Source organism: Silene latifolia, chromosome 1 (assembly GCF_048544455.1).
Source record: "Silene latifolia isolate original U9 population chromosome 1, ASM4854445v1, whole genome shotgun sequence".
NCBI classification, from domain to species: domain Eukaryota; kingdom Viridiplantae; phylum Streptophyta; class Magnoliopsida; order Caryophyllales; family Caryophyllaceae; genus Silene; species Silene latifolia.
Window position 1 is genome coordinate 129749869 of NC_133526.1, and position 72089 is coordinate 129821957.

Here is a 72089-nt window from a genome sequence, read left to right on the forward strand (position 1 = left end):
GCGTCCACATATGAGAGGGTGTAGCATTAAAAGAAGGAGCACAAATTAAATGAGGCAATATACTGTTAAAACAAACAATAATGAAATTATCGCTTACTACCTCGGGTTGGTTGCTTTCAACGACGGAATCACTGACAAAGGAATGCATTACCTCATCCGTGCTAGGAGCAATTACCGTCTCACCGCTTCTTCATCAACCTCCTCGAAATCCATCCCATAAATCGCACTTCAAGTGTATCCGACTCGGCCGTGAATAAGGGAGGTTCACCGTAACCTTCATCATCGTCAAACTCGTCATCCAATATGAACCCAAGTGACGAAGTTAAGCTCCCAATGGCCAACTCAGTCGATTGAGCAAAATACTCACTCGATCGACCAACTTCCTCCCGCACCTCACTCGATCGAGTAGCAAAATCACTCGATCGAGAACTATCCTCCTGCATTCCACTCGATCGAGTAGAAATTCCACTCGATCGAGCACCTTCTCCTGGAAAATCACTCGATCGACCAATAATTGTCACTCGATCGAGTGATTCCTCTATCTGATCTTGAAATCTTCGCGTGGGACAGTGAAATATGATAGGAACTCGTCATCCGAATCATAGAAGTCATCCTCGGCATTGGGCAACACGGTTTTCTCGGGGAGAAACCGCTCTCGAAAGAAGGTATACCTCTTCTTTTTGCATCTCAGCTTCTAACTGAGCTATTTGTGACTTCAGCGCAAGGATTCGAGTGTCCATATATCTATCACTCTCTTGCATTTGTGATACAAGGGTCCCCATTAAATATGTCAGCTCCGCGATTTCTTCTTTCTCCATCTCACCGCTAATCGAGCAACTACGGACTCGAGATTATCAACTCGCGAGACATACTCTTGCGCTTGGAATGCAAGTATCTCCATCAAGGATTTCAGCTCCGCAATCTCTTCTTCTTGTATCTCAGGAGGATCTTGTTGTGGTGGCCATTGATAGCACGGATGTGGCGGCACAACTATAGCTGCATTGTGCTCGTGAGAACCACATCTTCCGCGGATCATCACCTACTTTCCATATAATGGGACATCGGTGACGGGTCAAAGGTACTCAAGCCTTCCCTTTGACTGTCTTTCACCTAGAACTGTCTAGGTAGTACCTGTAAGGCCTATCAAAACAGCACTAAACAAAAGATTAAAACGGCCTCAAGGGAAAAATCCCCTGAGGCTACAAACAGATAGAATTAAACAAATAAATAAATAGATTGCCTCCCCGGCAACGGCGCCAAAATTTGATGCGGTCGTTTCTACACCAAAAATAAAATACCTAAGTACTACTAACAGAAGTCAGCGGTAAGTAGGGTCGATCTCCACAGGGAGGCGGTGTACTATCTATTTGTCGATTTATCTGTCTAATGTCACTTATGGGGTTGAATTGATTGTGTTGACTAAACTAAAAAGGCTAAAGAAGAGAAATGAATAAGAGAATTAACAGTAAGAGGAAGGAAGTATGCTAGGAGTCGGTCCACCGTGGCAGCTATCAGATCTTATACTATCGGGAATACTAAGGCGATTAGACTATTGATAAGAAGAGCTATGGTCGTCACCTTTCGGTCCTTGAACCGCCCTAGAGCGTAAACAGCTTAACTTTCGCCCTCACTGCAATACCCTATTGTAATTAAGCAAGCCTTCCCTTCCAATCTTTCGATCTAGGTCGGGGTTAACTAGGTTTATGGTCTCCTGCATGCATTCATTCGACCGGATAACAGTTAAATTGCCTAATACAATTCTTATCGCAGGGCTAATCTATTTAATACAGTTAAAACATCGCTACCACGGCTTCCCTAATCCTAACATACCAGGGGAAATTAGCTACACATGGCTCGGGGTACTACACTAGCAATTGCTAATCTAATAACATAAGACATGGCAACTAAGAGAAAAACAATAAAAGCAATAAAAGAAAAAGGAAGAATAAAAGGGAAGAAATAAGTTACTGAATTAATGATCCGGAATTTGAGCAAGCATAAAAGCAACAGTGTATAAAGAAGAAAAGTAACGTATGGTGATCCTTCGATGATCACAAATGACAACCTTTACTCCTATTTATAAGAAAATAGGAGTAGGATTAAACCTAATGACGGAATTAAACCTAAAAAGCCCAGCCCGAAGCAAAAATCCACTCGATCGAGTAGAGAAATTACTCGATCGAGCAAACTCAGCCAGAAAACAGCTCGATCGACCAAGTAAAGTGCTCGATCGAGCAAGGGCATATAAGGAACTGGTCGATCGACTTAGAATAGTGCTCGATCGACTGATTATTGCACCTAGAACCACTCGATCGAGTGATTAACTACTCGATCAAGTGGATATTGACTTCAGCAGCTTAGAATTCTCGTTAGTTTGACTTTGACTTGTCCTTTTAGCGCCCAAAACACCTTCACGCATCCCAAGACAGCAATATATCCCGCTCCAAATCTACTCTTCCTTCAAATGCATGCAAAACGGACGGTAAATGACTTGATTCTACTACTTTCTGGTTCATTCCTGCAATTAAGACAAAATACACCAAAGTAGCATATTCGGGGCATTTCGTAGCAATAAACTACGATAAAAGCATAGAAATACGTGCATAAAATAGGCTAAAAAGACTATATAAAATGCACGTATCAAATCTCCCCAAACCAAACCTTTACTCGTCCCCGAGTAAACCAAAATGCAACTAATGGAACGGAAGTGATAACTCAGAGCCAGCTACAAATGCCCACTTAAGCCAATTTAATGCAAGCAAACTAACACTTATAGCTAACAGTCAAATGCAAACGAGTTATAAGATGTTTATAAATAAAGCTGAACCGTCAACCTTGCGAGACCGTTAATGATGGACTCTCACGGGTCACTCTTTCTCTCATGAAGCAAAGGGCGAACATATATGTAAGAGAGAAAGAAGAATAGTCGCTCACCTAGACTACGACCCACATAAACATGCATGCAACTAATATGATAGACAATTCTAGCTACCAAACGTACATTCCAACCAAACGAGGTCCTCACATCACGGAGGGCTTACAAAAATATGGTAAAGTGAGGCAATGGGTAAGAAAAGGCAAAACATTTATGGGAATGTGGAGGTATAGGTGATCAAGCTAGTACCTAAACAGAACCATATGACAACATCCAATTCCAACTCAATTATGAATCTAAGCACATGCCCTTCATTTGGCATAAAATCTCACCAAACCAAACTAGAAACACTCCTCAAATAATGTAAGATAGAACATAGGAGCAGAAACCGACTAATCAAACAACATCTTTTTTTTTTTTTTTTTTTATTTTTTTCTTTCTCTTTTTCGGTTTCTTCTTATTTCTTTTCCGAACTCTTTTTTTTTTTTTTTTTCAATTCTTTTTTTTTTCACGTTTTTTTTTTCATCACGTTTTTTTTCTTTTCATCATCCTCCCTTTCTTCATAGATTACCAACTCCGATTCAATAGAATATGCGCCAATATTTGATACAATGAAATATATACCGCAAAACAACAATCTAAACTAGCTTGACAAGGCAGGCTAAATTTGGATGTAGCTAAGGGTCAACTGGCAAATTTGGCTAATGTGGAGTTAAATGGGTAAAAATGAAAGAAAGGGGAATTTGTAAGCACCTCCCTGCATGTGACACCAACCACTAACCCGAATGTATGACGGCAAAAAGCAATTGAATCTCATATATGTGCAAATTAATGATACATGTTATGCAAGGAGTAACTACTCACAATCCTACATGAAACTGGTCATAAATGACACCAGTTTATACGGCTCTAAATCTTAGAAATTATAAGTAGGTTGCCAAAATTTCAGGTCAAGTCTATTCGTTCAGCTAAATTAAACATTAACTCGTAGATATGCAATAAGACAATGCTAAAAGATAACAGTTTAATGCAAGGCTTAAGCAGAAAGACAAATGCAGTGCAATATCGTCATTGAAATCTACCGTTCCGACTCAACCTATATGCTAAAATAAACGTGAATATTTTTGAATTTTTGAAAAATTTTCATTTTTATGGAATTTTTGAATTTTTAACAAAAATAAACAATAATGCAAACATAAAATAAACGTGATAACTGAAATGCAATGAAAACAGAATGCAGACACAGATATGGATGCATAATCTCCCCAAACCAAACCGTACAATGCCCCCATTGTACCAAAACATGGGAAGGAAATGCAAACTAAAGGAGGAAAAGGGTAAAAGCGGAAAAACTCACAAAAATGCGCGAATAAAGGGGACCTCCCCAAACCGACCATGAAATGGGAGGTTGCTAAGGCCCGGAAAACCGTCTCAGGAAGCTAATCCAAGTCAAATACACTCGATATCCGTCCAACAGTGGTCGATCGAGTGAGTTTCTTCCTGCAGGTGGTCGATCGAGTGGAGTATCCGCTCGATCGAGAGGATTTGGCAGCACAAGTACTCGATCGAGTACTTCTCATCGTATTTCCTGCAAAAACGCAATGTAAACAGCCCGTAAACTAACTAGACAAGTAAACTGAGATAGTCTTTTATTACAACTGAAAGTAAATAAAAATGTAAAATTAAAATCGCCGGGTTGCCTCCCGGTAGCGCTAGCTTCATCAGTCCCACTCGACCTTCTTTTTCTTCGAGCCTCTCTAATGATCACAATCAAAACAGCTCAAAGCGCGCAGCAACCTGTCAATTAGCTGCGCATGTGCTACACAACAGCATAAGTAGCACCAAAGTGGAATGCAGAAATAGGAAATAAAATTAAACAACCGTTTAAGTCTGACAAATTTCCTATGGGCGCTCCTAAATTTATCCACATAATAAAGGAGCGCGGGAGCAACTGTCAATATATTAGGGTCGTGATTCAAATTAACAGTTTTGAAATGACGAGGACGGTGAAAATTCGTTAAATTATGCGTCCACATATGAGAGGGTGTAGCATTAAAAGAAGGAGCACAAATTAAATGAGGCAATATACTGTTAAAACAAACAATAATGAAATTATCGCTTACTACCTCGGGTTGGTTGCTTTCAACGACGGAATCACTGACAAAGGAATGCATTACCTCATCCGTGCTAGGAGCAATTACCGTCTCAGCTGCTTCTTCATCAACCTCCTCAGTGGAATCCATCCCATAAATCGCAGCTTCAAGTGTATCCGACTCGGCTGTGAATAACGGAGGTTCACCGTAACCTTCATCATCGTCAAACTCGTCATCCAATATGAACCCAAGTGACGAAGTTAAGCTCCCAATGGCCAACTCAGTCGATTGAGCAAAATACTCACTCGATCGACCAACTTCCTCCCGCACCTCACTCGATCGAGTAGCAAAATCACTCGATCGAGAACTATCCTCCTGCATTCCACTCGATCGAGTAGAAATTCCACTCGATCGAGCACCTTCTCCTGGAAAATCACTCGATCGACCAATAATTGTCACTCGATCGAGTGATTCCTCCCGTCTGATCTTGAAATCTTCGCGTGGGACAGTGAAATATGATAGGAACTCGTCATCCGAATCATAGAAGTCATCCTCAGCATTGGGCAACACGGTTTTCTCAGGGGAGAAACCGCTCTCAGCAAGGTATACCTCTTCTTTTTGCATCTCAGCTGCTAACTGAGCTATTTGTGACTTCAGCGCAAGGATTCGAGTGTCCATATATCTATCACTCTCTTGCATTTGTGATACAAGGGTCCCCATTAAATATGTCAGCTCCGCGATTTCTTCTTTCTCCATCTCGGTACCGCTAATCGAGCAACTACAGACTCGAGATTATCAACTCGCGAGACATACTCTTGCGCTTGGAATGCAAGTATCTCCATCAAGGATTTCAGCTCCGCAATCTCTTCTTCTTGTATCTCAGGAGGATCTTGTTGCGGTGGCCATTGATAGGACGGATGTGGCGGCACAACTATAGCTGCATTGTGCTCAGCAGAACCACATCTTCCGCAGCAGATCACCGGCTGTTCCATATAATGGGACATCGGTGACGGGTCAAAGGTACTCAAGCCTTCCCTTTGACTGTCTTTCACCTAGAACTGTCTAGGTAGTACCTGTAAGGCCTATCAAAATAGCACTAAACAAAAGATTAAAACGGCCTCAAGGGAAAAATCCCCTGAGGCTACAAAAAGATAGAATTAAACAAATAAATAAATAGATTGCCTCCCCGGCAACGGCGCCAAAATTTGATGCGGTCGTTTCTACACCAAAAATAAAATACCTAAGTACTACTAACAAGTCGGTACGGTAAGTAGGGTCGATCTCCACAGGGAGGCGGTGTACTATCTATTTGTCGATTTATCTGTCTAATGTCACTTATGGGGTTGAATTGATTGTGTTGACTAAACTAAAAAGGCTAAAGAAGAGAAATGAATAAGAGAATTAACAGTAAGAGGAAGGAAGTATGCTAGGAGTCGGTCCACCGTGGCAGCTATCAGATCTTATACTATCGGGAATACTAAGGCGATTAGACTATTGATAAGAAGAGCTATGGTCGTCACCTTTCGGTCCTTGAACCGCCCTAGAGCGTAAACAGCTTAACTTTCGCCCTCACTGCAATACCCTATTGTAATTAAGCAAGCCTTCCCTTCCAATCTTTCGATCTAGGTCGGGGTTAACTAGGTTTACGGTCTCCTGCATGCATTCATTCGACCGGATAACAGTTAAATTGCCTAATACAATTCTTATCGCAGGCTAATCTATTTAATACAATTAAAGCATCGCTACCACGGCTTCCCTAATCCTAACATACTAGGGAAATTAGCTACACATGGCTCGGGGTACTACACTAGCAATTGCTAATCTAATAACATAAGACATGGCAACTAAGAGAAAAACAATAAAAGCAATAAAAGAAAAAGGAAGAATAAAAGGGAAGAAATAAGTTCTTGAATTAATGATCCTAATTTGAGCAAGCATAAAAGCAACGATTAATGTATAAAGAAGAAAAGTAACGTATGGTGATCCTTCGATGATCACAAATGACAACCTTTACTCCTATTTATAAGAAAATAGGAGTAGGATTAAACCTAATGACGGAATTAAACCTAAAAAGCCCAAAATTAAAGCAAAAATCCACTCGATCGAGTAGAGAAATTACTCGATCGAGCAAACTCAAACTTGAAAAACATCGATCGACCAAGTAAAGTGCTCGATCGAGCAAGGGCATATAAGGAACTGGTTGATCGACTTAGAATAGTGCTCGATCGACTGATTATTGCACCTAGAACCACTCGATCGAGTGATTAACTACTCGATCAAGTGGATATTGACTTCAGCAGCTTAGAATTCTCGTTAGTTTGACTTTGACTTGTCCTTTTAGCGCCCAAAACACCTTCACGCATCCCAAGACAGCAATATATCCCGCTCTAAATCTACTCTTCCTTCAAATGCATGCAAAACGGACGGTAAATGACTTGATTCTACTACTTTCTGGTTCATTCCTGCAATTAAGACAAAATACACCAAAGTAGCATATTCGGGGCATTTCGTAGCAATAAACTACGATAAAAGCATAGAAATACGTGCATAAAATAGGCTAAAAAGACTATATAAAATGCACGTATCAGTTAGCATATAATTTGTCATTTAAATCCGACTTAAATCCCTTATAATCTCATATTTGCGGGTTTTCGTCATTAAATTCAATCCGGGTTGTAGAGATTCGATTTGTTCATATCGGGTTTCTGGAATTCGACCTTTGATATATTTTCATCTGTCTATTGTCGTATTCGTCAAATTTGTCATTAATTCATCATGTTTAGTTTATTTCATTCACCCATGTCACTAATTAATCGTTCATTCATGTAAATAATTCGTTTAATTCCGTCTCATCCATGTTTTATTGCTTTTATGACCATTAATCACATGTAAATAACCCATTAATCACTTCCATCCGAGTAAATATCATAATCGATCCTTAAATTAACCAATTAATATTAACGATTTGCAGTTCCGGCTTCACAGCTAGAACTCACCCTTGGAACAGACGCAGCAGCTGCTGCGCCTCTTCCAGAGGGCGCAGTCCTGCTGCGCCTGTTCCAGGATGAGTTCTGCCTCTGAACTCCCTTTCTGCCTTGACCTAGTTTATTAGCTTACGTATAATTAACTATTAACCGTATTATCGCTTATTGATTTGTTCGTTAATTCGTTAATTCCTTTATTCTTTCCCAAATTATCCGTTTTGAAAGGTATTTTCGACATAAATCAATAAACCCGATGTAATTATTGTAATTTTCATTATTGTAATTTATTGTATTTCTCATATTTCTTGTATCATTTGTATGCCTTCACATGTAATTGAGCATTAAATCCTACTTTGACATTAATTGCATGTTAAATTATGTGTTAACCGACTTAGCTAATCTTCACATGCTAGGATTAAAACTTGGATGTTGCATTGCATGCATATAATCGACGATATATCAAGTATAAATGATGCCCCTAATCATTAGTAGAGGCCGCTATCGAGGCGGGCGGGATTAGGTGTTCGATCAAAAGAGCTTCTTAATACGTACCCTCGCCCCTTACTCCAGATCTCTGTGAACATCCGTGTTCATTGGCATCCACGAGAGTCATTCTAGACATAGAATGCTAAGGGTAACGATTGCTTGGTGTTTATGTCTCTACTTTGTGTCTTGACATGGCATGAGGTATTCGAACGGTTCCAATTTCCCATAAAAATTGGTGGCGACTCCACAAAAATGCAAACGCTTGTTCTCTTCCTCCCAAGTGCCCCGTGGGCCCCCGTTCTCCACATCGATATACATGTCGGGATCTGAATATGTATGTGGTACCATTATATTCATTTAAGCCATCTATTATCCTTCAGATATCATGTCACTTCAGGGACACTTCAAATATAGCAATTACATGTCATACCAACTGCTTGAACTTGCTATTTCACATTCATTGGAACCGTCAATTCATCTTGACTTTTATTATAATACACTTCAAGTGTATATACTTGTATTATTTTCTGGTAAAACATTTTGTTATATCAAATTCAAAAAACCTCTACTCAATGAATTTAATGTATAACATTTCTTTGAACTTCTGGTTCAGTATGGGATCATATTTGTTTTTACCATCTTTTAACTCACATTTCTCCCCCTAGGTGGTAAAAACTATAATCAATTTATAGTCCAAAATTTATCATAACCACCTTAGACATCAATTTCTCATATCATCGATGAAAATTTATATGGGCATCTTTGTACAATAACAAAATATTTCTGGAAGAAATGTCCGATGCAGTTGGATTTTTAACGTGCTGATTCACAATGCCCAGTTTAAGAGATCAACGATTTTATATAAAAATCTGAATATGATTTTTAATCACGGGAACTACTCAGAAAAATTATTATGTGACTACAAGTCACACAATATAGTGTCAATCCATACACGAACATTTAAGTTCTTTATTCAATATCGAATAGTTTAGATTTCCAACATCATATATATACTCAATCGTAGTGTAGTGTCTTGCCTTTTAATAAAATTTCTACACGAGAAAATTTCAGCACTTATCTTTTCTTGAAGATAAACTCAAGATTTATCAAAACGGGTATAGTAAGAACCCAGATGGCTTTATTTTGTCACATCTGAATCATTTCATGTCAACTTTCTTAGTTTGCCAAAAATACACGACAATCTTTAATCAGAATTGGATGTATCTCAATAGTTTCACTTACCACATGCCATATTTTTGTAGACTATATTTCTCATGTTAATCTTGTGGTTAACAATAATTTATTCAACCGGATAAATGATGTGACAATAGGACATAATAGGTGTCTCTTAGATGTAGGCAAGACTCATCAATATTCCAATAGGGAATATATTCCTCGTTGAGTATTTGCATATGACCAACAATTATAATCGTCAACATACAATGATGTCCTACACATGCTTATCACAACGCACGTTTCATTGTGCTATATAGCATAATAATACATGTAAGTTGATCACAATTCAACTTACAAATCAATTATTTGTTGGAAATCTATATCTCATTACTTAACATATTCATATATTTTCTAATTAATTTAGTCATAAAATAAATTCTAGAACTTATGCATGCAAACTAAAAAGGTAAGAGAAGAAATCATGTTCCTTACTATGATAATTTCGGTCATCATATGGGCACCAACAAGATCTCCTTTTTGTTAGTTCTTGAGCTTTCCATTAATGGATGAACATTCATGACTTCAAATTAGAAGCCCTCCAATTAGTAGCACCCAAAACTATCCCTTAATCCCACAAACTAACATGTACTAGATGTTTGTAATGTAGTTTACCTTAAAATCGATTACTAATACTCATATATTACATTAATAATTTTAGTAATCTTTCATGAACAATTTGAATTAAAATCTCATCTTTTGATGAAGATTAAAGAGAGAGAAGAGAGAAAATACATGAACCTTTTGCATGTGATATTAAAAAATGAATGATAATGAAAAATTGAGAGAATAAAATTCTCTATGCATGCTCACAAAACCGGTTGGAGGAGTGTGTAAGACCAATGCATGGTCTTTCCTTTTTATTTTTGTTCATATTAAGTAAAGTAGGTGTAAGACTACCCTACATTGTAGGTAATCATAGTGTTTTATTTATCCATTAAACAAAACACCCACTCACCCATACTACCTCCAATATTTCGGTTTCTATAGTGTAATATGGAGTCCATTTTATTTTTGTCAATTGTACAATAGTATGTCATGTGACATGTGACAAGTCTTATGTCATGTTTTAATTTAAAATTCATATTTAACAAATTAAATATCATTTACAAATTAAATAAATTATATTTAACAAATTGACTAGTAATATAAAATTACTTTCTCATAAAATAGTCATTTAATTACTAGTTAGTATAATTCACAACATCTTGTAATTATAACTAACTTATCATTCTCATCTCGCGTGTTTCGCAAACACCGATTACTTTTAGTAATATAACTTCTTAAATTACTAAATAAAATCTCATTTAATCACATTATAATAAGATGTCATTTTCTCTCTTATGATAATAATTTGTTCAATTTTAAGGAATTAATTAATCTGTATCGGCATACAATTAATTAACCTTTTCAATTAAGGGAATCGTCCTTTAGGTGTGACCTTAAGGGATCAACTGATCACCACCGTCGCACGACAGTAATGTCAAACTCTAGTCAGCCAATCATTACCGATATGTGTGGACCAGTTGACTATATATGTAATGTATCATCCCTTCCGTATTCTTGTAATGAGATTTAAATAATGATATTTAAATCATGTGATCGCACTATTGTTGAAGACACATTTCCCAACAATCTCCCACTTGTCCTCGACAAGTGTGCGTCACCAATTCTCTTGTCCTATTACTATCTCCCACTCAATGCAAGGTGTCTTTCGGGTCGTACTTGCAAGTGATCATATCGAGAGTGGTTTCCTCGATCTGGAGAATAACTGATTGACCGGATTTATCTATCATAGATACCTTCCGAGCGTGGCCACGCATTTCCAGTTCATTACTCCTCGAGTGGCCCTGAGATATTGTTTTAACCCTGACAAGGGGGTGGACAATTCCTATCGCACTTATTCCCTTCGACTAGCCACAGCCATCATAACCCAAAATATGCCCATTTGACCCCATTTACGAAGGTCGTAGTAATACAAATCAAAGTTAATCTGAAACTGTGTCATCTTAGGCGAACAGTCTTTAGTCAAAAGAATCGACTTATTAGAATACTATAGTAGCTCTCGCCACGACCAGGCTTTATAAATTTGCCAGAACTCTATAAGCGGTCACTGCCCGACAAAGTGTTCCTAACAGTCTGCCTATGTGATCGACTAGTCATTTCACATGACTCTATGGCACTTGAACTTGCCATCAATCGCATCACACTCTAGTCACTTCGAGACGTCACCTCATACAAGTGACTATGGGCGAATACCATGTTAATCCGGGTTCACTTTAACGGGGTTCAATGTTGTCTCTACAACCCGTTTGGATGTAACAAAGTATAATAAAAGAGTTTTAAAGTAAAACTCGAACGACAAATGCGATTATCACATATGAATAGTCAATGCCTGATTACTATTTCATATTCTATAATCTAATTTGATCTTGAATGTAGTTGTTCATCTCAATTTAATTGAAATGACATGACTCATCATGTTAAGCCTATGAGAAGGCTTTGGTTAGTAGGTTTTATCAACTTCTTGTTCCTTACTCAACCTCACTACATACTTGTTTTCCTTTGTAATGTATACATTTGCATTACAAAACTTTCTGAGTACGTGTCGAGATCCAATCAAGACATAGGCCTTCTAGCCTTAGAATAGCTCCCACTGTTTTCACAGTGTTCGGGACTCATCCTTCTTGCACATCCCATGATTGCAAGTGTACTCAATTTCCGTTGTAAATATTTCTCATTGTTCTTTATTGCCTAGAACGATTCTAGAAAATCTATTTCTTAAATAATATAGCCACAATGGTATCTTAACCATCCCAATGTGTTTTGATTATGGTTTTGTCGGAAACCATGCGCAATCTCAATTGTCAATTGTCACTTGTGTAACACCCTTACACAAAATTGCATCAAAAACACTTTGCATTATATCCTTAATGCTTTTGCAAGCACTTAAGGGTAATCTTTATGGCTTACTTTGGTAATTATTACTTAAATTCGATTTGAAATAATTCATCATACTCAAGGTATGTGAAGTGTTATACATCATTTCCTATTTAATTGATTCGGCAGCGGAAGCAAATGGAATCAATCAAATATGTTCAATTCGATTGAACTAGTCATGAATCTTACCAACATAAGACTTCTTATTTGACTCTAATATCATGTAGATTTATCTTCATAAATCCGGATATTAAAGATGTATTATAATACTCAAAAAGTCTTAAATCATTCCCAATGATCAATATGTCATCCACATATAAGACTACTTACAATTACCGTAACTCCCACTAAACTTCATGTATAAGCACAACTTCTCGACTTATCGAGAAAAATTGTATACCATGATCAAATCATTGATTCCAACTCATTGATGTCCTACTCAAGACCATCTCTTAAGTTGCACATTATCTTAGGATTGTAAGAATCTATAAAACACATAACATGTATTGAATACATTCCTTCTAATTGAAGAAGTGGGTTTTAGATTCAATTGCTATATGTATATCATCATAATGAAACACAATCCCTAAGAAGATCCAAATAGACTTATGCATTTCAACTAGTGCAAAACCCTTTGCAACCAATCAAGGTTTGAAATTTCTCTTTATTAGTGCAAAACCCTTTGTCACTAATCAAGCCTTTTATTTCGGATTTTCATGGCTCTAAGCTTTGTATTGAGTTGTGACTTAAACACTCTCATGTAAGTCGTATGTTTATTACTTTCTAGAAGTAATCAACTTGAATCAAACGATTTCTTTGTAAGTTATAAGCTCTTTGCTTTCTTAAAAGTAGCATGAATTCATCATTTTTAACAAGTGACGAATTTAACCTCCTAGGTTTTAAAGAAACAACGTCTTACACAAAACGTCTCATGTACACAAAAAGTTTCATGTAGCCAAGAAAGACTAGTTTCTTGCGACATAACATTAAACATAACATTCTTTGTGGCTCTTAAATAATTTCTCCCACTCTGTCTTCTAGAAATAAACTTGTATTTTAGAAAGACAACTTCACGAGCCACAAACTCGTTGTACTCGTGATTATAGTAAGGGAAAATGAGCATTTGTTTCTTGTGAGAACTTACAAGCATGGTACCCTACCATTTCATATCTCATATGATTCATTTTAGATTTAGTGGAAAAATAATTTAGACAAAATGATAAAATCCCCAAAAGGATCAAGTAACTTAAAGTAACTTGATTGAAGTTCAAACCATATCGAATAGCGTTTGATTTCTTATCCAACCACACATTATCCCATAATGCGTGCAAGAGAGATTAATTTGTGATATTATATCACATTTCCTCTGGCTTATATCAAAGTCTTCACTTTGATAATCCCATCACGACTAAATCGTGGTTCCTTGAACTCTTTGAACTTCTTCAAAGATTTCTCTATTTACCTTATTAAGTGAACACATTAACGTCAACTTAAATCGTTGGTAAAAGAAAATGATCAACCTATTATGGATCAATGATTTACAACCTCGATCTCCTTTTCGACCAAAAGGCATGAGACATCTTGCTTTGAATACAAGATACGCATATACCATAAGATCTAATGGTTTCAAGAGTAGTCGATAACTCTTTGCGTTCATCATTCCAGAATCTAAGGTTCAATCTTGGGTTACCAATTTGAGTCTTGCATCATCTTTATGATATATCATTCTAGTTTAGTTTAGAATATAATCACCTTGATAATGGGCTAGCCATACATCAATTCGTGGTGTATAGGGTCACAAAAGTGAAACCTCTTTTGTATCTTAACAAGTTTATATTCTTATTTAGAGTTTATGCACTTAATAGTCATATTTAAGTACAACTATAAACCCAAACCTAGATTGATTACACAATGACTCTATCTCTCAACATCATTGTTGCTAGTCGTCATATTCTAATCATCCTATGTATCAAGTACAATGATGAAAACCACCACTGGTTTCTAATATTGACAAGGTAGTACTAGAAAAACTTATGTTAATCGAATAAACATTTAAAGAAGAAGGTCCCATTAGAAGTCCCACAACTAACTTGCTGATTCTTCAATAATTTGGGGTAGTTTCCTTTCTTGGGTCCAACATTTAAGACAATGGAAACTTTATCGGTCGGGATTGATAGGTTTAGTATCGTTATTCTCGATAACTTTACTTTTAACATTACCTTGTATCAATTCTATTCTAATTTTACTTCTTAAAACCTTATCCTTTTCTTAACGGTTTAAGAGAATGCTCCCACTCATTTCAATGAGTCTTTGCTTAGAGAAGCAAAATTTAATTTCATGAAGACTACTCTTCATTCGTTCGTTTTAGTCTTAAAACTTTCATTGAAGTGGTTGCGGTATTTTGGTTTATTACAATTTCCAACAAATCTAATTACCAAAACAATTTATCGCTTCAAGGTACTTAATTCAATTAAGTATATGAAAAACAATCCATTGTAAGTAGATGTGTTAGTCAAGAATCAAAAACCTGTTTGATAATGAAAAACATTTATCTATACTCTTTACAAGAGGTCATTCCAATGGATAATTCGAGGTCTTTAGAAGAAAATTCAAATTTTGTCTTTAGTTACGATGTTTCAATGGAGTTTTGAATCGAAATGATATCGTATATGAATTGTGGTAAAGAAATAGAACAAAATAATAACGGAATAGTGGAAAACTTAACATTTATCGTTATAATAATACTTGTAAACAAGTAAAGCATTTACATAGTGACCTCTACCCAACTATGATAAATGATTCCGAGATCCAAATTCATATTAACTTGGGCACGGGATAGCCGATGGAACCCTTATCAATATAACTCGGTGGACTAACTCTTTAATCGATTCTACTTTTAGAACTCTCGGTCGATAAAATTACTCTAATATTTATCTATAGCCCAAAACACATCCGACAAGGGCACGGGATGGCCGATGAAACCCTTATCAAAAACTTTTGTTGAGTTCAATCCAAATTTCGAATAAATGTGTCCGGGATCCAAATTCACATCAACTTGGGCACGGGATAGCCGATGAAACCCTCATCAACACGAATTCGGTGGATAGACATTTATCACCCACTTCCCCTACGTAACAAGGTTTGTACCCCGGGATGGCCGAGTGCACTCCCTCGCGAAATAGGTTTTCATGGTTTCTACTTTTTGGTAAGGCTATATCTCAATTGATTATTTTAGCGAGAGGTCATGTCAATTTATTATCTATCACGTTTTAAATGAACTAAAGCGGTGAACTACGATAATTCTAATTGACACAGTCGATAAACTCGATTAAATGATAATGCATGTTTTGGTTATGGCGATTTAGCGATGCATGCGACATATAAATAAAATGCAAAGCATAAAATAAATCCTAGTATGGCCTTCCTAAAATAGAAAATCTAATTAACTATTACATATTCGGAAACCAACTCCATTGGTCCCTTGAACTTCGGTTTTGGCACGCATCTCGAGGTAACACCGTCTTTATGTATCGCCTTCTTGAGTGACACCGTCTTCAAGGTACTCCGGAATAAATAAATTACATAATAAATTACATATTTTCCTATTATACATTTGTAATTAAAATAAAATAAATCTATTAAATTACAAAACGGTGATACGAGATCACAATAAATTACAACCGAATCGATATTCCCATACATTTCGGGTAATACCAATTAAAAACTAAGGCCATACTAAGTAAAAATTACATAATTCAAAATTACATAAAATAAAATTTATGACAATCATAAATAAAATGCAGCATTATAATATGTATGAACATGCCCAATTTTATGCTAAATCGCCTTTAAGGAGCCAATATCGTATATTAATCGGTTTTTACGGATTTGCGTGATTCAACCTTTTAAAATCACAATAAATTACATAAATTCATATTTATGCACAAGTTAATTACTCTAACCTCTTAGGACTCAAAATTAGTCGCCACTAACTATTTGACTATAATTAACTTATATTACTTAAAATTGTTCATTAATGGTATAGATACCCGTATCCGTCGATATTGGAATTTATAGAGAACCCGACAAACACCCGATGATGATAGGACACATGTATTTGTTGGTTGTCATTGTCATTATTTGGGCTCGTTTTACGAGGTAGAATGGGCGTCGTCGATGAAGTATTTTATTAATTTAAATGATATTTAAATTAATGTTTTTTTAGTGAGTTCATTTTATTAATTTAAATGATATTTAAATTAAAGCTTTTTTAAAAGTGATTTCAATTTAATTTATTTTATTTTGAATTTTATTTTTCCAAGTTTATTTTATTGAAAATAAAATAAATATTTGATTTGAAAAATCATTTTATGAATATATTTGATTTGAAAAGTCATTTATTTTAATGGGTTAATTGATTTGAAAAATCGATTTTAAAAGCGAAGAAAACTCGTTTCAACCATGTGTTTTGAGCTCGTTTTTAGCTCGGTTTTTGAGCCCGTTTCCTTTACGAATTGGCACGAATCTCGAGTACATTAACCAACCTAGACCAATACCCATTCACCCTTGTTCGAACCCCCTATCCATGGCCCAAATTCTCGTCCCAAACAACCCCAACCAGCCCACGCATAAACCGAGCAGCCCCTGTTTTGGCAGCTCAATCCCGAGCCCAAAACCCGCTCCAAACACTACCAAGACCCATACCCATTAACCCTAACCCATACCCTAGTATCCTACCCATATTATCCTAGCTTAATCACCAAGAAAACCCCCCTCAAACCCTCACAAAAGCTGCTGGACAGCAGCCATACGTGATGAAGCCCGATTGCCTCCTCCTCCCTTTTACCCTACTTTAACTCCTTATAAATACCCACCCTTCACCATACATTCATTCCTATAAGTTCTGCATACATCCTACCATCACTCACAAGCTTTAAACCTCAGAAACAAACCCTAATTGCCTCTCAAAAACCCTCCACAAAACCGACATACAAACTGAAACTGTTTGTGTGTCCTCCTCGAAAAACAATTTGTTCCTCCCTCAAACCTCCATCAAAACTCGATTTTCTTGTTCCTAATTAACCACATAACATCCATATACACATTAGACAAAGATTTACGAGCCAAATTGCCCTTGAGAGTACACGAAATCCCTCGAAAAACAGAGTGTTATACACTCTGTTTTCGCGGTTTGTTCTTGTCTGTCCAGTTCTGATTGTGCTCGTTTTTCGTGCCCAATAACTCAAAAAGAGCAGGGGTTGCTTTAAGATCTCTGTTCTCCTCTCTTTCTAGTTTTCAAAACATCTTTTAAATCGAATTTTCATCGTGAAACGAGGGAGAAATCATTGTTTGAAAGTTGCTGTCCAGATTTGCCAAAAACGCGTGTTTGCTTTGTTTCTTCGTCGACGACGGCCTCTCGAGATAAAATCTACCATCGATTACGACCCAAGACGGTGTCAACGATACATGTAGGTTGAGGGTGCATCAAATCCTCCTCTTTCTCCTTTTTTTATTTCGTTTTTATGTTTGTTCTTTTATAGTTTGTTTTTGTTTGTTTATCGCTTTTATTTATCGTTTAAATTAACTATGAAACTAGTTTAGTCCGAGTATGAGTTAAAGTACCACCATGAACACCCGCGTTGACTTGAGATGGGAAAATAAACCGCTACATCAGTCGGTTGTACACCCCCGTCTCATTTACATATCCTCGTGTTCAAGGTAGGGCATAAATAAAACGAATTTCTAACTTCGCTCTTCGCTTTTGACCCCTTTGTTGTTTCGGCCAATTCGACACACCCTAGGATCCGTTGTATGTTAGTTTAACCTCTGATTGTTAACATATGACGTATTTAGACGGCATTCGATCATTTTAATAACCTAATTAAGACATGTTAGGTGGCATCGACATAGCTTTTAAAATCGATTAACAATTCTATAACCTAATTGAATACATCTTTCTTTTCACTTGATTTCTCGCTAGCATAGGAGTGCGTGATTAGCACCTTCCTATTAACACTCGACGAGTAACCATTAATCTTATGATATCGTGACCTAATTGGACCCTTTAGGCCGTGTAGAATACACACTCGCGCGTTTCTTCTCAATCGATTAACCTGTCTTATAATTCGTTTTCTAATCCGTTTCGCAATCATTCGATCTAACTAATGAACCTAACCTAGGAACTAGGATGGCCTTGTCTTGGCCGTGAGGGTGGTCGTGGTTTGGGCCGTGAGCTTGGCCGTTTTCTTTGTCTTTCTTGCTTCGTTTTTCATACCTTTTGTTCTTCGTTGTTTCGTTGCTTGTAATTTGTAATTTGTTTATCGAGTTGTAATTTCCGAGCTTGTTTTACTTTTATCGAGTCAAAACCTCTTCAAAAACTTTAGTCTTGTTTAGTTAGACGGTTGTGCCCCAATGCAAGTGAGAGCGTAGTAAATCGCATGTTGTTTAAAGCAACATGGCCCGGTTTATGCTAATGCATGCTTTGGTGCTTAGCCCTATGTCTAATACGATGAGATTAAGTGAAAGCACGCATCCCGAGGAGTGACCCAAGGCCGTGGGTCATGTTAGCCGTGGGCCACCCCTCTTGTGCACGTTTTTCTAGGCCGGTTGGCCGTGTGTGTTATCGTGTACGGTTTTGTGTGTAGCAATTGTATTTAGATCGAGTTGTATTTCTAATTTCTAGTTGTGTCGGCATGAAATGCCCGGGTTGTAATAGGTAGATCCCAACGGCTCCCCCATTCCCCCTTTAAGCCTTGTTTGCTTTGTATGTTGTTAGATTAATCAACCCACATGCTAAATTACAACTTTGACAAAGTTAGTTTAGTTGCATCTAAAACGACATAGAAATTGTTGTCACATGTTAGGGTTTAAAACGATGTTTGCATTTCATATATCGTAGTAGCTATGACCTTGTTTGAAATCCATACTTGACTTAGTAGAGGCCGTTATTGACGGGCGGGGTTGGGTGTCCTTATGGGCTTCCCAACACGTACCCTCACCCCTTACTCAAGATCTATGGTTTGTGGATCCGTCTAAATACCATTGGATTACGAGAGTCATTCAAATCGAGTGATATAGGGTACGAGTCTTTATCTTTAATCACTCGTAGTCGATTGGCTTTATGCTTTTCGATGAAAGGTGTAAAGTTGACTTGAACAGTTCCAAGTTCCCAAAAAACTTGGTGGCGACTCTAATATGTCTTAATTCGATTCGAAAGAACCTCGAGTCGATTATGCCTAGTGTGGATCCCGCGGACGCAGTTCCCGAGGGCCTTGTCCACGATTTGGCGACTCACCGCTGGGAAAAGAGGACTAGTTACACTTTGTTTCTAGGGTCTTCTCCTCCGAGGTGAAACTTGAAAAGAAAGTGTTGGAAAGTAAAACATTACTCATAGTGCTACGATTCATGCATAAACCCTTAAGGACTTGCCCGGGCCGTCCTAGCGTTTCTTCGTGATGCGTGGGGGGCGACGTCCCACTATGCTAGGAAGCTGCACATTGCTCGCTTCCACTTCACCTCGCGTGGTTCTTGATGGTGGGGACGATCTTCTAGGTACTCTACCTTAAGACACCTTGCTCTATAAGACCGAAAAAGGATGGAGGGCATAGACCTTCTTGTAGAAGACTTGCCGAGACTTAGAGATGTCTAGGAGCATACATCCTTGTAACATAAGAATGACAATGTGCAAATTGTTTTCCCGAGTCTTTTCGAAATCTCCCATGTCCTTTTCAAACCCGAACTTTTGAACAACTTACTTTCAAAATAGCATGGGTTTAAAAACGCGGAATGCTGCCCAAATAGGACTAGAATTTTCGGCCCAAAATGAGCTTTTATAGCCGGCATGCTGCCCATTTCAAATCTCATTTTCGAATCAATCTTTCGTTTTTTTTCAAAACCAATCCAAAATGCCTCTCGAACCTCAACCAAGCATGAAATGCGTCAAGTCGTGTCCAGGTCATGGCCGTGTTAGGCCGGGTGTGTTTCGTTCTAAGAGTCTAGAACACGACCTTGTTGGGTCACCCAAGCTCACCTCTTGGGCCTTGAGTCATGTTGATCGACCTTTTGGTCTAGGATAGTCCACAAAAACGCCCAAGCTAGGCCATTTAGGGCGTTTCACCCGAACCTAGGGGCAATGTTAGTCCAATCACGGGTTTGGCCACACCGAGTCCGGTTTATAACCGATTTATGACAGTTTGAGTCATGTCGTTTTGTCGAGTCTAAAATGAATCGAGGTCTAAATCCTACCGTGAGTCGAACCTTTGGTTAGTCAGTCTCAAGTCGAGTCTTTGTTTGAGTTAAGTTGGTGTCGTGTCCTTAAGTGTGCAGGGGCTCTTACTTTAAATATTGACTCGGTTCGGGGTTTTCTTGTAGAAAGGCCGCCCAAAACCCGACGTCAAGCAATGGAAGATGCTGTTAACAAGCTCACTGAGGCCGTGAACCTCATGATGACCCGAATGGATGCAATCGAATCTAAGCTGGGTGAAGATTCCCCTATATCTACCCCACCTTTGACTGATCTGGAAAAACGGTTCAAGTTCATTGAAGACCGTCTGAAACTCTCCCAGGGGAAGAACATCCACTATGAGAATGCTAGGGCCTATGCCCCAATTCAGGATAAGTTGCCCACGAACATGGTACTCACTGACATTCCAAAGTTCAAGGGCACCGAAGATCCAGTCCACCATGTTAAGGCCTATAAAGAGTACTTGGCACTGAAGGGAGTACCTGCTGACATGCTCTCTGAAATGTTTGCCCAATCTCTGGATGAACACCCGAAGGCGTGGTTCTATAATCTTGACCTTAAGAACATCCCCACTTTCGAAGATATTACGGTGGAGTTCTGTAAGCACTATGCTGACAATGCCGAGATTCAAACCAACATAAGGACTTTGGAGGTTATGACACAGAAAGACAAAGAAGGCTTTACTGAATTCCTTGCAAGATGGCGCGCTGAAAGCGTGAAGTTAGCCAAAAAGCCTGATGAAGTCGAAATGGTAGATAAGTTCGTAAAGAATCTACGACCTGTTTACCGTAATGCTCTGAAATACCAGAATTTTGGTTCTTTCAAAGAATTGATAAGAATCGGGATAAAGGTAGAGGACGATGTCCGAATGGCTGAAGCTGAGAAGCCAAAAGGATACCAAGAGGCCTCATCGTCTAAGACAAAAGCCCCAGCAACCGCTCATATTGATGAAGCCATCAATCTCTTAGAAGGGCAATCGAAGAAGTCGCAGCGCCAAACACCTAGGGCATTCACCGATATCGGATGCACTTATACATACGCTCTCCAAAAGCTCATAGCCCAAGGAAAGCTGAAGCCTATTGGTCCAACTCCGGACCCTCCCGCTGATCAACAAGGTAAATGGTATAAACCAAATGCCTACTGTGCCTTTCATCAAGGGAAAGGCCATGATACTGAAAGGTGCTATCGACTGAAGCACGAAATCCAAGACATGATTGAGAATGGAACACTCCCAATCCCAACTGTTAAACCCAATAACATCACCAATCCATTTGGCGATCACGCCAACTTTGTTTCTGTCGAAGACAATGTCGATTATTCCCATCTTATCCGTCCATGTCACTTGAAAGGGGTGTTTATCGGGAAGATATTTGCGGATTGCTTTGAATTCTTGCCAAACCCGAAGAATGAAATTCAAGTCGGGAGTCTTGCTCCAGAATGTACTCCTCTCGTTAACGACGTTAATAAAGGACAATTCGATTCACCGACCTTCATCATTGGCGTAGATCCTCAGAGGACTACCTCAGGATGGAGGCAGACCATCAAAGGGATCAAGGACTAGAACCGAGCATCTAAGCTGACAGCTGAACAAGGGAAAGCTCAAGACCAGATTTGAAAAATTATGAGTCGGGATCTGTTTTCTTTTCTTAGTCGAGTCGAGTCTAGGAATTTCTTTTCTTGAAGTTGAGTCGTTTGTTCCGCGATGACCTAGGATGTGTCCTAGGAATCGTTCCTTCGAGTCTGTTAAGCATTTCATTCCAATAAAAATTGCAGTTTCGTTTCCAAATATGTCTTGTTTCCAATCCTCAATCATTCCGAAACATGATAAAACGCACAACACACTCAAAGGCATCCCTGGGGTAGAAATATGTCCTGTTTCAAAATGTAAGGTACACTAGGATCCTGTGTTTTGATTCCTTTACCTATTCCATATCTGGCGGTAGAAAACCTCCATCTGAACCAATGTTTGTGACAAGCCTTTAGATGATTCTATGATGAACCCGGACTAGCTCCTGGTTTCCCTATCGATGATGGAAGGCAAGCCTTTTCCCCAACAAAATCATCCCATCTCGAAGAGAGAAGATATCAACCCGTTCTAACAAGGAATTGTTAGTTCCTACCCAAATTAGTTGGCGAAGCCCAGTTTTCAAGGTGTATCCATTTATGACTAAGAGAATGAATAGAAGATCATTTTCAAAGAGAGAAAAAAGATGAAAAAGAATGAAAAGATGAGAAAAAGAGAAAAATTGGAAAAATGAAAAAAAATGAAAAAATGAAAAATGAAAAAAAGATGAAAGAAAAAGAAAAAAGGAAAAAAGATGTTGAAGTTATTACGGAATGCTTTTTGGTTGAATGTCGAAGTTACGGAAGCCAGAATTCAAGTCAAGTACCCATAGTTGAGGTTCAATGGGCGAAGCCCAAAAGCGTATGTAGTGACCTCTTTACCCTCTAAGTCCTTCCTGAGACGGTTACAAGGGGATAGTCGGGAATTTTGAGAATCATTCCGCTTGTGTTGTTACACCCAGCCTTTAGGGTCCAGATATGGAGATTTGAACCCACATTGTTTTCCAACCCATTTGCACTCGGATTTCATCAAAACCGAGACACCTTTTCCAACCACGTTATAAGCCATAGCCCTTGGCCTTAACACCACAAAACGAACCTTCAGAATGATGGTTAACCATTCAAACTTGTTATTACCAAGCTCCACATCCCAAAGAATCAAAACCTTTTGTACCAACCCTAGACACGGGATACAACGGTACTTTACAGGCTAGAATGGGATATGACATGATACCTTAGGTGAAACCTTCGTGTGTGTACACACAATCAAAATGCCACGTTTATGTACCTTGATCGAACTACATCGGATTTGATTTCGCTCCACGCGAATACGTAGGCAGTCCTTCAGAATAAGGGATTCAATCCACCCATCATCCAAGTTGTCATCTTGTCGGTTTCTTATGGGTCTTAACCAAGTCCAAATGAAGCCACCTTTGTTTGAGTTGGTCTTAGTACTCGATGTAAGCTAGGATAAGGATATAGGTTCGGATGAATAGTATCATGTCTCAGAATGAGCTTTATCTAACGGTTTAGGCAAAGATGCTGAGTCATATAGATGTGAGTTTGTGTTGGGAACAGAAAATATGAAAAACCCGCTGAAAAGAAAGAAGGCGTGGAAGAAAAAATAGTAAAAGCCCGCTGAAAAGAAAGAAGGCGGTGGCAAGAAATGATGAAACTCGCTGAAAAGAAAGGAGGCGAGGAGAAGAGTGACAGAATGTTCCCAACAAAAGTCATGTGTGATGTCCAACTGTTCTCATAAAATCAGTCTGTGTTTAGTGTCTGGGCGAAGCCAACGTTGTTGCTCCGTGAGTTTAATCCACCTTGTCAATGCCAAGTGATCTTGATTCCCATGTGCCCTTGGGAGCACGCCCATGCCATACGATATCTCTGTCTCAAGTCTGATGGCCTTGTGATTCCCATGTGCCCTTGGGAGCACGCCCATGCCATACGATATCTCTATCCCAAGTCGACGACCTTGTGATTCCCATTTGCCATCTTTTGGCGCCAGAATGGCCAATTTACATTTCTACCCCCAACAAGTCGATATTTGAATTTAAACTCGTGCACACTTACGGTTTTATTTTCTTTGTTTTTTTTTTTTACGGTAGCGGGCTACGCCCATGTGGTTTACGAGTCATACAGAGTGTCTGAGTCGTGTTTCATGCTCACCCATCAAGGTTCGATTTCAAAAAATTTCAAAATTTCAAAATTCCAAAAAACTTTTTGCGAATTGTGGATAGATGATCCAAGTAGTAGAAACTTCGGGTCGATGGCCCAATTATTCAAAATTTTCAAATTCAATTTTCGGGTCGATCGCCCAATCATTCAAAATTCCAAATTCAATTTCGAAGGGTCGATGGCCCAACATTCCAAGTGATGTCAAATTCAAAATTCGGGTCGATGGCCCAATTATTCAAAATTTTCAAATTTAATTTTCGGGTCGATGACCCAATCTTTCAAATGATCCAATTCCAAGGTCGATGATCCAAATGTGCTTATGTGATGATTATTGCTAGTACATGTTTTTTTGTGTTTCAAATATAGCAGGATATGCTTCAACTGGGGGCTCTAAAGTCTTCGACTTTAGAGCCATTGCAAACTGGGGGCTCTGAAGCCGTTGGCTTCAGAGACCATTATCAAGATCAAATGGATGACATCCACTCAGAATTCAATTCAATACAAGAGTATGAAATGGAAGAATTCCATAGCTGAAAGCAAATGATGAAAGCGGCGGCAACCTTCTTGGAAAGTCCCGTCCCATTCGGACAAGCGCCAGCAGATGATAAATTTTGGGCAAATTTCTGCAGATGATGAATTTTGGACATACGCCAGCAGATGATAAACTTTGGGCATGTGTCGGCGATTCCGAACTACGACGCGGTTTGATTCCGTCGAAAACGGATACGTAGGCGCCTAAGGGTAAGGCTCAACCCACCATATATGCATTTTATGGGTCGACGACCAACGAGGATAATTTGACACAAAGCGAAGCAAGAGTCAATCCCCAACGAAGTTTCGTGTATGATCTCTTCTTATGGTCAAGAGCTTATGTACGCAAGTCTAATGGACTATAAACGACCCGAAGAATCCTCAGGTCAAAAGGGACCTGGGGTATACTTTGACTTTCGCCTTGTCCAAGCCTCAGTCAAAGTGGGGGCTCTGTAGATACCCGTATCCGTCGATATTGGAATTTATAGAGAACTCGACAAACACCCGATGATGATAGGACACATGTATTTGTTGGTTGTCATTGTCATTATTTGGGCTCGTTTTACGAGGTAGAATGGGCGTCGTCGATGAAGTATTTTATTAATTTAAATGATATTTAAATTAATGTTTTTTTAGTGAGTTCATTTTATTAATTTAAATGATATTTAAATTAAAGCTTTTTTAAAAGTGATTTCAATTTAATTTATTTTATTTTGAATTTTATTTTTCCAAGTTTATTTTATTGAAAATAAAATAAATATTTGATTTGAAAAATCATTTTATGAATATATTTGATTTGAAAAGTCATTTATTTTAATGGGTTAATTGATTTGAAAAATCGATTTTAAAAGCGAAGAAAACTCGTTTCAACCATGTGTTTTGAGCTCGTTTTTAGCTCGGATTTTGAGCCCGTTTCCTTTACGAATTGGCACGAATCTCGAGTACATTAACCAACCTAGACCAATACCCATTCACCCTTGTTCGAACCCCCTATCCATGGCCCAAATTCTCGTCCCAAACAACCCCAACCAGCCCACGCATAAACCGAGCAGCCCCTGTTTTGGCAGCTCAATCCCGAGCCCAAAACCCGCTCCAAACACTACCAAGACCCATACCCATTAACCCTAACCCATACCCTAGTATCCTACCCATATTATCCTAGCTTAATCACCAAGAAAACCCCCCTCAAACCCTCACAAAAGCTGCTGGACAGCAGCCATACGTGATGAAGCCCGATTGCCTCCTCCTCCCTTTTACCCTACTTTAACTCCTTATAAATACCCACCCTTCACCATACATTCATTCCTCTAAGTTCTCCATACATCCTACCATCACTCACAAGCTTTAAACCTCAGAAACAAACCCTAATTGCCTCTCAAAAACCCTCCACAAAACCGACATACAAACTAAAACTGTTTGTGTGTCCTCCTCGAAAAACAATTCGTTCCTCCCTCAAACCTCCATCAAAACTCGATTTTCTTGTTCCTAATTAACCACATAACATCCATCTACACATTAGACAAAGATTTACGAGCCAAATTGCCCTTGAGAGTACACGAAATCCCTCGAAAAACAGAGTGTTATACACTCTGTTTTCGCGGTTTGTTCTTGTCTGTCCAGTTCTGATTGTGCTCGTTTTTCGTGCCCAATAACTCAAAACGAGCAGGGGTTGCTTTAATATCTCTGTTCTCCTCTCTTTCTAGTTTTCAAAACATCTTTTAAATCGAATTTTCATCGTGAAACGAGGGAGAAATCATTGTTTGAAAGTTGCTGTCCAGATTTGCCAAAAACGCGTGTTTGCTTTGTTTCTTCGTCGACGACGGCCTCTCGAGATAAAATCTACCATCGATTACGACCCAAGACGGTGTCAACGATACATGTAGGTTGAGGGTGCATCAAATCCTCCTCTTTCTCCTTTTTTTATTTCGTTTTTATGTTTGTTCTTTTATAGTTTGTTTTTGTTTGTTTATCGCTTTTATTTATCGTTTAAATTAACTATGAAACTAGTTTAGTCCGAGTATGAGTTAAAGTACCACCATGAACACCCGCGTTGACTTGAGATGGGAAAATAAACCGCTACATCAGTCGGTCGTACACCCCCGTCTCATTTACATATCCTCGTGTTCAAGGTAGGGCATAAATAAAACGAATTTCTAACTTCGCTCTTCGCTTTTGACCCCTTTGTTGTTTCGGCCAATTCGACACACCCTAGGATCCGTTGTATGTTAGTTTAACCTCTGATTGTTAACATATGACGTATTTAGACGGCATTCGATCATTTTAATAACCTAATTAAGACATGTTAGGTGGCATCGACATAGCTTTTAAAATCGATTAACAATTCTATAACCTAATTGAATACATCTTTCTTTTCACTTGATTTCTCGCTAGCATAGGAGTGCGTGATTAGCACCTTCCTATTAACACTCGACGAGTAACCATTAATCTTATGATATCGTGACCTAATTGGACCCTTTAGGCCGTGTAGAATACACACTCGCGCGTTTCTTCTCAATCGATCAACCTGTCTTATAATTCGTTTTCTAATCCGTTTCGCAATCATTCGATCTAACTAATGAACCTAACCTAGGAACTAGGATGGCCTTGTCTTGGCCGTGAGGGTGGTCGTGGTTTGGGCCGTGAGCTTGGCCGTTTTCTTTGTCTTTCTTGCTTCGTTTTTCATACCTTTTGTTCTTCGTTGTTTCGTTGCTTGTAATTTGTAATTTGTTTATCGAGTTGTAATTTCCGAGCTTGTTTTACTTTTATCGAGTCAAAACCTCTTCAAAAACTTTAGTCTTGTTTAGTTAGACGGTTGTGCCCCAATGCAAGTGAGAGCGTAGTAAATCGCATGTTGTTTAAAGCAACATGGCCCGGTTTATGCTAATGCATGCTTTGGTGCTTAGCCCTATGTCTAATTCGATGAGATTAAGTGAAAGCAAGCATCCCGAGGAGTGACCCAAGGCCGTGGGTCATGTTAGCCGTGGGCCACCCCTCTTGTGCACGTTTTTCTAGGCCGGTTGGCCGTGTGTGTTATCGTGTACGGTTTTGTGTGTAGCAATTGTATTTAGATCGAGTTGTATTTCTAATTTCTCGTTGTGTCGGCATGAAATGCCCGGGTTGTAATAGGTAGATCCCAACGGCTCCCCCATTCCCCCTTTAAGCCTTGTTTGCTTTGTATGTTGTTAGATTAATCAACCCACATGCTAAATTACAACTTTGACAAAGTTAGTTTAGTTGCATCTAAAACGACATAGAAATTGTTGTCACATGTTAGGGTTTAAAACGATGTTTGCATTTCATATATCGTAGTAGCTATGACCTTGTTTGAAATCCATACTTGACTTAGTAGAGGCCGTTATTGACGGGCGGGGTTGGGTCTCCTTATGGGCTTCCCAACACGTACCCTCACCCCTTACTCAAGATCTATGGTTTGTGGATCCGTCTAAATACCATTGGATTACGAGAGTCATTCAAATCGAGTGATATAGGGTACGAGTCTTTATCTTTAATCACTCGTAGTCGATTGGCTTTATGCTTTTCGATGAAAGGTGTAAAGTTGACTTGAACGGTTCCAAGTTCCCAAAAAACTTGGTGGCGACTCTAATATGTCTTAATTCGATTCGAAAGAACCTCGAGTCGATTATGCCTAGTGTGGATCCCGCGGACGCAGTTCCCGAGGGCCTTGTCCACAAATGGACTCAAAATATAATAAAATGCTATAAACTCCAAATAAATCATAAAAATTTCAAATAAATTTGAAATTTGAAATTTAAACTCATGAACATTCTGGAAAAATACCATGACACTCATAATGTTCAAAAAACGTAGGTTAAAATTTCGTAAAATTATCGGAAAAACTATGTTGCGGTTTATCGGATTTATTAATTAAAATCATAAAAACATGAGAAAAATTATACACATTAACTTTTCAATTTTAGATCAGAAAAAGATAATAAAATGCAACATGTGACGTTTTTCCTTAGTCATGAAGTATGTTTTAGCAATTTTTCACTAATTAAGTCACTATTTATGCTATTTTTCATCAAAAATCCATAAATCATGCATGAAGACTTCATTATAGCCTATTATTTTACACACATCTTGTAAAATTGCATGTGACAACATAATAAATTTCTATGACCAGATTCGAAATATTTCTCATATTAACCTATTTTTCATATGAATTCAGTTTTTATCATGAAAAATCCATTTTTCGGGCATAAAAACTCCAAAAATTCTGAAAATTTCCAGATCATCTAAAAATAATATATGTGAAAACATATCCAAAAACCACTGGAAAATTCAAAGTTTAGCTAATTTTCGTCCAAAAATGACATTTTTATCATAAAAATCACATTTTAATGCCAATATTATATAAAATGAACAATAAAATCCATAAATTAACCAAAATATCCTAAATACATTTTAGGATCAGAAAATTGAACATGCATAAATTATTTTCGTGATATATCATTATAACACAAATTTATAAGTTTTATATGTTAATCGTATAACTCGGAAAAACAATAACCGATTTGCATGCAAACAACCTTGTGCTCTGATACCGCTTGTTGTAAATCTATATCTCATTACTTAACATATTCATATATGTTCTAATTAATTTAGTCATAAAATAAATTCTAGATCTTATGCATGCAAACTAAAAAGGTAAGAGAAGAAATCATGTTCCTTACTATGATAATTTCGGTCATCATATAGGCACCAACAAGATCTCCTTCTTGTTAGTGCTTGAGCTTTCCATTAATGGATGAACATTCATGACTTCAAATTAGAAGCCCTCCAATTAGTAGCACCCAAAACTATCCCTTAATCCCATAAACTAACATGTACTAGATGTTTGTAATGTAGTTTACCTTAAAATCGATTACTAATACTCATATATTACATTAATAATTTTAGTAATCTTTCATGAATAATTTGAATTAAAATCTCATCTTTTTGATGAAGATTAAAGAGAGAGAGAAGAGAAAATACATGAACCTTTTGCATGTGATATTAAAAAATGAATGATAATGAAAATTGAGAGAATAAAATTCTCTATGCATGCTCACAAAACCGGTTGGAGGAGTGTGTAAGACCAATGCATGGTCTTTCCTTTTTACTTTTGTTCTTATTAAGTAAAGTAGGTGTAAGATTACCCTACATTGTAGGTAATCATAGTGTTTTATTTATCCATTAAACAAAACACCCACTCACCCATACTACCTCCAATATTTCGGTTTCTATAGTGTAATATGGAGTCCATTTTATTTTTGTCAATTGTACAATTGTATGTCATGTGACATGTGACATGTCTTATGTCATGTTTTAATTTAAAATGCATATTTAACAAATTAAATATCATTTACAAATTAAATAAATCATATTTAACAAATTGACTAGTAATATAAAATTACTTTCTCATAAAATGGTCATTTAATTACTAGTTAGTATAATTCACAACATCTTGTAATTATAACTAACTTATCATTCTCATCTCGCGTGTTTCGCAAACACCGATTACTTTTAGTAATATAACTTCTTAAATTACTAAATAAAATCTCATTTAATCACATTATAATAAGATGTCATTTTCTCTCTTATGATAATAATTTGTTCAATTTTAAGGAATTAATTAATCCGTATCGGCATACAATTAATTAACCTTTTCAATTAAGGGAATAGTCCTTTAGGTGTGACCTCAAGGGATCAACTGATTGTATAAAAAGTAGATCTATATACTTGACATATTCATATATGTTTTATTTTAATTTGTCATAAAATTAAACGGTGGATCTTATGCATGCAAACATCAATATTTAAGAGAAGAAATCGGTTCCTTACATTGCATGTTTCGGATATTTGGGCACTAGTAAGGTCACCTACCTTACTAGTTCTTGAGCTCTCCAAATGGAAGAACAAGGATTCAAATATAGAATCCCTCCCAAAAGCATATACCCAAGGAATCTCTTAATAACCAATATTATTTAGATCTAGTAATAATATTAATTTTACTATAAAATTGACACAATATAAATTGTAATTTTAATCTTGAATATTTCGGTCAAGAGAGGAGATTATGTGAGTTTTATTTCTCTAGATTTCACAAGATGTAGAGAAAGATTACATTTCTTACACTAGAAAATGTTATGTGTAAAAATGATGAATGAATGAATTGAAAAGAAAAAACTCGTTTTCTTTTCTTCTATGGTTGGTCGAAATAATGGCCTTGGGTAGTATGCCCAATGCTTTTTATTTTTGCTCTTTTCAAAAGCTTAGGTTTGCATGGCTACTTTTTAGCTTCCATCATTGTGTTTTCCACTTAAACAATTAACACAATTTCTCCACTAACTCCCTCCATAATTTCGGCACTTTCATTATAAAATGGATGGTCCATTTTATTTTGTCATTTGTCAATTTGTCACATGTAACATGTTACATGACATGTCACAATGTAATGTATTTTTAACTTTTTAAAAATCAACATACTCATAAAATATGTCATTTACAAAATCGACTAGTAATTCGTAATTACTCGTACCAAAAATGTTTCCAAATTATAAATTACAATATTCTGCATTTATAATAATTTATTCATTCCGTTTCAATTGTTTCTGCAAACAATGATTTCATCTAAGTAATAAAACAATTCGATTACTTAGACCGTGTCTCATTTAATCATATTTACAATAAGATTCGTAAATTATACTCACAAAATCATCTGTCAATTTTAAGCAATTTAATTAACTTGTATCGGTATACGATTAATTAAATAATCAATTAAGAGTATTTCCCTATAGGTATGACCTAAGGGGATCAACTGATCACCACCGTCGCACGACAGTAATGTCAAACTCTAGTCAGCCAATCATTACCGATATATGTTGATCAGTTGACTGTAAATATTACATCCCACATGTATTCTTATAATGAGATTTAATAATGATATTTAAATCATGTGATCGCACTATTGTTGAGGACACATTTCCCAACAATCTCCCACTTGTCCTCGACAAGTGTGCGTCACCAATTCTCTTGTCCTATTACCATCTCCCACTCAATGCAAGGTGTCTTTCAGGTCGTACTTGCAAGTGATCATATCGAGAGTGGTTTCCTCGATCTGGAGAATAACTGTTTGACCGGATTTATCCACTCTGGATACCTTCCGAGCGTGGCCACGCATTTCCAGTTCATTACTCCTCGAGTGGCCCTGAGATATTGTTTTAACCCTGACAAGGGGATGGACAATTCCTATCGCACTCATTCCCTTCGACTAGCGACAGCCATCATAACCCAAAATATGCCCATTTGACCCCATTTACGAAGGTCGTAGTAACACAAATCAAAGTTAATCTCAAACTGTGCCATCTTAGGCGAACAGTCTTTAGTCAAAAGAATCGACTAATTAGAATACTATAGCAGCTCTCGCCACGACCAGGCTATATAAATTGCCAGAACTCTATAAGCGGTCATAAAGCCCGACAAAGTGTTCCTAACAGTCTGCCTATGTGATCGACTAGTCATCTCACATTACTCTATGGCACTTGAACTTGCCATCAATCGCATCACACTCTAGTCACTTCGAGACGTCACCTCATACAAGCGACTATGGGCTAATACTATGTTAATCCGGGTTCACTTTAACGGGGTTCAACGTTGTCTCTACAACCCGTTTGGATGTAACAAAGTATAATAAAAGAGTTTTAAAGTAAAACTCGAACGACAAATGCGATTATCACATATGAATAGTCAATGCCTGATTACTATTCATGTTCTATAATCTAATTTGATCTTGTACGTAGTTGTTCATTTCAATTCAATTGAAATGACATGACTCATCACGTTTAGCCTTTGAGAAGGCTTTGGTTAGTAGGTTTTATCAATTTCTTGTACCTTACTCAACCTTACTACATACTCATTTTCCTTTGTAATGTATACATTTTCATTACAAAACTTTCTGAGTACGTGTCGAGATCCAATCAAGACATAGGCCCTTTAGCCTAAGAATAGCTCCCACTTTTTTTCACAAAGATTAAGTGGGACTCATCCTTCTTGCACATCTCATGATTGCAAGTGTACTCAATTTCCGTTATAAATATCTCTCATTGTTCTTTATTGCCTAGAACGATTCTAGAAAATCTACTTCTTAATTAACATTGCCACAATGGTATCTTAAACATCCTAATGTGTTTTTATTATGGTTTTGTCGGAAACCATGCGCAATCTCAATTGTCAATTGTCACTTGTGTAATACCCTTATACAAAATTGCATCATAAACACTTTGCATCATAGCCTTAATGCTTCTGCAAGCACTTAAGGGTAATCTTTATTGCTTACTTAGTAAAGATTACTTAAATTCGATTTTGAAAACAACTCATCATACTCAAAGTATATGAATTGTTATACATCATTACTTATTTAATTGATCCGGCAGCGGAAGCAAATGGAATCAATCAAATATGTTCAATTTAATTGAACTAGTCATGAATCTTATCAATATAAGACTTCTTATTGACGCCAATATCTTGTGGATTTATCTTCATAAATCCGGATATTAAAGATGTATTATAATACTCCAAAAGTCTTACATCATTCGCAATGATCAATATGTCATTCACATATAAGACTAATTATCATTTTCGTAACTCCCACTAAACTTCATGTATAAACACAACTTCTCGACTTATCGAGAAAAGTTTTATCACATGATCAAAATGTTGATTCTAACTCATTGATGTCCTACTTAAGATTCTCTCTTAAGTTTCACATTATCTTAGGATTGCAAGAATCTATAAAACTCAAAACATGTATTGAATACATTCCTTCTAAATGAAGAAGTGGGTTTTAGATTCACTCGCTATGTATTTCATAATAATGAAACACAATCCCTAAGAAGATCCAAATAGACTTAAGCATTTCAATTAGTGCAAAACCCTTTGCAACCAATCTTGCTATGAAATATCTCTTTATTAGTGCAAAACCCTTTGTCACTAATCAAGCCTTTTTATTTCGGATTTTCATGGCTCTAAGCCTTGTAATGAGTTGTGACTTAAACACTCTTATGTAAGTCATATGTTCATTACCTTTTAGAAGTAATCAACTTGAATCAAACGATTACTTTTGTAAGTTATAAGCTCTTTACTTTCTTAAAAGTAGCATGAATTCATCATCTTTAACAAGTGACGAATTTTAACCTCCTAGGTTTTGAAGAAACAATGTCTTACACAAAACGTCTCATGTAGCCAAGAAAGACCAGTTTCTTGCGACATAACATTCTCTGTGGCATTCTTTGCGGCTCTTGAATAATTTCTCCCACTCTGTCTTCTAAAATAAACTTGTATTTTAGAAAGACAGCTTCACGAGCCGCAAACCCGTCGTCTAAAAAAATGAGCATTTGTTTCTTGTGAAAACTTACAAACATGGTACCCTTACTATTTCATATCTCATATGATTCGATTTAGTGGAAAAATAATTTAGACAAAAATGATAAAATCCCCAAAAGGATCAAGTAACTCAAAGTAACTTGATTGAAGTCCAAACCATATCAAATAGCGTTTGATTTCTTATCCAACCACACATTATTCCATAATGCGTGCTAAGAGAGATTAACTTGTGATACTATATCACATTTCCTTTGGCTTATATCAAAGTATTCACTTTGATAATCCCATCACGACTAAATCGTGATTCCTTGAACTCTTTAAACTTCCTCTAAGATTTTTCTATTTACCTTATTAAGTGAACACATTAGCATCAACTTAAATCGTTGGTAAAAGAAAATGATTAACTTATTTTGGATCAATGATTTAAAACCTCGATCTCCTTTTCAACCAAAAGGCACGAGATATCTTGCTTTGAATACAAGATACGCATATACCATTAACAATCTAGTGGTTTCAAGAGTACTTGATAACTCTTTGCGTTAATCATTCCAGAATTTAAGGTTTAATCTTGGGTTACCAATTTGAATCTTACATCATCTACATGATATATCATTCTAATTTGGTTTAGAATATAATCACCTTGATAATGGGCTAGCCATACATCAAATCGTGGTGTATAGGGTCACAAAAGCGAAAACCTCTTTTGTATCTTAACAAGTTTATATTCTTATTTAGAGTTTATGCACTTAATAGTCACAATTAAGTACAACTTTAAATCCAAAAACTAGATTGAGTACACAATTACTCTATCTCTCGACATTATTGTTGCTAGTCGTCATATTCTAATCATCTTATGTGTCGAATACAATAATGAAAACCTCCACTGGTTTCTAATATTGACGAAGTGGTACTAGCAAAATTTATGTTTAATCAAATAAACATTTAAAGAAGAAGATCCCATTAGATGTCTCACAACTAACTTGTTGATTCTTCAATAATTTGGGGTAGTTTCCTTTCTTGTGTCCAACATTTAAGACAATGGAAACTTTATTGGTCGGGATTGATAGGTTTAGTATCGTCATTTCTCAATAACTTTACTTTTAACATTTCCTTGTATCAATTCCATTATTATCTTTACTTCTTGAACCTCGTCCTCATCTTAACGGTTTAAGAGAATGCTCCCACTCATTTCAATGAGTCTTTGCTTTGAGAAGCAAAATTGAATTCATGAAGATTACTCTTCATTTGTTCGTTTTTAGTCTTAAAACTTTCATTGAAGTGGTTGCGTGATTTTGATCAATTTTGATTTCCAACAAATCTAGTTACCAAAATTAGAAACAATTCATTGTAAGTAGATGTGTTAGTCAAGAATCAAAAACCTGTTTGATAATGAATAACTTTAATCTATACTCTTTACAAGAGATCCTTAGCAATGGTTCATTTGAGGTTTTAGAAGCAAATTCATATTTGTCTTTATTTACGATGTTTTAATGGAGATTTGAATCAAAAATCGAAATGATATCGTATATGAATTGTGGTAAAGAAATAGAACAATATGATAACGGAATAGTGGAAAACTTAACATTTATCGTTTTAATGTGACATGTCTTATGTCATGTTTTAATTGTATGGAAGAGATCCTTAGCAATTGTATGTCATGTGACATGTGACATGTCTTATGTCATGTTTTAATTTAAAATGCATATTTAACAAATTAAATATCATTTACAAATTAAATAAATCATATTTAACAAATTGACTAGTAATATAAAATTACTTTCTCATAAAATGGTCATTTAATTACTAGTTAGTATAATTCACAACATCTTGTAATTATAACTAACTTATCATTCTCATCTCGCGTGTTTCGCAAACACCCATTACTTTTAGTAATATAACTTCTTAAATTACTAAATAAAATCTCATTTAATCACATTATAATAAGATGTCATTTTCTCTCTTATGATAATAATTTGTTCAATTTTAAGGAATTAATTAATCTGTATCGGCATACAATTAATTAACCTTTTCAATTAAGGGAATCGTCCTTTAGGTGTGACCTCAAGGGATCAACTGATTGTAGAAAAAGTAGATCTATATACTTGACATATTCATATATGTTTTATTTTAATTTGTCATAAAATTAAACGGTGGATCTTATGCATGCAAACATCAATATTTAAGAGAAGAAATCGGTTCCTTACATTGCATGTTTCGGATATTTGGGCACTAGTAAGGTCACCTACCTTACTAGTTCTTGAGCTCTCCAAATGGAAGAACAAGGATTCAAATATAGAATCCCTCCCAAAAGCATATACCCAAGGAATCTCTTAATAACCAATATTATTTAGATCTAGTAATAATATTAATTTTACTATAAAATTGACACAATATAAATTGTAATTTTAATCTTGAATATTTCGGTCAAGAGAGGAGATTATGTGAGTTTTATTTCTCTAGATTTCACAAGATGTAGAGAAAGATTACATTTCTTACACTAGAAAATGTTATGTGTAAACATGATGAATGAATGAATTGAAAAGAAAAAACTCGTTTTCTTTTCTTCTATGGTTGGCCGAAATAATGGCCTTGGGTAGTATGCCCAATGCTTTTTATTTTTGCTCTTCTCAAAAGCTTAGGTTTGCATGGCTACTTTTTAGCTTCCATCATTGTGTTTTCCACTTAAACAATTAACACAATTTCTCCACTAACTCCCTCCATAATTTCTAAGACTTTCATTATAAAATGGATGGTCCATTTTATTTTGTCATTTGTCAATTTGTCACATGTAACATGTTACATGACATGTCACAATGTAATGTATTTTTAACTTATTAAAAATCAACATACTCATAAAATATGTCATTTACAAAATCGACTAGTAATTCGTAATTACTCGTACCAAAAATATTTCCAAATTATAAATTACAATATTCTGCATTTATAATAATTTATTCATTCCGTTTCAATTGTTTCTGTAAACAATGATTTCATCTAAGTAATAAAACAATTCGATTACTTAGACCGTGTCTCATTTAATCATATTTACAATAAGATACGTAAATTATACTCACAAAATCATCTGTCAATTTTAAGCAATTTAATTAACTTGTATCGGTATACGATTAATTAAATAATCAATTAAGAGTATTTCCCTATAGGTATGACCTAAGGGGATCAACTGATCACCACCGTCGCACGACAGTAATGTCAAACTCTAGTCAGCCAATCATTACCGATATATGTTGATCAGTTGACTGTAAATATTACATCCCACATATATTCTTAAAATGGGATTTAATAATGATATTTAAATCATGTGATCGCACTATTGTTGAGGACACATTTCCCAACAATCTCCCACTTGTCCTCGACAAGTGTGCGTCACCAATTCTCTTGTCCTATTACTATCTCCCACTCAATGCAAGGTGTCTTTCAGGTCGTACTTGCAAGTGATCATATCGAGAGTGGTTTCCTCGATCTGGAGAATAACTGTTTGACCGGATTTATCCACTCTGGATACCTTCCGAGCGTGGCCACGCATTTCCAGTTCATTACTCCTCGAGTGGCCCTGAGATATTGTTTTAACCCTGACAAGGGGATGGACAATTCCTATCGCACTCATTCCCTTCGACTAGCGACAGCCATCATAACCCAAAATATGCCCATTTGACCCCATTTACGAAGGTCGTAGTAACACAAATCAAAGTTAATCTGAAACTATGCCATCTTAGGCGAATAGTCTTTAGTCAAAAGAATCGACTAATTAGAATACTATAGCAGCTCTCGCCACGACCAGGCTATATAAATTGCCAGAACTCTATAAGCGGTCATAAAGCCCGACAAAGTGTTCCTAACAGTCTACCTATGTGATCGACTAGTCATCTCACATGACTCTATGGCACTTGAACTTGCCATCAATCGCATCACACTCTAGTCACTTCGAGACGTCACCTCATACAAGCGACTATGGGCTAATACTATGTTAATCCGGGTTCACTTTAACGGGGTTCAACGTTGTCTCTACAACCCGTTTGGATGTAACAAAGTATAATAAAAGAGTTTTAAAGTAAAACTCGAACGACAAATGCGATTATCACATATGAATAGTCAATGCCTGATTACTATTCATGTTCTATAATCTAATTTGATCTTGTACGTAGTTGTTCATTTCAATTCAATTGAAATGACATGACTCATCATGTTTAGCCTTTGAGAAGGCTTTGGTTAGTAGGTTTTATCAATTTCTTGTACCTTACTCAACCTTACTACATACTCATTTTCCTTTGTAATGTATACATTTGCATTACAAAACTTTCTGAGTACGTGTCGAGATCCAATCAAGACATAGGCCCTTTAGCCTAAGAATAGCTCCCACTGTTTTCACAGTGTGCGGGACTCATCCTTCTTGCACATCTCATGATTGCAAGTGTACTCAATTTCCGTTATAAATATCTCTCATTGTTCTTTATTGCCTAGAACGATTCTAGAAAATCTACTTCTTAATTAACATTGCCACAATGGTATCTTAAACATCCTAATGTGTTTTGATTATGGTTTTGTCGGAAACCATGCGCAATCTCAATTGTCAATTGTCACTTGTGTAATACCCTTATACAAAATTGCATCATAAACACTTTGCATCATAGCCTTAATGCTTCTGCAAGCACTTAAAGGTAATCTTTATTGCTTACTTGGTAAAGATTACTTAAATTCGATTTTGAAAACAACTCATCATACTCAAAGTATATGAAGTGTTATACATCATTACTTATTTAATTGATCCGGCAGCGGAAGCAAATGGAATCAATCAAATATGTTCAATTTAATTGAACTAGTCATGAATCTTATCAACATAAGACTTCTTATTGACGCCAATATCTTGTGGATTTATCTTCATAAATCCGGATATTAAAGATGTATTATAATACTCCAAAAGTCTTATATCATTCGCAATGATCAATATGTCATTCACATATAAGACTAATTATCATTTTCGTAACTCCCACTAAACTTCATGTATAAACACAACTTCTCGACTTATCGAGAAAAGTTTTATCACATGATCAAAATGTTGATTCTAACTCATTGATGTCCTACTTAAGATTCTCTCTTAAGTTTCACATTATCTTAGGATTGCAAGAATCTATAAAACTCAAAACATGTATTGAATACATTCCTTCTAAATGAAGAAGTGGGTTTTAGATTCACTCGCTGTGTATTTCATAATAATGAAACACAATCCTTAAGAAGATCCAAATAGACTTAAGCATTTCAATTAGTGCAAAACCCTTTGCAACCAATCTTGCTATGAAATATCTCTTTATTAGTGCAAAACCCTTTGTCACTAATCAAGCCTTTTTTTTTCGGATTTTCATGGCTCTAAGCCTTGTAATGAGTTGTGACTTAAACACTCTTATGTAAGTCATATGTTCATTACCTTTTAGAAGTAATCAACTTGAATCAAACGATTACTTTTGTAAGTTATAAGCTCTTTACTTTCTTAAAAGTAGCATGAATTCATCAACTTTAACAAGTGACGAATTTTAACCTCCTAGGTTTTGAAGAAACAATGTCTTACACAAAACGTCTCATGTAGCCAAGAAAGACCAGTTTCTTGCGACATAACATTCTCTGTGGCATTCTTTGCAGCTCTTGAATAATTTCTCCCACTCTGTCTTCTAAAATAAACTTGTATTTTAGAAAGACAGCTTCACGAGCCGCAAACCCGTCGTACCCGAAAAATGAGCATTTGTTTCTTGTGAAAACTTACAAACATGGTACCCTTACTATTTCATATCTCATATGATTCGATTTAGTGGAAAAATAATTTAGACAAAAATGATAAAATCCCCAAAAGGATCAAGTAACTCAAAGTAACTTGATTGAAGTCCAAACCATATCAAATAGCGTTTGATTTCTTATCCAACCACACATTATTCCATAATGCGTGCTAAGAGAGATTAACTTGTGATACTATATCACATTTCCTTTGGCTTATATCAAAGTATTCACTTTGATAATCCCATCACGACTAAATCGTGATTCCTTGAACTCTTTAAACTTCGTCTAAGATTTTTCTATTTACCTTATTAAGTGAACACATTAGCATCAACTTAAATCGTTAGTAAAAGAAAATGATTAACTTATTTTGGATCAATGATTTAAAACCTCGATCTCCTTTTCAACCAAAAGGCACGAGATATCTTGCTTTGAATACAAGATACGCATATACCATTAACAATCTAGTGGTTTCAAGAGTACTTGATAACTCTTTGCGTTAATCATTCCAGAATTTAAGGTTTAATCTTGGGTTACCAATTTGAATCTTACATCATCTACATGATATATCATTCTAGTTTGGTTTAGAATATAATCACCTTGATAATGGGCTAGCCATACATCAAATCGTGGTGTATAGGGTCACAAAAGTGAAAACCTCTTTTGTATCTTAACAAGTTTATATTCTTATTTAGAGTTTATGCACTTAATAGTCACAATTAAGTACAGCTTTAAATCCAAAAACTAGATTGAGTACACAATTACTCTATCTCTCGACATTATTGTTGCTAGTCGTCATATTCTAATCATCTTATGTGTCGAATACAATAATGAAAACCTCCACTGGTTTCTAATATTGACGAAGTGGTACTAGCAAAATTTATGTTTAATCAAATAAACATTTAAAGAAGAAGGTCCCATTAGATGTCTCACAACTAACTTGTTGATTCTTCAATAATTTGGGGTAGTTTCCTTTCTTGTGTCCAACATTTAAGACAATGGAAACTTTATTGGTCGGGATTGATAGGTTTAGTATCGTCATTTCTCAATAACTTTACTTTTAACATTACCTTGTATCAATTCCATTATTATCTTTACTTCTTGAACCTCGTCCTCATCTTAACGGTTTAAGAGAATGCTCCCACTCATTTCAATTAGTCTTTGCTTTGAGAAGCAAAATTGAATTCATGAAGATTACTCTTTATTTGTTCGTTTTTAGTCTTAAAACTTTCATTGAAGTGGTTGCGTGATTTTGATCAATTTTGATTTCCAACAAATCTAGTTACCAAAATTAGAAACAATTCATTGTAAGTAGATGTGTTAGTCAAGAATCAAAAACCTGTTTGATAATGAATAACTTTAATCTATACTCTTTACAAGAGATCCTTAGCAATGGTTCATTTGAGGTTTTAGAAGCAAATTCATATTTGTCTTTATTTACGATGTTTTAATGGAGATTTGAATCAAAAATCGAAATGATATCGTATATGAATTGTGGTAAAGAAATAGAACAATATGATAACGGAATAGTGGAAAACTTAACATTTATCGTTTTAATGTGACATGTCTTATGTCATGTTTTAATTGTATGGAAGAGATCCTTAGCAATTGTATGTCATGTGACATGTGACATGTCTTATGTCATGTTTTAATTTAAAATGCATATTTAACAAATTAAATATCATTTACAAATTAAATAAATCATATTTAACAAATTGACTAGTAATATAAAATTACTTTCTCATAAAATGGTCATTTAATTACTAGTTAGTATAATTCACAACATCTTGTAATTATAACTAACTTATCATTCTCATCTCGCGTGTTTCGCAAACACCCATTACTTTTAGTAATATAACTTCTTAAATTACTAAATAAAATCTCATTTAATCACATTATAATAAGATGTCATTTTCTCTCTTATGATAATAATTTGTTCAATTTTAAGGAATTAATTAATCTGTATCGGCATACAATTAATTAACCTTTTCAATTAAGGGAATCGTCCTTTAGGTGTGACCTCAAGGGATCAACTGATTGTAGAAAAAGTAGATCTATATACTTGACATATTCATATATGTTTTATTTTAATTTGTCATAAAATTAAACGGTGGATCATATGCATGCAAACATCAATATTTAAGAGAAGAAATCGGTTCCTTACATTGCATGTTTCGGATATTTGGGCACTAGTAAGGTCACCTACCTTACTAGTTCTTGAGCTCTCCAAATGGAAGAATAAGGATTCAAATATAGAATCCCTCCCAAAAGCATATACCCAAGGAATCTCTTAATAACCAATATTATTTAGATCTAGTAATAATATTAATTTTACTATAAAATTGACACAATATAAATTGTAATTTTAATCTTGAATATTTCGGTCAAGAGAGGAGATTATGTGAGTTTTATTTCTCTAGATTTCACAAGATGTAGAGAAAGATTACATTTCTTACACTAGAAAATGTTATGTGTAAAAATGATGAATGAATGAATTGAAAAGAAAAAACTCTTTTTCTTTTCTTCTATGGTTGGCCGAAATAATGGCCTTGGGTAGTATGCCCAATGCTTTTTATTTTTGCTCTTCTCAAAAGCTTAGGTTTGCATGGCTACTTGTTAGCTTCCATCATTGTGTTTTCCACTTAAACAATTAACACAATTTCTCCACTAACTCCCTCCATAATTTCGGCACTTTCATTATAAAATGGATGGTCCATTTTATTTTGTCATTTGTCAATTTTTCACATGTAACATGTTACATGACATGTCACAATGTAATGTATTTTTAACTTATTAAAAATCAACATACTCATAAAATATATCATTTACAAAATCGACTAGTAATTCGTAATTACTCGTACCAAAAAAGTTTCCAAATTATAAATTACAACATTCTGCATTTATAATAATTTATTCATTCCGTTTTAATTGTTTCTGTAAACAATGATTTCATCTAAGTAATAAAACAATTCGATTACTTAGACCGTGTCTCATTTAATCATATTTACAATAAGATACGTAAATTATACTCACAAAATCATCTGTCAATTTTAAGCAATTTAATTAACTCGTATCGGTATACGATTAATTAAATAATCAATTAAGAGTATTTCCCTATAGGTATGACCTAAGGGGATCAACTGATCACCACCGTCGGACGACAGTAATGTCAAACTCTAGTCAGCTAATCATTACCGATATATGTGGATCAGTTGACTGTAAATATTACATCCCACATGTATTCTTAAAATGAGATTTAATAATGATATTTAAATCATGTGATCGCACTATTGTTGAGGACACATTTCCCAACACTGATCACCACCGTCGCACGACAGTAATGTCAAACTCTTGTCAGCCAATCATTACCGATATGTGTGGACCAGTTGACTATATATGTAATGTATCATCCCTTCCGTATTCTTGTAATGAGATTTAAATAATGATATTTAAATCATGTAATCGCACTATTTTTGAGGACACATTTCCCAACATTATTCCCTTTAAGGATTAGAGATGATTCAACAACTTTCAAATTAGTTGTATTTTTTGACCATTTACTTCACAATATATTATATGTTGGTCACATTATCACTCTTATTTCAAATGTGAAGTAATGTCCACTTTTGGTGGGAATACCATTGTTTTAAAATAAACACATAACTCATGAAAATATACACATTCTCTTACTTAACCACTGCTGGTGGTATACTTTCATACTTTTATTATATCAGTAAAGCAATATCATATTATTCTCGGGGAATAATGGCCTGTAATCAAATTTATTATGTAATGTGTCTACAGGACTACATTACTTGTATGAAAGATAAAATAATTTCATCCTCAAAACATGATATCTCATTCGCTTCAGGGAATGTTTTGAATCGGTTTGATACGATTATGAATTTTCAAAAGTGTCGCATACTTTGCAGACATCCATATATAAACACCAAGTTTATTCTTAATATTGATACTCAAAATAATACTCACTATAAGAAATGTGAGAATTTATAAACACGGTAAATTTGAAGTCACGGTTTCGATATCTGGAAATATTATGAACTCCAGGTCATAATTCGGTATATGTAAATACTATGAACTTTGGTCATAGTATGAATATCAAAATTTCAGCTCATATATCCACTTTTTCCTTTTCTCATATCAAACTCTTGCATATACGAGTATCAAACTCTTGCATATACGAGTTTCATATTCTCACATCATTTTTCATGAGATATTTTCATTTCTTTCAATGAACGAATATGGCTCAATAAGGCCACATCATTAAGCTCAATTAAGGCTTCCTTACTTGGCTCATCAAATGCCACAGTATTAGGCTCAATTAAGGCCGCAATATTAGGCTTGTCATAACGCCATATTCTCGATCTGCGCTACAGACAGAGTCTTTATGAGATGTCACATTCACTTCAAGGAATTGATCAACTTTCATATCTCATTATACTGTTCAATTTCAGGTGAACAAGAATCAATTCGCAAAGAAATTTGCCTTTCATAAAGACCGTTTTAAACTCAACAACGGTTCATATACTCATAGACGTGGACTTCTGGCCACTTATACTTATACAATATGAAAATATTATACTGATGAGACGGTGTTAAATTATTACACACCTTTTGAACTTTGAACTTCAGGCCAAAGTTATAATATGGACATATCTCTCATCTTTATATAATAGATCTTTTGGAACTTCAGGTCCAAAAATATGTCCATTGTCAATACTTGTTGACAATATATTTGAAACTTCAAGTTCCGAATTATATAATATGTCCTTTTTATAAATCTGTTGATCAGATATATGAACTTTGATCGAAAATATGATATAAAATTACCGATTCACGATTATTATAATATAGACAAAACAATGAAATTCACAATAAATCATTCTCAACAAGGAAATAGGATTTGCAAGAGAGTAAAGAGTATTAAAGTGAATTACTCATTAATGTCACTTAGGCATCCTCATTAAAAACAACTTAGGGAAAATAAACCAAAAAGCTAAACACCCACAATCATCATTTTGATACAACCCGACTATGTACAGACATTAACCTCATATGCAAACATGTGTAGCCATTATAATTACTGATTAAGCATGAAGCACGTGTACTGTTTATTAACGGACAGATATAGTTAAGCACTATTGTAAAAGAGGCACATCTTTAAAATTGAATCAACTTTAAATAAAAAAAAAAAGGTGTATATCATAGGATTTACTATTCACTGCTTTGGTGGACAATGAAATAGGTACTTCGTATTTATTTAGGAGTGGACATGTGTCAAGAGTCCCAAGACTAATTTCTATTTATTGCTAACTTCTCAAATCACGTAAGCACAAATTCACAATATCTGAGAATGAACCAAATTATGACATAAGCAAAACAAATTCACAAATCACAATCAGAGACCGTATAACGACTAACCAAACAAGATAAACAATGGTCACTTGAAATTTGTACGTATAACTTTCAAAAACACTCTAAATTAATCATATATTTTCATACGGTAAATAATTATGTAATAGATATGTACCTTATTCAAGCAATTAATAAATACTGTTTCATTCTTTTGCTCTATCAGTTAGATTTTACGATAATAATAGAGGGATAAGGGCATAAGTCGCAAACGAAGTATGATATGTAAGATTTGATTTGATTGTAATTCTAATTATGAATAAGATTGAATTATTTTCAACTATTGCTTATCCAAACGAAGTAGAAGTACCAATTATAAGCAAGTTGTCTTTAAATTTGTAAACCACAAACTACTCGTAAAAGCAATAAATTGAATGAGAAAAACGTACCCGAATCTGCTAAAGATAATAAAACAAGATCTGATATAAACCTTCTGATTATCAGATCTTAGTCCATTAAATTAAAGGAATAATGCACAGAAATATTGTCCAGTGGTTGGGACTGACGTGCTAGACATAGTAAATTAAAGTTTCCTTAATGCAAATACCCCAAGCTCGCATAAATAATGGGGATTTGTATATGTATATGGTTTGCGTAAACAAAATAATATACTCATACGGATTAATGCTCTATTGTAGAGATTCGTGTTGATAACGTGTTGTGAATTAAAGAGGGGAGAATTGTAGAGAGAGGTTAGAGAGAATATAAGGAGAGATATGACCGTATATTATTTCATTATGAGGGAATATATATACACATACAATGAGGGTAGAGTTTCCATAAGATAATACACTCTAGAACATTCTAAGATATGGACATCCATATAATATTATACTATAATATTTCATAACATTATTTTCAATTTATCTAGTAGTTTCCCCACTTAATAAGGGTTTTTACATTTAGTATTGTTTCGTCCTACACATGTGATATTTTGTTAATAAAATTACCTCATTTATGTTCAGATCTCTAATTAATAATACCAAAGTTTTCATCCATCCTGCTTCCACACCCACTAATTAGACCTATGATAAAATTAAGTATTTAACCACAAAATCCGACGCAGTCATCCTTATTCCTAATACCTCAAACAACCATCTAACTCATTATTGGAACCCTCCAATTCGTATCTCCCTAAATTATATTGATGATGTGCTCAATTTATACAAAAAAAAAATAGAGCATCAATAATAATTAGTTTGCTCAATAGAATTGAATAGTACCCTTTTTATGCATGTAAATTTGTCACAAGAAAAGCTTGTGAGAGACGGTCTTTCACTAAGTTAGGGAAAAACCACTCTTAGCTTTTTTATGTGTTTTTCATGACTCTTTTTTAAAAAAAAATTTGAACGTTGCTTAAATTGACTCTTTAATTATTATTTTGTTAATCTCTTACAAATATTTTATGTTGTGAATTATGATATTTAACACATTTCTATAAAATTGGATATTACTAATATATCGAATGTTTTTCTCTTCTAATTTAATAATAAATGTAAAAATATTAATGAATATTTTCTATATTAATAAATTATAAATTATTTCCCATTTATAATAGGAAAATTATAAATAATCAATTATTTACGATTTCTAATAGAAAACTTGTATTCCTATTTCTAATAGAAAATTTTAAATAATTAATTATTTTCTAATAGGAAAATGTGTATTGGAAAAATGACTATTTTAGTTATATACTAGATTTAATGCTCGTGCGATGCACGGGCCTATTTGTATTGTTTTATTTAATGCAGGTGTGATCCACGAGTTTGTTTGTACTGTTCAATTTAATGCATGTGCCATGCCTAGTGAAAATCTCGTTTCAGTTAATTTTCATGGTACCCCTCAATTTTTCGACTTTCTACATGGTACCCCTACACTTTTTAAAACATATATGATACCCCTAATTATTGTCATTATCACTAAGTATACCCCTAAACTTTATTTTCCGTCAATTAAACTCAGTTTTAGGCGTCAAGTGATTACTTGGACGCGTAACCAAGCTTGTCATTTATCATCCCATGACATAAGGACTCTATTACACCCCTAATTGTTATCATTATCACTAAGCGTACCCCTAAAAATAGAATTATTTTTTGAATCTGGCAATAGAATTTTATCAAAATCATATTTTAACCTAAAAAATTACTTACTTCATTGTAATTTTATTATCGTTTTCCCCTCTAAAACTCTTTACAAATTAATCATCCCCTTTTAATTTTGATTAAAATAAATATTCTATTTTCAGCATTATATCTTTCACCATCATTATTTTTAAAACTCTTCACAAAATAATAAATAAGACAATAAAAGTAAAATATATTTTAATATTATATGGATGTCCATATTCTTAAAATATAATTGAATGTATTATTTTATATAAAATTCAGCATGTATGTGTGTATATATATATATATATATATATATGTATATATATATATGTATATATATATATATATATATATATATATATATATATATATATATATATATATATATATATATATATATATATATATACCCCCTTAAAATGGTAATAAGATTATACAAAATCGTTTAAAATTTCAGCATGTATGTGTATATATACCCCTTAAAATATATGACTCGTCAAACTTTCTTGTTTATTTACTATAAAAACTAGTATTATTAAAGAAAATACAATTATACAACTGATATTTAACTTAATTTGAAATTTAATTGTAAATTTTATTATTATTATTAATGTTTTGCATTAATCGGTGGAAAAGGAAAAGTTCATTATAATTCAGTTGTAAATATAATATAATGAAAATCCAATTACAGATATGATTTAATAAAAGCTCAATTACAGATATGATATAATGAAAGCCAATTTTAGCCAAATTCATTTAGGCGGGAAATTGGGAGATCTCTTATTCTTTTAGTATAAGGGAGATGTGTGTTTATATCTTAGAAAAATATCAATAAATATGTATACTTTTTAGAAGAATAGGACTTGTAGGATACTGCTCCTAATCCCGCTTAGTTGTAGATCAACTTTATCAAGGCTAAATAATTCATCAAATTATACCTTTTAGGTATTATTTTAAAGGCTAAATATGTCTATTATTATAAAATTAATCATATGCAACTTTAATTCAATTAAATTCTTACAATAAGAATAAAAAATCCTTTGTATATAACAACCTTACACTAATTTTGATCGGACTTCTCACTTCCTTCATGAATCTCTTTGCTTGTAAGATTTATGATCCTCTCTTTGAATTACTTATTGCACCTGTAAAATACTTTAAAGTAAGGTAACTCTTCTCATATGTCAGCTATGGACATATATCGTTGCGAACTGTGCTATACAATATACATGTTGTAAATAAGCAACTTGATAAGAATATCTCAAATATTCCTCAAGTTAAAACTAATCCCATGTTGATTTGAAAAATAAAAACAAAAATTTATGTTAATATTAAAGTCATTAAACTTAAAAGAAAATCTATATCTAAAAAAAAATGATCGTATCACAAGCGTCATGCCATAGTATCAGGACATGTTAAACTTCCTCTGTTTGCTTGTCACTTTATCATACGTGTATGATTCTTTCGAGAATTCGAGTCCTTTAACACATCAAATATAGAGTATATCACTAAAGGTCATATTACGCTGCAATATGTGCCATATACGTTCCAAAAAAGTTCCAAACATTATGGTCAATGTTTGTTGGATATTGGATGATAATCCAGATGAATGAAATACTTTAAATCTAATGTCATCCAATATCAATTAATCCTGACCCAAATGATCAATAAGTTTGACCATAATCTACAAATAAACCAACAAAAGACTAATATGTATTATAATATTAATGTTAGACACTACTTAGACGTTTGTATATATTGACAATGTTTGGAGACATGTTATATTATCTGAAATTCTAAAAAACATTTTAGTATGACCTTCATCTCCCTCTTTAGAGGGAGTTGCTACTGCTACTGCTACTACTACTACTACAGCCATAACAACAACAACAACAACAACAACAACAACAACAACAACAACAACAACAACAACAACAAAGCTTTAATACCAACATATTGGGTCGAGTAACATAAATTATCATATGAATTCGTACTCCGTTCATTCCACTTTTATTGTTTCCTGGCCTTTCCATTTTAAGATGATTTAAGAAAAGATAATGAAATATCAATCATGCCCTTTGAATTATAGGGGACAATATCATTAGAATGAAGGGAGTAGTATAAAGGAAAAATTGTGATTGGAGGAAGATAATAATAGTCTAAAATTGAATAACGCACTTCCAGCCTAATTAATATGGTTGAACATTTTGATCAATTGCGATTTATGGCATCATGGATAGGCCATATTCTTTTAATATGAAATCAGGAAGAAAAAAAAAGTAATTAGATTAATAAAGCACTGTCAATTATCAACCATTAATAATTAATCATATAAAGAACAAAACACTTGAAATTGAATCAATAATAATAAGAATCAACAATAAAGAGGAACGTAAGGAAAGAGCATAATGAAAATAAAATATATTTGGTAGGATAAATCATGGAGAATATCACTTATATATATATATATATATATATATATATATATATATATATATATATATATATATCTTAGTACTCCATACGTCAGTATTATTTTTTTCGTTCTCAAACTCTATTATCAATATTCTTTTTTTAAGAAAGGTTATTAAAATTAAGATCTATTTTATGTAGTTTGCAATAGTCGAAACTCTCGAAAACATTTCAAAAAAATTGGACTCTTTGTAATCGCTCGAAAAAAAGCTTCCTTTAATAATATAGATAGATATTGATTTTTTGAGTAAATTATTTTTTTTTTTTTGGGAATATGTAAGTTTTCATTAATCTTTAAAATATCACCCCATACATTTTGAGACTCTCAAGCAACTTTTGCTACCATAGCTTTTAGCTTTGACACAACCCGTCAAGCCAATTACTCACTCCTCGAAATTTTGACCTTACACTATTACAACGGAATCTAATTTTCAACTCACCTTTACAGTTTCTCAATAACACAGCAGTCCTAAATATAAAACCTTCCATTCTACATTTGTTCCTGCAGCTCCAGATATCGTACATTAGAGCTGCCAAGACTGTAGCCACTACTTTCTTCTTCAGCAGAGATTTGTACCTTAGATGAATCCACCAGTCAATAACCTGTGATTCAGGCAGTTTAATATGTAACCACTCTCCAGTCATTCAGATACACATCTTGCTGTATACGCATTGAAATAATAAGTGCTCCATACTCTCCTCCTCTACACTACATAAATAACATAGATTACTCTGAACAATTCCTAGCCTTACCAGTCTGTCTTGAGTAAGGAGACGTCTATGAGACACCAACCAAAGATTAAACCCATGCCTTGGCACCATGATTTTATTGATAATCCATGGATGCCACGCTTGGTCAGGCCCTTTATTAACTAACCATGAGTAACCAAGCTTTATAGTGTAGACCTCTAAGCTGCCATTAAACAAGTTTGTTGCATCAAATTCTTGACCCAACAAATCTTTCTCCAGGCCCAGCTTACACCAATTCCAGGTTTGTACTCCCTCCAACACTTCCCTTTCATATAAACAGCATGAATCTATCTCACCCATAGGTGGTCAGTCTTCTTAGCTATCCACCAAGCATATTTAGCTACTGCTGCAACATTCCACCAATACATAGATTTGAAACCTAGTCCACCTTTCTTCTGACTTTTGCAAATTTGTGTTGGAGTATGTGTCCTCAACAATAGTGCGATCACATGTTTAAATCTCAAATTAAGAATACGTAAGGGATGATTCATTTATATAGTCAACTGATCAACATTAATCAGTGATGATTGGCTAACTAGAGTTTGACATTACTGTCGTTTGACGGTGGTGATCAGTTGATCCCTTAAGGTCACACCTAAAGGACAATTCCCTTAATAGACAAATTGATTAATTCTATGGCGATACAAGTTAATCAATTCCTTAAAATTGGACAATTCATTTGTGTGAGACAATATTTATATCTTATTGTAATTTGATTAAATAAGATTTATTTTAGTAATTGAAATATTATTACTAAAATTGATTATTGTTTGTGAAACAATTGAGATAAGAATGAATGGTTAATTATAATTACAATATATTGTGAATTATAATTATATGACCCATTTTATTTATATGATCAAGAATGACTAGTCAATTTGTTATATGTAATTTAATTAATGTATATAATGATATTTATTTGATAAATATGCATTAAATTAATTAATAACATGTAACATACTACATGTGACATATTGTGTGACAAATGACAAATTGACAAAATAAAATGGTAGTCCATTTTATACATATGGACCGAAATATTAAGGGTGGAAGGTGTTAGTGGGTGAATTATTTTATGAGATAAAATGCATGTAATCATGCCTACACTACATAGCCTTACAAGCCTACCATATGGAGAAGAGTAAAAGTAAAAGGAGATGCCATATTTTGGCATTTTGCCTTCACCCTACCCGGCTCCCTCCTCCTTTTATCATGAGAATTTTGTTCTCATTTTGACTCTTGAAGATTCACATGCATTCTTAGAGCATGCACATTGAAGAGTATCTCCTCTTCTTCTTATTTCCTCTTTTTTCCTCTATTTTTTTGACACCTCATTTTCCACTATCACCATCCTCCTTCTAACTTTAATTTTTTTCCATTTTTTCCCCACATCAAAGAGGATCCTCTCTTCTTCCTCTTTTATATTTTAATTATTTTTATAATAGTTGATAAATTTATAAACATAAATTATAATTCACATGGTTTAACTTTATGGGAGAATGGGCACAAGGGCCTAAGATTAACTTCCTCTAAAAATAGAGAAAGTCTTCCTCTTCCTCTTCCAAAGAGGATGTCCAAATTGGTTCCACATTGAAGAGGACATCCTCTTAGAAAAGAGATAGTCCTAAAAGGATGCACCATCCTCTTCAATGTGGATGCTCTTACCTCCTTCTCTTCCACTGCTCTCTAAACTTGTTTTAGAATACATTAGATTGTTCATCAAAATTCTAATCACAATATTAGATTACTAGTGTAGTAATAAGAATATTATTAGAATTATTTTAAGGATACTAGTTGTAACACCCCCTCATACCAAGGTGCCTTACCAGGACCACCCTACCATGAAGGTATGTTACTATCTCGGTTGCCCGAGGTTAGTATATATCAAAAGCAACAGTCCAAACAAATTTATTAAAGTACGGTAATTATAAAAGTTACATAGTCTCCAGAATCTAATAAACGAGTTTTCCAAATGGTAACAACTACCAAAACAATAACTAAGACTCGTGGTGGTGACATCTAATCCAGCGTGGTGACTCTCCCATGACTGCCCCAAGCTCAATAAATGTATCACCTGTCACAATCTGCTCACCATCCCCGAATGGATCACCGCAGGTTTTACAAAACAACAACAACGGGGTCAGTACTGTTCAATCAAGATAAGACATACAAACATTATAACCGGCTGATCATACTCCATCTCCGGTCTCCCGATCTCACACAGTAACCGACTACACACCGAAGTGTGTAGCCCTGCCAGATCACCCATCGCAACAGGTAATCCTCGCCGCCAGTGGGTGACCGCAGCCCATCCCCACCTAGTCCAGCTCATCAACGAGCGACTAACAATCCCTGTCCCTTAATGTGCACATCCCCTCCCGTGACGGGTTCCACGGAGGGCGAACGAGGGTGTGAAGCCACTCCCGCAAGTGACTCCACCACAATCACATATACCACAGCATCACAGCTGTCACAACACCACAACCGTCACAACACAACCACATCACCACAACACCCATCCTCCGATGATCAGCAGATAACAACCATTATGAAACAAACACAATCTTAATCAATTAACAGTAGTGAGTAGGGAAACCCTACCTTTTCGCAATCCGCTACGCTGCAATCAATCATACAAATGCACAACTAGTAACACATCATCACCTACAACAACGATAATCAACAATCAACAACATATGATGACCAAAACCCTAAACCCCCAAATTAACCAAATTAGGGTTTGTTAACTTATAAGAATGACAATAGATGAACAAGGATAAGACACTTACTACGGCGATTGACACGGAATGAGATGCTAGAACCCACAATCGACGACCTTTGACTTGGAATTGATGAAGTTGATTAGAGGAGAATGAACGTAGTTTATGTTTTTAGGGAGAAATGATTTTAGAAACTGACGAACGATTATATAAAACCTCTAATCATTTTAACCAAAACCGCGGAAATAATACCCGTCAGGCCGGATACTCGGTCGAGTATAGGGTATACTCGGCTGAGTATCCTCTACTCGGTCGAGTATTACCCATACTCGGCCGAGTATTCCTGGGCAGAAGCCAAACAGAATACCCAACACACTTTACTCGACCGAGTATGCCATCATCGATCGAGTACCAGCCTATAAAATCCGTAGTATTACAGTCTTCCCCCCTTAAAAAGAACTTCGTCCCCGAAGTTCCAACCCAACCTATAAAACATGGACACCTAACACCAACTCCACTAACCACGCTAACTAGATAACATATCCTCTCGATATTGACTCCATAATATAATCGAATAACCACAATATAAGGTTGCCAACCTTGTCTCACTTCCATAACACTCAATAGCACTCAATACCAAGACAATCCACAAAAGATGATTAACCATCAAAATGGAATGTTACATTCTACTACCCTTAAAACGAACTTCGTCCTCGAAGTTTACTCACACTCCTAACATCATACTACTACGAACACCGCCATAACCTGTAATAAAATCAACCACATCACGAATCCATCATTTACTCTACACCAACACTCAAACTTCCAATTGCAACCATATGACCATCAACTCTATTGTCTCCTCCTACCCTCTTAAAATAAGTGTTACGCCCTCGTAACTCGCTAATACTAGGTCCTTTGCTATGCCTCCCATAAACCTCATTACCACCGCATGTCAACGATCACCCACTATAACCTCAACACCTACAACCATTCCTATGGCCATGACTCTCTTTCTTTAACAGTTCTCGTGCCTCAATTATTCGGTACTCCCATAACATATATCATAAAATCCTCAGTATAACCACTACTCCATATCTTCTACATGCATTACCACAAAACGACATACTTCTACATACATATACACTCATTTCCACAATCTTATCTCACAATCCACAATTGTTACACATACTCACATTAGCTTCTCAATTTCATCTTTTTTATTACCACAAAACTCACTCTTAACTTGACATGATGCTAAGTCCCAAAACTCCATACTTGATGTCCCAAGAAAAGGTGTTAAACCACACGTAGTTCTAGTTCAATATCACACATGCTCCACAATTCTCTTGCCACAACTATGTCCACCAATGCCTCATCTAAAACAAGGTCAAAGTACTCCAACAACCTCTCACAACGTTGTCCCATTAACAGAATGTTACTTTACCATGACAATAACAGAACCATACCCAACTCTCTTTCATATCATACTCTATATAAACCAATAGGAACATACCCATACCGACACTGGTAAGAAACATCGGGAAATAACACAACGGTTTATATGCCCCGACCGACACTGACAAGAAATAGCGAAGAAACAAACAAATGACCTGTGACAACACGAAAATACTCGTATCACAACACGAATTACCGTGCACAGTGCACAAAACCACATCGATAGCCATCACAACTTTTACAATCTCATTACACTGACTCAGCATAACTTCCTTGACCATAAGACTTTATTAAAACTGCTCTACCAGATCACGACGCAGCATATTAGACAGGATCACAAATACCAACCTTATGAATATTATCCATACCATGACTCTTGAAGCCGGAACCTCACACCATTACTTACAGATATCATACATACATATATAAATATAACATATGACGCGGGGCACACATATAACGACTCGTAACTATCACGCCACACCATTACTCATGAGACCAGGACCTCACACAAAGTTTTTCACACTTCATGGACCCATAATCGAATCTAACTAACCAATCCTGACCACGTAAGTTACCACTTGACAATGACTATGTCTCATCCGGACTTAACTCAGGTGCCCTTCATAACATATCTTCTCCTACACCCAGCTATCACCACCGGTGAACGTAACATATCATCAGTACCCAACTACAAGTGAACACCTCATATATCCACATCTTATACTCCCTCACACCCAAACATACTAATCACCTCCACATGATCAACCTCATTATAACAACATCATCCTCAACCACTAGTGACAGTACTATGACACCAACATCCCTCAAGTGACTACTCTCTCACTATCACTTCTTAATATAACAATTCATTTCCTCTCTTTGGTTATCATCCCAAATAACGAACACCATCTCCATCAACAAAATTTTACCTCAACATTCCTTCCAATTTGATCCTTTATCGTATCGTCACCTAACTCAACTCTCATATCGTGAAAACACTCTGCCAACTTCATACTCCCTTAATACCTCAAACCCGACGGCCAACATGTTGTCTTGAACTCCTATATAAATATTAACTCACCTTCTCTCATAGTGCTATCGTGCATTTCCATGATTCCTTACTTTCATGTCCCATAACTTTGGTCAACGTTCCCTCACTTACTTCCGTCCAATAATAACGATTAATAATTCATCTCATTCCTTCTTCTACCTAACCCTTTAGTAATACGATTACCTTTTTGTTACTCCACGACTCACATTCCATTAATTCATATCAATTTCTTCTCATTCTTTCTTATCACTTATCCCCTTTCATCTCGCTTCTCACACTCCCTTGTCACCAACAAGTCCACACACCAACGGTTACTCTTCAATTGATCGTATCTCCCTTTTGTATCTCTAGAACCCAAAGTTCACCTCATACCGTTAATTTTCTAAAGAATTACACACTAGGCTCACCTCTAGATATTCCAAATTCCCAAACTTGACCACTATATACCTATCGCGGCATAACTCGATCTCATCACGCATCATTCGTTTTCGTCCCTCTATAACGACCTTTCATCACATATAATCCTAACTGTTTCCCTCCATAATCCTTACACATCCCAATATGCCACTAGTCGTATCCCTCATCTCAATCTTCAATTCTCACGTTTCTTTAAACTTACATCACTTTTGCCTATATATGTACTTACTTTTATATTACTCAACAAACGACTATCTTACTCACCATACCTCACAAAACATGCTCTTTGCCTCGATTAACTCATCAATCTTCCCTCTCTTTTGTTTCTACTATCCCTCACGACCACATATAACTCATGTCCTTTCTATCCAACACGTATTCCTTACAAGCCGGCATTCTCCCTATCATAACATTGGGTAACTTACGTATTAAGACCGTCACATATACAAAATAATGCATTAAGACTCAAAAAGTACATGTGTACATACCCTGGAACTCAAAACAATGTAAGAGCATAGTTACCGACTCAAAAATTAAGGTGAAAATATATCCACCGACTCAAAATAGCCGCCCAGTGAGGTACTCGGTCGAGTACATAGCATACTAGGTAGAGTACAGGATACTCGGTCGAGTAACTATATTACTCGGCCGAGTTTTCAACTCCAGAAGCGAACACAATTATCACAGAGGATTACTCGGTCGAGTATTGGGAATACTCGGCCGAGTAGCCCTTACTCGGTCGAGTATTACTTTACTCGGTCGAGTATCAACACAATTCTCAGCATCGTCCAGTTTTCGTAAAACAGTCATATCTCACTCGTTACTTGGTCATTTTTGGCGTGTGACCTATAGTTAGAATCGTAAGAAGACAAGCTATCACCTCCAATTGGAATTACAGAAATATCATATATAGAACTCAACTTATGACAGTTTTAAGACAACCCTTCCATAATCGATCATCATACAAATCAAATTTCCTAAACCAAAACAATTTGAACATGCATAAGGCAATGACAACAACAAAATATTTCAAGAAACAAGTACATAATTGAACTCTTATCATACCCACATGCAAATTTAAACACAACATTCATATATATAATGACACATGCCCTTAATCACATGCTACTACCAACAAACCAAACATTAACATCATCATGATCATATAGACACATCCTACCTCACATTACATATACTCCAATTTCACATTTCGTTAACACAATTAAACAAGATTTTCCATCTATATATGACACTCCACGCCCCGTTTCAAAAGCCAAGCAGTAACCACATAACATGCTTCAGGTTCTGTCACACACAACTACGCAATTCCTTTATCATATACCACCATGGTCAGATCCTTTCATTTCATCCAACAACTATACAAGGCTCAAGTTACAAGTATTACACACACATGACTTAAACATACAAAATTTCCCCCCCATGTGACCAGCTTGAGATCGTAAGGGCCTTAGTGCGACTCCGGGACGTCTCCCAAGTCTTTGCGGTAGCTCCAAACAACTCTCCCCGGGTTCATTTTACTTAGACTCCCTAAGTTCATTAGGTTCATTTGTTTAGGTGCCGGAATCTTCAGCTCTGATACCACTTTGTAACACCCCCTCATACCAAGGTGCCTTACCAGGACCACCCTACCATGAAGGTATGTTACTATCTCGGTTGCCCGAGGTTAGTATATATCAAAAGCAACAGTCCAAACAAATTTATTAATGTACGGTAATTATAAAAGTTACATAGTCTCCAGAATCTAATAAACGAGTTTTCCAAATGGTAACAACTACCAAAACAATAACTAAGACTCGTGGTGGTGACATCTAATCCAGCGTGGTGACTCTCCCATGACTGCCCCAAGCTCAATAAATGTATCACCTGTCACAATCTGCTCACCATCCCCGAATGGATCACCGCAGGTTTTACAAAACAACAACAACGGGGTCAGTACTGTTCAATCAAGATAAGACATACAAACATTATAACCGGCTGATCATACTCCATCTCCGGTCTCCCGATCTCACACAGTAACCGACTACACACCGAAGTGTGTAGCCCTGCCAGATCACCCATCGCAACAGTAATCCTCGCCGCCAAGTGACCGCACCCCATCCCCACCTAGTCCAGCTCATCAACGAGCGACTAACAATCCCTGTCCCTTAATGTGCACATCCCCTCCCGTGACGGGTTCCACGGAGGGCGAACGAGGGTGTGAAGCCACTCCTGCAAGTGACTCCACCACAATCACATATACCACAGCATCACAGCTGTCACAACACCACAACCGTCACAACACAACCACATCACCACAACACCCATCCTCCGATGATCAGCAGATAACAACCATTATGAAACAAACACAATCTTAATCAATTAACAGTAGTGAGTAGGGAAACCCTACCTTTTCGCAATCCGCTACGCTGCAATCAATCATACAAATGCACAACTAGTAACACATCATCACCTACAACAACGATAATCAACAATCAACAACATATGATGACCAAAACCCTAAACCCCCAAATTAACCAAATTAGGGTTTGTTAACTTATAAGAATGACAATAGATGAACAAGGATAAGACACTTACTACGGCGATTGACACGGAATGAGATGCTAGAACCCACAATCGACGACCTTTGACTTGGAATTGATGAAGTTGATTAGAGGAGAATGAACGTAGTTTATGTTTTTAGGGAGAAATGATTTTAGAAACTGACGAACGATTATATAAAACCTCTAATCATTTTAACCAAAACCGCGGAAATAATACCCGTCAGGCCGGATACTCGGTCGAGTATAGGGTATACTCGGCTGAGTATCCTCTACTCGGTCGAGTATTACCCATACTCGGCCGAGTATTCCTGGGCAGAAGCCAAACAGAATACCCAACACACTTTACTCGACCGAGTAGGCCATACTCGGTCGAGTACCAGCCTATAAAATCCGTAGTATTACACTAGTATATTAATCTAGTTAGTTAATATATTAGTTTAAGAGATTTTTCTTGGATGCAATCAAAGGAGGATCTCTACATTGGGATTTTGGAGGATCATCCATTACATTTAAGCTCAAGAACAAATAAGGAAGGTGACCTTATTTGTGCCCTTATTTTCGAGCCATATAACAATGTAAGGGACATTGTTTTTCTCATTTAATCATTTATTTAGTTATGCATGCACTAGATCTAATGAACTCACATCTATAAATATTATTAAAAGGCTAGATATTAAAAGCCACGTAGGGACATGGGCTAAATGTCACATTGGCAAAATAAATGTGACATGGCAACAATTAATTGTGACGTGGCGAAATATAATCCACGTGGAAATACTAGCATAGTAGTATACATGAAAAAAAATTACCAATTCCACATTTAAAAGTTACTCTCATAATTAATGGTAAAAAAATAAATGTAGATAATTATGAAAAACCATTAAAATTTCACAATTTACTTTTTCAACCATCATGACAATAATCCTTATTTTTTTTATCATTTATATTATATTTTTTTCAGGTGTTCAATGATTTTTAACCATTATTAGGTCATTGTTGATCTCAAAATCGAGATCTTATAATATTTCTTTAATATATCAATTAATAATATTTAAAGGCCTGTTGATGACCTAATTGACAAGGATTCTACATTTTCATTCATTTATTTAAAAGTGATACAAATAAGTACAAAAAATTTTAAAAATATTAATTGCAAATACAAATTAAAAAAAAAAACTAAATCTCTAATACTAAAATAATACAAACTTTTTGGTTTCCTCTCATAAATCTATACAATTTAATTAAAAGGCTACTTAACACATTTAATTTTAATTCACATGTCATTTTTCTATTGGTTAATATTAATTAATCTACACAAATATAATTAAAGCCTACCTATAACACATTACTTAACCACATCACATACTCTAAATCCCTCTCCTAACTTATTAAACAAATTATTGTGAAAAAAATGATAATTCAAAGCTTAAGAAAATTAATAATTACCCTTTTTTAATGGCATAAATGCCAAAGAATTCCAAAGGGGAAAGATGGAAATAAATTGCTATAAAATTTTGAATTGATTACATGTCTTTTGACATGACTTCTTGAATGTAAGAGTAACCACTATTATTTCTCAATTCCTCTAAATTTCTGATTTTTCCTCCATCATTTGTACTTCACTTATGAATATTACAATATTTGGAGTTGTCATTTCATGAAACCACTTTAAACACTTTTATTTTTGGTAAAATCTCACATCCTTCGCAACAAGTAAGTTTGTTTTATTGATCATTGCATTTACATATTATACTTTGTAGTTAATTTAATAGACTCTACATTGCATATATAATGGGTGATTGTTTTTTTTTCTTGCAGATTAATTTTAGGGGTACTTTATCTCAAGATTAAGCTATTCAATCAATTTTATAAATTTGACAGATCATTTACGCTTTTGTTATATCATATATATATATATATATATATATATATATATATATATATATATATATATATATATATATATATATAGAGAGAGAGAGAGAGAAGAGATCAAGTGAGTCCATCCAATTTCATTGAGTCCCTAAGTCCTCTTTAGGGCCATTGAAAAGATGAGATGAGAGGTTGAGATTGAAGGGGAAAAATGGGGGATTAGTGCTAAAATTAGGGGATAGATCCTAATTAATCACTTTCCCTCACTACTATCACTAATCAAGTCCTAATTTCACTATAAAACCCTTCTTTTTCCACTCACTTCTCTCTCATCTCACAATTATCCTCCCCCTCATCTCTCTAAAAACCAAAAAAACTCAATTCCTCTCAAACATCCAACAAAATTCAAAAACCAAATTCAAAAAAAAATTCCCCCTCTTCCTCTTCTACCCGACCCCACGACCACCTCCACCGCCACCTACCCACGCCCACCAACCGCACCGACACCACCACCCAGCCAACCACCACCACGCACGCACATAAACCCAGCCGCAACAAAAACCCACCCTACAACAACCACCACCCATCAAACCACCACAACCCGCATCACCCTCCCCTTCTACTCGACCTCAACCCTCCAACCACCCACCACAACCAGCACCACCTAGCGTCACTCCCCACCACCACAACGATAAAACCACACCACCAGCCGACCACCACCAGCCGACCTCCCTACCACCATTCTCAAAACCCGACACCACCATATCTCCTCTCTTTATTTCAGATATGGGTCGCACTCACCACGCACCACCACGCCGCCCTCATGCCGCCATCGTGCCGCCTCCCTCCCACAACACCTCTTTCCACATCTGAATTTATTTTTTTAGATCTGTTTTTTTTTTCAAAAAAAACGAGTAGAACCATGTTTTATGCGACACATATCTGTTTATTGAACATTAACAAATACATGCAGCTCGTCGTTTCTAAATGTGAGTAAAATAATTTTTACTAAAGTTATTGTAATTTTATGCGACAAATATCTGGTAGGTAAAGTCTCAGTAGAGGTTAAAACTAGAAACAGGTGAAAAGAATGAAATGGAGTAGAGTCAAACATAATAGATTCAGAAATCATTTGTGGAGCCCTTGATAAATGTAGCACAAGATTGCACGCATTCATTTAGTTTTTGTCTATTTTGTTTTTTGTTTAATTTTTAACAGTGGGTCGCTCATTTAATTTTGTTTTCCATTTTTTTTTTTTGTTATGGTCTTGTTTTATATTTTTAGATCTCGTCTTTTAAAAATCCGTCTTCTTTAAGGTCAGTTGTTGTTTTTGTTTGGTCAGTTAAAAATTTTTAGATCTACTTTTATTCTTAGATCTATAAAATAGATACTCATATTTTTTTTTAATGTTACACCCATATTTCTTTACATTTACACTCATATTTCTTTACATTTACACACGTATCACTTTACATTTACACTCGTATTTACTTACATTTACACTTGTATTTATTTACATTTACACTCGGTTTTTCTTCACATTTACACTTTACATTTACACTCGTATTTGCAGTCGGTTTTTTCAGATTTAGTTTTAGTATTTACACTTTTAGATCTGATAAATATATAGTAGATTTTTTTACATTTACACTGGTTTTTCTTCACATTTACACTCATATTTATGTACATTTACACTCATATTTCTTTACATTTACACGCATTTTTCAGATTTACACTCATATTTCTTAACATTTACACTCATATTTCTTTACATTTACACTCATATTTCTTAATATTTACACTCATATTTCTTTACATTTACACTCATAAATCTTAACATTTACACTTGTATTTGTGTACATTTACACTCATATTTCTTAACATTTACACTCATATTTATTTACATTTACACTCGTATATCTGAACATTTACACTCGTTAAATTTATATATATTTGGACTCATATTTTCGTGGATATGAGTTGGTGGTGGAGGACGGCGTTGGTGGTGTTTGTTGGGAGTCGGACTAAAGTTTTAATCGTAAAAGGACCAAAGTTACACTTATAAAGGACCAAAGTCACACTCAAAAGACCAAATTTACACTCTTAAACCTTCAAATTTACACTTAAAATACTACATTTACACTCGGAAAACATCACATTTACACTTGTAAAATGTTAAAATTATATAAATTCAAAATTTCCGTCACAAAAAAATCAAATTTACACTCTTAAAATATTACATTTACACTCGGAAAATATCACATTTACACTTGTAATATGTTAAAATTATATAAATTCAAAATTTTCGTCACAAAAAATCAAATATACACTCTTAAAATGTTACATTTACACTCGTAAAACATCACATTTACATTTGTAAAATGTTAAAAGTATATAAATTCAAAATTTCCGTCACAAAAATTCAAATTTACACTCTTAAAATGTTACATTTACACTCGTAAAACTTCACATTTACACTTGTAAGTGTTAAAATTATATAAATTCAAAATTTCCGTCACAAAAAATAAATTTTACACTCTAAAAATGTTACATTTACACTCGTAAAACTTCACATTTACACTTGTAAAGTGTTAAAATTATATAAATCCAAAATTTCCGTCACAAAAAATAAATTTTACACTCTTAAAATGTTACATTTACACTCGTAAAACTTCACATTTACACTTGTAAAGTGTTAAAATTATATATACTCAAAATTTCCGTCACAAAAATTCAAATTTACACTCTTAAAATGTTACATTTACACTCGTAAAACTTCACATTTACACTTGTAAAGTGTTAAAATTATATAAATTCAAAATTTCCGTCACAAAAAATAAATTTTACACTCTTAAAATGTTACATTTACACTAGTAAAACATCACATTTACACTTGTAAAGTGTTAAAATTATATAAATTCAAAATTTCCGTCACATTTACACTTGTAAAACTCATACAACATTACATTTACACTTCAAAGCCAAAACTCAAAACCGATTAATTAGGGGCTAGAGAGATAAAGAAAAATTAATTAGTGTATAGAAATTTGATTAGTGGTAATTTTTTTTGGTAATTTTCAATCTCAACCACCCATCTCAATCCAACCATCCACATTTTTTTCCTTTTCTTTTTAATGGCCTTTAATCAAATTCATCTCAACCATCCATTGAGGCCATCCAATGGCCCTTAGAGGGACTTATGGACTCAATTTTAGAGGAGGACTCATTAGATCTTACCTCTATATATATATATATATATATATATATATATATATATATATATATATATATATATATATATATATATATCATATATATGTAAGTAATTGAGCGTTTTGCTTTATAAGAGTATACAAGTATATCATAGACCAGTGGCTTATGTCTTAGTTTATATAGAGTATATTTTAGTTTTTTGAATTTCTTATTAGTTTAGTACGTTGTATATACTTTTTCATACTTTTAAATATTAGTTTCGACACTTTTCAATTGTTGCACACTCCATTTGAAAACAAATGTAAGAATGTACAATTTATGTATAAACATCCCTTCCCTTTCCTTCATTTTGTCTAACCAATCAAAGTTATTGTTTTATGTATATTTTTCCGTTCTAAAAAGAAGTCAAAAGCGTATGCAATCCTATAATGTGTAGTTTACATATTGCTTTGTTAACTCGAAACGCATAAATTGACAACAATAGATATAGTAGAGACTTTATCCTTTATTAATAAGTACAAAAACGGAAGTCAGCTTCATTTATATTTCTCATTACTTATAGATAATGAATGTGTTTTGCTTTATAAAAACGGAGTGGCATGCCTTCACGCGGATTGAATTCTCTCCATTTATTTCTGATAGACAGTTCGAATTCGTTCGCCGCGATCTAATGGTTGTAATCTTTATAAAAGTAATGTTTATGGAAACAGAAAATATATTAAAATATTAGTGTATTAGAGAGAAAACACGAAGGAAAAAAATGAAGAGAATCCAAATTGGCTTTCACGTTGTAGATTTATTTACCAAATAATATGCATGTCATTGTATGATATAATAAGTCAAGGGGTTGTGAATCTCATATAAGGTAAAACATTTTTTTGGTAATTATTGCTTAAACTTTTTTTAACAAAAAAAAATTATAAAGTTATAAAAAGGTTACACCAATGTATTTGGACGTCAATTTTTCTTCATCATTTACTTCAAAAAATGTATGCAATGTATCTAGGAGATTCTTATTTGAAGTTAATGTGGATTGTGGTCACATAATTCATAGTATTTAGTTAGTAACTAGTGTAGATCCTGCGCAAATGCGCGGTAAATATAGACCTTTTAATTTTTAATGTATTAGTTATATATTTTAGATTTATATCTCACGAATTTTTATAAAAAATAATTAATATTAAATTAATCAAAACAATTGAATAATTCCACGAATTGTGTTTTTTATGAAAATATTTTAACTACCTCAAATTATTTTAATAAATTCTTTTTTCGTCACGAAGTTAAAATTAGGAGATAAAATTTATATGTATAGATTATTTTAAATGGAAAATTAGTTTAATAAATAAAAATCTAATTTGTTTCCATATATAACGTTGAGCACTTTGGAGGGAAACTTTAGAGAAGTTTTCTCTTAGTATATGGGAGGATTTATACTTTTTAATTTTGCACCTCATTAATATTTATTAGTTCACTCCATTGTATTTTTATATGAAACAAAAAAGTTGAAAACGGAAAACTAATAAAAAAATAATTTAAGTTGTGATTTTTTTAATGCATTTATTTTTTTGTCACGAAGCTAATAGTAAGAATGTGTCAAGTTATATATTCTCTACAATAATAATTATTGTATTACTGAAAAATTTAGCAATTTATAGTTTATAATTTAATATCAATTTTATTTTATTTTAATGAAAAAAATCATAATTATGAATTTTTTTAAAAAATTAGAGTTTATTTATAAGAATATATTCATTGAAAAGATAATAATGTAATGAAGAAAAATTTTACTTATTACCTTATTTAGCTAGATGCTTTTTGGAGGGAAAACTAAGAGAATTTTTATTCTCGTAGTAGTAGGGGGGATTAATGAATTATGTTAAATTAGTGACTCTTAATAAGTCTTGGGTAATACTGTTTTATAAATATATTTTAATTTTAATTAACAAATCAAAGATTAAGCATTTGCATAATAATTATATTCCATATAGAAGGTAAGAATTCTTCCTTTTTTTCCTATTACTTTTACCGGTAATTCTATTCTATGTATGCATTTAGTAATTCATCGATTACAAAAGTAAATAGATAGGGAGAAGGCATTGGAGTTTTATTCTAATATTTGACAAGCGTTTACATTGAATGAAAAAGTCATTCCGTAGATAGATCAAGAATGCCATAAATTAGCGAAAAATTAGAATATTTCAAGTATTTTATTGGTTCTTCAAATGTTTGATTATGGAGTAGGTGAAGTATTTACATGATTAATGTGTAAGTGAACTGTTTATATTAACAAGAAGTTGAGATGGTTGATTATCAAAATTTCTAGACAAGTAGATAACTGTCATTATTGTAAAACATATTTTCAAGATGGTTAAATCTAAAAAAGATTTTGATACCGCATATTCAATTTCTATGAGTTTTAATGGTGTAGTAAATAATCAAATTATTAAAATGTATAACTATCTTAGTTTTCAGTGCGCCGTGAATTGATAGTGTTGTCAGATTACACTTTAAATATACTTCACTCAAATTATGATAGTAATAAGGCTACTCAATTTTTCTCATCCTACCCAAACAAATAAGCACGGTTTAGTTTTCAGTAATCAAGTTGTATTTGATTTTTCTCAAAAAAAAATGTATCAATTTGAGAAAAGTGTGTATTTATTGATTAACGAAAAATGAAGCTATTTTACGTTGCACTCCGATGAGCTTCTAAAGATGTTTCTGGTAAAAAAGAGCGGCTAAAATGACGTGTAGTTAAATATGAAGCATGAAGTTTAATAATTTATCAACCATTAATTAAAATACCGAATTCCACCTTAATATTTAAAGTGACCCGTGCTTTTTGCACGGGACTACGGGTACAAAAACTAGTTAATATGTTAATTAGTTCACTATTAGAAGAGTCTAATAATAGGTATATGAACCTTACAATTGGTATAAGAGCATAGGATGTTGCATGCATAATCGATTTATAGTTTTTTCGAGTTATTAGTAACTTAATTAAAACTAAAATTTTGTGATTAATTAGATTAAGTCACAAAATCATGATGTATGTTATATATTCTGGTTCTAAAATGTTTTTAGGTCATTTTTATAATTTATGGTATTTTATTGCTCATTTTAATGATTTTTAGTGAAATAATTACATTTTTATGAGTAAAATGAACTTTTATTTACTAAAAATGGTTAAACTTCACTACTGGACGTGATTTTTTAGTATGACCTCACATGAATATTTTATGTATTGTATATAAAATTTCGTATTAATGTGATTAATATTTCATGATTTATGATTTTTATGTGATAAAAATGAATTAAATGGAGGTTAAATGGTTAAACTTAGTTTCTGACCTTAAAATTTTTATATGACCTCACATGCATATTCTACTTATTGTATGTAAAATTTTGTATTAATGTGATTAATATTGCATGATTTATGATTTTTATGAGATAAAAATGAATTAAATGGAGGTAAAATGGTTAAATATAGTTAAACTTCGAAATAGCCCATGAAATTTTAATATGTTGTCACATGCATGTTTTACTCACTGTGTGTAAAATTTGAGATGAACTTGATTCATTTAGCATAATTTATGAATTTTTAGTGTAAAAATGACATAAATAGTGACTATTTTTGCATAAATAGCTAAAACGAATTACATGGTATGAGAAAATTATTTTAGGTTGAATTCATATCCCACTTATCAGATCTAAAGTTGTAAAATTGATTGGATTAATTTTTGTATACTTTAGATATTTTATTTGATAAAACCGATAAATCGCAACTATATTTTTTCTCGATATAAATTCGAAAATTTTAACCATGATTTTTGACATTATGAGTGTCATAGAAATATTCCAGAATGTTCAAATATTTAAAATTCAAAATTTGAAATTATTGTAATTTAATTTGGATTTATTTCATAATAGTTATGATTTTAAGGTCAAAATGAGCATAAAATTATATCAAGTTGAATTATTGTCAAAAATTGAGTGATGACTAATTTTTGAGACCTAAGTATGTTAGGATAATTAACTTGAGCTTAAATTTGATTTAAGTATTGATTTGTGATTTTAATAAGTTATTATCACGCATTTCCATAAAACGGGGTTACATAAACGCTGTAAGTTAAATAGGGCAATTTGGCACGTAATTTGGCATAAAAGACACATATTATAATGCTCAATATTTTAATTGTTGAATGTCTTTTTATTTTTATAATTTTGAATTATGTAATTTTATCTTAGAATGGCCTTAGTTTTAATCGATATTACCCGTAATGAAAGGGAATATTAATTCGGTTGTAATTTAATGTGATCTCGTATCACTTTTATTTTTAATAGTTTATCATTTTACAAAATTATAATAGGAATAACTATGTATTTTTATTATTATTTGTAATTCCGGAGTTCCTTCAAGACGGTGCCATTCGAAAAAGTGTTCCGACAAAGACGGTGTTCTTGGGAGGCGTGCCACTTGAAAATTCAAGCGACCAAAGGAGTTGGTTTCCGAATATGTAATAGATTATTTGATTTTCTATTTTAGGAAGGCCATGCTAGGAATTTATTCTTATTGCTTTGCATTTATTTTAATATGTTGCATGCATTGCCAAATCGCCATAACAACACATGCATTTCATATCGAGTCGTCGACCGTGTCAATTATAATTATCGTAGTTCACCGCTTTAGTTCACTTAAAACGTGATAGATAATAAATTGACAAGACCTCTCACTAAATAATAATTGAGAATTAGCCTTACCAAATAGTAGAACCATGAATCCCAATTTCATAAGGAAGTAGACTCGGCTCACCAGGGTGCTAAACTTGTTAAGTTGGGTAAGTGGGTAGTAAATTGTTATTACATCGAAATTTGGATTGAGCTCAACGGAAGTATTCGTGACCGTAGTCGCATGTGTTCCGGGCTAAAGATAAATATTAAAGTAATTTTATCGACCGAGAGTTCTCGAAGTAGAATCGATTAAAGAGTTAATCGACCGAGTTATATTGATGAGGGATGAATCGGCTCACCGTGCCCGAATTGATATGAATTTGGATCTCAGGATCATTTATAATAGTTGGGTAGAGGTCACTATATAAATGCTTAAAACCTGTTTAAAATCTTTACAAGTATTATTAAAACGATAGATGTTTATTAATTCCTTCACTTCCTATTTTGTAGTCGAAATTGTTTTCTCAATTGCAATGGCAACTCCAATTTCATCCGCAACCACTAGCTCAAACACTCTCACCAATGTTTCATGGCTCTGATCCTTCATGGATCGTTGTAAATTAGAAAAGAATGGGTCCAACTTCGCCGATTGGGACGCTCAACTTCGCTTGGCCGCGGAGGGTGACGACAAGCTTCGTTACCTTACCGAGGCCTCTCCCGCCGCACCTAACGCTAGATCTACCCCCGCCGCTAGGCAAGCCTATGAGACTTACCAAAAGGAGTCGGCCGCGATCAAAAATGTGTTGATCTTCTCTATGGAGGTCGAAGTCCAAAGGAGAGCTATAAAGATTAGCACCGCCTATGAGATCTATACGAAGCTTGTGACCATGTTTTCACAAGCTCCGAGGATCATTTAATATGAAGCGGCATCCGCATTCATTGATCTCAACATTAAGGATGGCCAAAAAGTTAGCCCTCATGTGCTCATGTTGATGGAGCATTTTGAGACTCTAAAATTGCAAAAGGTAGAGATTCCCGAGGAACTCGTCATTGACCGAATTCTTCATTCCTTAAACAAGGTTAAGGCATATGTTCAATTCAGGGTGAATTTTAATATGCAAAACTTAAAAGTTTTCCTTGATGAATTGCATAAAATGCTTTTGCAAGCCGAGAGGGATATGGGGCTAAGTGTTAGCACCACCAAGGATGTGCTCAACATTAATAATAAGAGCAAAGGGAATTTTAAGAAAGGTGGCAATAAGGGAAAGAAGCAAACTCCCTACCAGAACAAAGGAAAGGCTTTCGAAGCTAGCTCCTCTAAGCCCAAGAAGGGTGCCCCGTCCGGGGACAAATGCCACTATTGTAACGGTGTTGGGCATTGGAAGAGGAATTGTCCAAAGTACCTTGGCGATATTAAAGCTGAAAAGATTATTCCAGTAGAAAAAATAACTATCCCTATCTTTTATGTTTCGATCTCAACTTTGGTATTTTGATACAAGTTGTGATGATTACCCTTTTTATTATAATTAGAGCATCCTAGCAAGGACAAGGGCAAAGAAAAGCAAGCCTAGAAGATCTTAAGGGATGCTATATGTAGCCTCCCATGGTGCTAGATCTATGGAAGCTAGGGCTTACTTTGTCTTTATTTTCATGTTGTATTTTAAAATTTTAGAACTATTTTGATTTCCTCGTTCGACTTGGAAATTTGTTTGTTTCCTTAAAACAATGGTTGTATTTTGGATATTGGTGACTTGGTTTGCAACCCAAGTCACTCAATTTATCGTATCGTTTGTTTTAAAATTTATCATCATACACTACTTGCATCGAGAAACATAAGATTATCAACTTAAATTGATCAAATAGACAATTATAATGATTAAATCATTATATGTCCATAAGCTGTGAATTCGATTCTCCTTATGCAATTGTTACTAAAAGTAACAACTTACTTATGTAAGATCAATTATAAAGTTATGTTGAGCTATTGAACTCACATATTAAGGAACTAAAATTTACAATATGTCTCCAATGGGTCACTAAAAGTTATCATGTGTAATATTTTCCTTCTTACTATCATGAGTACAAAGTTATTTGTGGCTCATAAAGTTATCTTTGAAGAAAATTCATGTATTTTTCTAAATATAGAGTGGGAGAAAAATTAGCCACAAACCTTGAGTAGATGGGATCTACGTGAGGAAACCAAAAGAAGATGTTCTTAGGTATGGGATCTATGTGAGGAGACCAAAAGAAGATGTTCTTAGGATAGACTCTTGACGTGAGGAGACCAAAAGAAAGCGTTCTTATGATAACTTGAGACTTATGAAAAGACAAAAGAATATGTTCTTGGAAATTAAGATTTTGATCTATGAAGTGGATATACCTAGGAATTTTAAAAAAAAATCGACATTTTATTTAAGAGCCTTATGAAACTAAGTTGGCATCTATGCAAGTAAATGAATTTATTTGAGATTGTTGAGACAAATCCAAAGTAAATAGAACTTTATGATCAAGAGTTGCATAGATAGGCATGATGATGTCTACAAAAGCTATCTTAATAGGTAACTATGCTAAAATCATTGCTATACCTCATTGTGAAAATGAATAAGTTAGATATTAAAACCTCTTTCCAAATGGACATATAGAAAGGGATATATGAATGACATATTAATATGGTTTTAAATAATACTTATAAAAGCAATGATTGTTCCAATTCATGTAATGTTTCGAATGAGTTGTCAAAAACGAAACATGTGGAATTAAGTGGGAGTCAGTAACAGTCATGTTTAGACATGAAGTTTAGTGGGAGCTATCATCCTTCATGAATTGCATAACATATTACTCATTGGGAATGACGAGCATATACTGTCTTTCATAAAGAAGTATTTAGGTTTTCAATTATGGATGATATTGGACATTATGTGAATCTATTAAAACATGGGATGTTGGATTGGCACTTAGATGGGTATCTTATGTTGATAATGATCCTTCATCTTAATAATATCAACAAGTTAAGTAGGTTATTCATGTCGATGAATATAGAATTACCATGATAGAGTCATGGTCATTC